General features: G+C 32.3%; 7 protein-coding genes across 9 annotated transcripts; 3 read left to right on the top strand and 4 right to left on the bottom strand.

The window, feature by feature from the left end:
- Nucleotides 1–9,771: 9,771 nt before the first annotated feature.
- LOC130813109 (uncharacterized) lies at nt 9,772–22,244 on the bottom strand. Its single transcript, XM_057678840.1, has 4 exons — nt 21,937–22,244; nt 21,664–21,764; nt 12,605–12,702; nt 9,772–12,348 (listed from the first exon to the last, which is right to left on the bottom strand). The coding sequence occupies exons 1-4, from the start codon at nt 22,133–22,135 to the stop codon at nt 12,228–12,230; spliced, it is 519 nt and encodes a 172-aa protein (XP_057534823.1). The 5' UTR covers nt 22,136–22,244; the 3' UTR covers nt 9,772–12,227.
- A 6,224-nt stretch (nt 22,245–28,468) lies between these two features.
- On the top strand, nt 28,469–33,379 carry LOC130813108 (BTB/POZ domain-containing protein At5g48800). 3 transcript variants are annotated; one of them, XM_057678838.1, is made up of 4 exons: nt 28,469–29,238; nt 30,477–30,543; nt 30,708–31,880; nt 32,538–33,379. In XM_057678838.1, exons 1-4 carry the CDS (start codon nt 29,225–29,227, stop codon nt 33,063–33,065), a joined length of 1,782 nt encoding a protein of 593 aa, XP_057534821.1. In that variant the 5' UTR covers nt 28,469–29,224; the 3' UTR covers nt 33,066–33,379. The 3 variants fall into 3 exon arrangements, with proteins under 3 accessions (XP_057534821.1, XP_057534820.1, XP_057534822.1); XM_057678837.1 differs by having other exon boundaries at nt 28,469–28,917; nt 32,538–33,347; XM_057678839.1 differs by lacking the exon at nt 28,469–29,238 and adding an exon at nt 29,253–30,102 and having other exon boundaries at nt 32,538–33,359.
- Nucleotides 33,380–34,814: 1,435 nt separating this feature from the next.
- LOC130813106 (cytochrome b5) lies at nt 34,815–38,264 on the bottom strand. Its single transcript, XM_057678836.1, has 3 exons — nt 37,908–38,264; nt 35,963–36,029; nt 34,815–35,340 (listed from the first exon to the last, which is right to left on the bottom strand). Exons 1-3 carry the CDS (start codon nt 37,992–37,994, stop codon nt 35,084–35,086), a joined length of 411 nt encoding a protein of 136 aa, XP_057534819.1. The 5' UTR covers nt 37,995–38,264; the 3' UTR covers nt 34,815–35,083.
- Nucleotides 38,265–41,055: 2,791 nt separating this feature from the next.
- LOC130813105 (60S ribosomal protein L13a-4) lies at nt 41,056–43,726 on the bottom strand. Its single transcript, XM_057678835.1, has 4 exons — nt 43,373–43,726; nt 42,579–42,695; nt 42,223–42,310; nt 41,056–41,509 (listed from the first exon to the last, which is right to left on the bottom strand). The coding sequence occupies exons 1-4, from the start codon at nt 43,642–43,644 to the stop codon at nt 41,366–41,368; spliced, it is 621 nt and encodes a 206-aa protein (XP_057534818.1). The 5' UTR covers nt 43,645–43,726; the 3' UTR covers nt 41,056–41,365.
- Nucleotides 43,727–51,606: 7,880 nt separating this feature from the next.
- LOC130813104 (UPF0496 protein At3g19330-like) lies at nt 51,607–58,146 on the top strand. The gene is made up of 3 exons (XM_057678834.1): nt 51,607–51,843; nt 56,242–56,389; nt 56,578–58,146. The coding sequence occupies exons 2-3, from the start codon at nt 56,314–56,316 to the stop codon at nt 57,618–57,620; spliced, it is 1,119 nt and encodes a 372-aa protein (XP_057534817.1). The 5' UTR covers nt 51,607–51,843; nt 56,242–56,313; the 3' UTR covers nt 57,621–58,146.
- A 317-nt stretch (nt 58,147–58,463) lies between these two features.
- On the top strand, nt 58,464–64,640 carry LOC130813102 (probable LRR receptor-like serine/threonine-protein kinase At5g48740). Its single transcript, XM_057678832.1, has 16 exons — nt 58,464–58,658; nt 59,065–59,581; nt 59,759–60,210; nt 60,291–60,408; nt 60,620–60,688; nt 60,777–60,845; nt 60,923–60,991; nt 61,273–61,344; nt 61,431–61,499; nt 61,641–61,873; nt 61,975–62,180; nt 62,293–62,419; nt 62,507–62,575; nt 62,912–63,101; nt 63,183–63,318; nt 63,840–64,640. Exons 1-16 carry the CDS (start codon nt 58,580–58,582, stop codon nt 64,056–64,058), a joined length of 2,694 nt encoding a protein of 897 aa, XP_057534815.1. The 5' UTR covers nt 58,464–58,579; the 3' UTR covers nt 64,059–64,640.
- Nucleotides 64,636–71,511, bottom strand: LOC130813103 (uncharacterized). The gene is made up of 10 exons (XM_057678833.1): nt 71,224–71,511; nt 67,531–67,866; nt 67,366–67,438; nt 67,128–67,240; nt 66,965–67,043; nt 66,743–66,815; nt 66,254–66,309; nt 66,051–66,116; nt 65,519–65,584; nt 64,636–65,415 (listed from the first exon to the last, which is right to left on the bottom strand). Exons 1-10 carry the CDS (start codon nt 71,394–71,396, stop codon nt 65,332–65,334), a joined length of 1,119 nt encoding a protein of 372 aa, XP_057534816.1. The 5' UTR covers nt 71,397–71,511; the 3' UTR covers nt 64,636–65,331.
- Between the last annotated feature and the right edge of the window lie 287 nt (nt 71,512–71,798).

The raw sequence follows: 71,798 nt of genomic DNA, 5'->3' as shown, positions 1-71,798 counted from the left end.
CTTTTTTTTTTAATTTTCATTCACACATCACATATTTAACTTATTTTTCATTTCATCCGCACATTTCTGTCACTTTCAAAATAAATTATATTGCTTTTTACTAGTTTTTCTCACTTGTATTAATTTTCTCAACAAATGATTTTAGAGCAAATTCAATGAGACACAAGAAATACGTGGTTATGAGCCATATATTAGGTGCCTCTACTTTCAATGATTCAAATTATTAAAAGAATTGCAACATTTACTCTTAAAAACTCTCACATAGATTTACATAATGCTCCAATCTCAATGAGACATATAATAAGTAGTATTGTTCACCAAATAATCTTAAAGTAAATTTACTGGGGCAGAAGGAGTACGTGGTTATTACTTATTAGCTATATATTAGGTGTCTTTACTTTTCATGTTTCAAATTTTAAGCCAATCAAAAGAAAGAAGGTTAAATAGCAGACATATAAGTACATGTACAAAATGAAGAGGAAAAGACCAGAGTATAGCAGCAGAGCCGTTTTGAAAATTTTGGGATCCTGTGCATTAAAACTTTTATTTTGCACCTTATTTATAATATATATATATATATATATATATATATATATATATATATATATATATATATATTAATAAACTCAACATAGTTGTTTTTTTATTAACTTTTTTATATACGGGAGAAAAAGAAAGCTCTGTGTTGTGCGGTTAATCACCTCGTACACCCTATAGTAGGTCGGGCCTGATGAGTCAATACTCAGTCATATGCCATGAATTCTGACCATTTGGGTGTGTTATTAAGCTCTACTGCTACCATATTTCCTTGTTGATATGTGGTGTTGTCGGTTTGTTGTATTCATTAATTAATATAAAATGCGTGTTTTTATAATTTCTTGACGTGTTTTATTATCTATGAATTTGCGACACATACGGACAATGATTAGTCCATATTGTCAACATTATAACAAACAATTCAATAGCTGTCCAATTCTATGTAAGTTAGAACGTAATCTAAAGAGATCTCTACCACTATTCCTTCTCCAGTTCTCCTCCATCAATATTAGTCTATGCCAAAATTTAAGAAAAGTGACTAATATCCTATTTTATGAAAAAGTGAAAGAATAAATCGATAAAATAAAATATAAGTTAAATTTATAGTTAGGAATTAAACAAAAAGTACGTGTAATTGTCAAAATGTAAATGATGCAAATTTGATATCATCATATATATCGAAATCTTCTGATTAGTGATTACTAATAAGGGAGTTTTAGTCGGATACTAGAAAATACACTTTGAAAAACAAGTTTTAATTGTCCACATTAGGAGCAATGTATAATTTTAACATCATAAAAATAAATATTGTGTGGAGTGTTATTTTAAAAAAAAAAGACACGTTAAGTATTCTTATTTACACGCAAGTATTCTTGTCATCCTTTTAAAATAGCTACATATTACGTAAAAAAAAACTCTCACTTCAATTTACATTATATAATAAATTCAAAGGACAAAGGACTGAGAATTAGAAAGTGCTCATTAGTCATTACTTTAGGAGGAGAGCTAAGTAAATCACAATTATTTACTTTCAAGTAAATCAAAACTTATTTGGCTCAATTTGATAGGGGAGAGTTTTTATTAAGCTTTTTTATTTTTCTGTCTTTTTTTTAAATTTTATTGTTACTTTTTTTTTTGTCTTTATATAATTATTTACAAAGAACCGTAATTGACTTATAATTTTCGATTAATTTAGTTCAAGATGAAAAGTAAAATAAAAAAAATGGAAGTAAGACTAGAGTAAAAACCCCCAATTTTAACCTGATGTTACAGTAAAAAAGTGAGTCAGGTGATAATGGAGTAAGTGAAGTAGTCCATTACTCCACATATATGAACATATGGTTAATTGAACATGAAATATGATAGATTCATAGGAGTAGGATTATAGGAGTGATGGCTACTAAATAATCTATATGTAGTAATATAGTATGGTCCATTTACTATTTTTAAATTTGAACCCTGAAACTTCAATTACTCATCATTCATCAACTCTCTTCAAAAGTCTTCCTACCTCAGACTCTAAAATGACCCATTAATTAAACATTTGAAAAGGAGTTTCTTGGATTCCTTCACCAGCCACCCCCAAATAACTATATTAGAGCTTGTTATACAAATCACTTTACGACGCCTAAAATGAGCAGGTGAATGCAGTATGTCCGTCTATAATTTTACATACCCGTCATTTATGGGGTCAGAATTTTCATACCCACGTCCACCCATCTAAATATGCATTCAAATCTATTACAACCTACTATAACCAACTAGATATACCTATCTTATACTCCCTTACATTCATGCCAAGAATCACGACATGATTTACTAAAATACAATTTGACACAAGGAACAAGAAACATAACATGTAGACAGTTCAGTACAATGCGATTTGCATAGTTATCAAGGGGCAGATTGTAACATCTCGCCCATCAAACTGACGATGATTATCCATAGATTGGCTCTATAGACTAACACAAGTTCATTCAATGCACTTTAAACAACATAAGACCAAACATACTAAATTGTAGAATTCTTAGCAAATAGATTCATTCAAAATCAATCCTTTTTAAAGTTTAAAAGGTAATATATAAGAGGTGTTCAAGTGTTTGTTGGAGTGATTAGAAAGTTTTAGCCTAAGAGAGTTGAGAATGCAAGTTCAGGTAGGAGGTTGTGGGACAAGGGTTTAGAAAATTTCAAATGTATCAGAAATGGTGACAGGCTAAAGTCATAGATAAGTATAATAGGTATTCGACAGTTTTCTGCAAACCTATTATGTGACTTTGATTTTTTAAAGGCATCAGAAACCCTTTTGGCCTTTTCCAGTGATAACTGCAAGTGGACATTTATTGTTTCATTTTTTTTTATTACCCATTACAAACAAATTTTTAAAAAGAATACTGAAAAAAGCAGTAAATGTGGGCACAATCTATATCAATATCATATATCATTGCCTTATTGAAAACCAAGCAACATTGCCTTAGCTAACTAGTAAGTGGTTTTGTAACCTTTACTAGGGGCATCTTTTAGAGTTTTCAAAATTTTGTTTCATTTCGTTACTGGTCGATTTCAAATTAAATATTTTGGATTATTTTAAAATTGAATCTTGTGACTATATGGAGTATAATTTTAAATTCATTTTTAAGTCGGGTCAAGTCGAATTCAATTACAAGGTCGGATAAATATCAATTCGTTAAATACCTTTATTTTTATTTTTTTTTTGTTGGGTTACAAAATTACATTACCCTTACAAAGCAACATAATTGCACAAAATACAATATAATGACAAACTCAACACCACTTCAATACATGAACTCAACCTCAAATTTTGAACCCACCACCTTGAGAAGATGAGAAATTGAAACTTGATGAATTTGCTAGATAAAACTCATGAATTACACTTAAAATTATAAAGCAACATACACTTTGTAAGCTAAAATTTTATGGTTAAAGTTAATTTTATTGATGAAAATCTTAACGGCACTATAGAAGATATCAATCTCTTGCATTAATAAATACTTATATCATAATTAATTCTATATGAAAATTGTATTAAATTGACGACTCTTTATTGAAAGTTGTATCAAATAACGAGGTAGTGGAATTATGCAAAAGTGTTATATATATATATATAGTGGCGGACCCAAAATTTGTATGATAGGGTTGCCTAATTTTGTCTTCTATAGCCCCGTGTGGTGAAATTTTTTCATAACTATCATTTCATTCCATTTTTTGAGTGACACTTTGACTGAAATTGCGAGAGTTTATTTTATTAAATGTCACAAATAAAATAATACAAAAACAGTACATTATGAATTTTCAAACATGATTTTTAAAAATTTAGTAGCGTAATAACAAAATAATCTCTTTGTTTCTTTTTCTTTGTCACAATTGGATTTATAAGAATTTGCTAGCATTTAAGATATGGAGGATGTAAGCTTAAAAAGAAAAAAAGATATGGAGGATGTATATGCTTAATGTATTTTTATAATTTCAAAAGGAGTTTTTTGAGCAAAAAAATGACTCCCACAAATTTAATAACAAAATAGACTAAAAAAGAAAGGGGATAAAGTATTAGTTTTAAACCAGCATACATACAACCACTCAAATAAACACAAAATCAACAGATTATGAAATGCAAAAAATAATTTTAAAACAATTAAAAAATAAAAATTATAAATTTAGGGAAATTAATCAATGGGTAGGTTAGACATTTAATCATAGTAAAAGTTAAGTCAATAAGAACAATATCATTAATTAATGAAAATGCACATAGTAATAAACTTATTTGCTGATTCGGTAAGCTCTAAATACAATACAATTTCTGAATATTAATATAGATTATATCTGGAAATTATTGAAGAGTTGTAGTTGGCTTAGTGGCTATGCGCTTACCAGCCAGCAGAGTTATTGCAGTTTCGATTATTGGTGCAAGCAAAACTTTCAAATTTTTTTTTTAAAAGTATGGGGTTGCTACCTTACTACCTTCTAGGTCGGCCTATATATATATATTTATATTGATTTTAATATTTTGATTATGTTTTCACTAATTTAGATTGTTATTTGATTTTAATATTTTGTATTTAGATATTGTTAATTTTAATATGAATATTATATGACTTTTTTATTGATGAATTAATCATAATTAAAAAAAAATAAATCATAGTGAGCCACAAGTAACGTTGCATAAAGGATTAAAGGCATTGAATATTAGAATTCCCCTCATGTGGTCATGTCTCCTACCCACAAACAAACGGTTTTACCCGTCTAGTTCAGTTTAGGAATTAGGATTGGTAATTTGTACTAGTATGTATGTGAAATATTCCATTTTTGAGAAGACTTTCTATTTAATTTTCGTAACTTTATTATAAAATAAATACATTCATTTTCAAATTTTATAGAAGAAATTGAAATTAGAGAATTTGTAATATAGTTATTAATGGAACTAAGAAATGATCATCCCACTACATCAAATTTGACTTTGTGCGTGACATTAAAAAAAATATCACTGATTTATATTTTTAGTGTAATAATTGTTGAATTTTATTTTAAATTTTATTATAAAGTGATTAAGTGACACTTTATTTGACCTTTAGTGGTATATGTAATTGTTACTATAGTCTACGATGATATTTATAAGAAATGTCACTAACTATGTCACGAAAAGTTTTAATATCATTTTTTATTATGCTGTTAAAGGGTCTAATAATAAATGTCACTAAATCCACTATATATACTATTAGAAATTTGAAGTAGTGACACTTAAATTAAATGTCGCTAAATATATCCCACTAAAAGCAAATTATAGTGTAGTGTCCTTCTTACTTTTTCAGATATTTACTACCTTTGTTTGACTTAATTTTTATTTTTTTTTATTTTATCCATTTTACATTATTTTCTTATTTGAAAATAAATTTTATTATATTTTTTATTCTTATCTCACATTTTTATTCTCCTTTTACTATCCACATAATTCAATTTCTCATTAGTTTATTACTCCTAAATTTTACATTTACTAAGAAAAAGCGCACTATTTGCAATCGATTGACGTTCAAAAGTATATAGTAGTAAGATCCAAAATTGCAAGCAAAGTAAAATTAGAATCCATGTTAATTTGTCGAGTGCCCACCATAAGAATGCAGTCGCTAAATTTAATCTTCTTTAAAAATTCTTTTAAAATATTAGTCAAACGGTTGTATCTAAAGCTTTATTGAGCGCAAAGATTCGAAGACTTAATATTCCTTAAAAATAAATTAAGTTGAACACGTTAAATTCAACTCGTTTGTGGACAATAATAACAACAACAGTCCGTCTTGTATAAGACCGTTTTACGGTGATACGACCTCAAAATAAGAAGCTCATGATGTAATCTAACATTGGGCGTATTAACCCAAATATAATATATGTCTCACGGTGAGATTGCCTCATACAAGAATCCGTGTAATAACAAATGATTGAACACACATTCATATAAGGACACAAGTGTATTAAAGAAAAAGTGGTGATTTTTAAGAAAAAGTAGATGTTGATAATAAATGAAATGAGCAAACGAATTGTGTCAATAAAATAAAAGAAAAGTTAAATGTATAGATGAAATTAAAAGAAAATGAATAAATGATGGGTCATTATTCAAAAATAGAGTTGATGCAAAATGAGTAAGACAGACTAAAATATCAATTAATGCAAAATAAATAGGACGGAAGGTATATATTTTATGCAAAAGTGTATTTTACAAGACTGGAAAAATATATATATTATGAGAAAATAAAAGAAATATGCATGAAAATTAAGTAAAACATATACATGGGATAAAAAAAACAAATACAAGAGACTAAAACAAAAATAAGACTAATTTTTGTAAGGAATGGAGTAAATGATGAGGTACTAGAATAGGGTTCATAATAATGGTCCCCTCACAGGTATTGTGAAGAGAGGTGATCTAATGAAACATCTCAAGTACGTGACATTAGGCATTCATTAGCATCTCAATTCAGAATCCCACAAATAAAATCAATTGTTATCCCGATTCTTATTTGTCGCCACCTTTTTCATTTTATCGCTACCCCTCTCGAATGAAATTACGCCCTTGAAATTAGAAAAATTACAACTTTACCATTGGACTTAAAATTTCTTATTTTTATACTAATAATAATAATAATAATAATATTTAAAAAAATAAATTAAATATAATAATTAAAACAAAAATAAAAATTTAATAATAATAATAACAATCACAATAATAATAATAATAATAATAATAATAATAATAATAATAATAATAATAACAAAATAATAATAATAATAATAATAATAATAATAATAATAATAATAATAATAATAATAATATAAATAAAATTAATAAAATTTTTTTAAAAAAAACATATTACCAGTCGCACAAAAAGTGCGACTGCACCTAGGTCGAGTCGCACAAAAAGTGCGACTCGAACTAGGTACAGTCGCACTTTTTGTGCAACTGGTTTGTTTTTTTTTTTTTTAATTTTTTTGAATTTCGAATTATAAAATTTCTTTTGTTTAATTAATTTATTTTTTAAGTTACTTTTATATAAATAATAATAATAATAATAATAATAATAATAATAATAATAATAATATTTTAAAAAATAAATTAAATATAATAATTAAAACAAAAATAATAATTTAATAATAATAATAATAACAACCACAATAATAATAATAATAATAATAATAATAATAATAATAATAATAATAATGATATTTAAAAAAATAAATTAAATATAATAATTAAAACAAAAATAATAATTTAATAATAATAATAATAACAACCACAATAATAATAATAATAATAATAATAATAATAATAATAATAATAATAATAATAATAATAACAAAAATAATAATAATTATAATAACAATAATAATAATAATAATAATAATAATAATAATAATAACAATAATAATATAAATAAAAAAAATATACTAGTCGCACAAAAAGTGCGACTGTACCTATAAAGTGCGACTGTACCTAGGTCGAGTCGCACTTTTTGTGTGACTGGTACTAAATTTTTTTTTATTTTTTTGTTTAATTAATTTATTTTTTAAGTTATTGTTATTTAAATAAATGTTGTCATAAATTATTTTATTTTAATAGTGTTATTAACTCCAATGGCAAATTTGTAAATTTTTAAAATTCAGGGGCAAATTCGTAAATTCATTAGGAGGGGTGGCGATAAAATGAAAAGGGTGGCGACAAATAGTAATGCCCATTGTTATTTGGACTTTGAATCTATTACTGAAAACAACATATTATTATTTGGAAAATATAATTTTCAGTAACAAATCGATTAAAGAGTAACAAAATAAAAATAAATAGGAGTACTAGTAATTAGAGGTGTTTAAAATTGGAAACCGGATTATATTCATAGAATATCCGGTTTTTCGAATATCAAAAAATACGACCCTATTTCCGCTCAGATTAAACCTGATATCCGAATTAACAAAAGATATCCGTATTCGACTCGAATACTTGGTTTGAAAACTGGGAACCCATTCCGAATTTTCCGGTTTTTTACTAACTGGGTAAAATACCCGGTTATAAGAACTGAACACAAGATCATCCGTGTCATGTTTTCCAAACCCATATTTTTAAACACCCGTATTGGTAACTTACTAAGGACTAGAAAATCTTAGTCAATAACGGTTATTTGTAAATGGAAAATTTACCTAGAATAATCCAACTTTTTCATGATTTTTCTACAATAATTCCACCTATTGATTAACCACGAATAATCTCAACTTTATGGGGTATTTGCTAGAGTAAACTAGAGTAACCGGATAACCTGCTACAGTAGGTAATTTAGCAAATAAGTAAACTAAAAATTAATATAAAATTTGAGAAAATTTTTAAAAATTTACTTAAAAAATTCTCAAAAAAATTTAACATTTTTTTTACATTTTCTCGGCATTTTATTTTAATTTATCTTTTTTTTTTTAAAAAAAACTTGCTATAGCAAGTCATCTGGTTACCCGAGTTTACTCAAGGCAAATATCCTATAAAGTTAGGATTATTCATGGTTAATTAATAGGTGAAATTATTATAGAAAAATCATAAAAAAGTTAGATTATTCTAGGTAAATTTTCCTATGTAAATAACCATAAAAAGACAAAAATAAAACTAATAAAATATTCAAAAGAAAAAAATCTATTTTTACCTATAACATAGTACCACATATCAATAGTTTACTATTAATATAAATCACAGTTATTTACCCGGTGAAAACCGAGTAACGACTAAGAGAATAGTATAGGGCACAGGGAGTAGATTAGGAGTTCAGGAGTGTACTAACACATCATAAAGGTACAACATACAAGGTCCCCCATGTGAATTTCATATCAGAATCTTTATCTCTATTTTTATTTTACTCGGCTTAATTATAGGTTCATGGGACCCTCCCCTCCCCTCTTTTTAGGATTATTATTATCACATGAAAGGAGCAAGGACACGGACACCTTTCATATTCGACTCGATACTACTTATTTGGATCGTCTTCGTTACTTTTTTAATTATCCATTTTAACATTTTAATATTTTAACATTTATTTTAAAATAAAAAATAAAATTTTAAAATTTTATCTATTTTCCTCTATCATGCAATTTTAATCATTAGATTTGAGTAATGGACTCTCCATTACATTTTCGATCCATTTGGTTAGTGATATTAAATCGTGATAATGAAAATGATTTATAAAGTAAAATTTTATCAAAAGTGACACATCATTCCCTTGGTAATGAAATTTTGATCACAAAAAATTTTTTTTGTTTACAAATTTTCATTACCGCCTAATACCACCTCTCTCAATGTTAATGCATTAGAATGAATTTTATGAAGAAAATGAGATGATTGAAGTTGGACAAGCATGGCCATCAAGATAGCCAAGAGATTTTTCAACCAAAATTATACTAATATGTCATTCTCATTACCATCGTTTATTATCACATATCAAACGAGCACTTCAAATAATGAAAAGGGTAGTAACTCCACTACTACTACCTTCACCATTCACTTGGACCTGAACCAAAAATTAAAGTTAATTCTCTTTTGAGTTCACATTTAACCACAATGCAACTCCATTGTCTTCCGATGAATGTATGGGTAAAAATTAAGAGAAATTGATAAAAATGATAAAAATTATATTTTTTTGGCCAGCAGGCTAATACATAATAAACAAATTATATATATATATAAGAAACCCGTATCCTAAGTTCTTTTTATTTTTATTTTATATTAATTATGCAATTTAACCTATGCATAGGACGCGTTATATTGAGACCGTAACACACAACAATTGGTGTTGTGAAATTCTTAACGAAAGACTAATATAATAAGAACTCATTTGATTGACACTAAAAATAAATTTCAAGCTTACACAAGAAATGGCAATTGATACAAATAATTTGAAGTTATCGAAACCCCCTTTGTAGCTAAATTTCTACACTTTGTAGGAATTTCCAATTCCAAAGGAATAATGGTTGTGTCATATCAAATAACTCTAAAAATCAACAATTTTTAGAAAATAGAAATTTCAAAAGAATTAAAAGGTAAACAAAATAATCTCTGTATAAAAACGTAATTTCCTATCTTTTTGAATTTATTGCAAATGTTTAATGATATCAAGGGAGAGAGTATGAAGTCATTTCTAAGATGAAAATTATAGCAACTTAAGTAGCACTACAACCTTAAAAGAAAATAAAGTAAAATTTTATGAAAAAAAAAAGTAATATTAAAACTACTTATGCTTACTATCTTTGTCCCATTGAATTTATAGCATTTTCCATTTTAATTCGTCCCACTTAATTTGCATCATTTTTATTTTTGAACAATGACTTATCATTTTTTTAATCTCATCCATACATTTTAACTCTTTTAATTTCATCCACGTAATTTATTCTCTCTCTTTATTTATTACCAATTTCTTAAAGCTCCTCTTTCTCTATGACTCAATTCTATCAAGACGGATTAGTAGAAAATATTTTGGATCAACTTTTAATTAATTGGGGATTATATAATAAAAACAATTAAATGGGTAAAAAAAGTAATTATTAGGGTATAAGGGTCCGGTAAATGTTTTGTTTCAAAGGGTATAATAACTACATTTGCCGACATAATGTTGACATTCATTTACCAAAAAAGTTAGTAATGAAACACATATATAATATATTCAACCAAGTAGTATAATGGAGGGAGAGTGAATGTTGTGGAAGAGTTATGGGCTTGTACGGTTGTACCAATTTGGCATTTGCCATTTCGCAAGTGGAAGCTGCATGGGTCTTGAACCCTAAGGATCTAATTTCGAACTATTTTTAATTTAAGGGTTTAAATTCATTTATTTTTGGATCTTAAGAGTCCATATTAATCTTAGGGTCCTAATCCGAATCGTTATTTATTTTTAAAAAAATATGTAAACACTATTATGGGTATTTGATTGTTTGATTTAACACTTTGTTATATTTTGGAAAAATCGAGTGGCTTTGAAACTTTGTAGATTTAAGTAATTCGAAATGCAATCGAACTTTCTACTACAAAATCAAAAGACTCGGTGATAATTTCATTTAAAGAATATTGGAAATGAATGGACGAAAATTACATAAAATATTTAGAAAAAAAATTTAGATCCAAAATCAGGCCCTAGATCCACCAAACACTATAGATTTGGACCCCGATAAGTTCCCTCGAGCAAAGTATATTCTTCAAAAAGCAACTCCAATACCCCTTTTATAGTGTTATGCTCTAAAAATGTATATACGAACAATCTCGTACGAGGGAATTCTAGGCATACGCAAGGTGCTTGACCTCACAAGCCCCCCAAAAAATATTAGTTTACGTTATCTCATTCTACATTTTAACCTTACCCCTGGTCTTACAAAATCGAATTAAACATCTTTAATCATAAAATCAAACACAATCTTCACCATTAACTCACCTTCCCAACTACCAAAAACATTTTGCATGAAAGTTTTAAGTCAAGTACTACAACTATAGTACATTTCCGAACTCGAACATCAGGCAAATTATAAATCCAAAGAGTTAAGTACGAATGCGATAACGCAGGTAACCCGAGCTCTTAACGTAACGCAATGCACCATTATAATAGTCTGCCATGGCAGGTTCCCCCTGAGGCCTTATAACTGTCGGCTGAAACTTCTTAGCTTAAGTAATCTTTGGAAACAAACAACATTTAAATCTGTATGTCCCCCCAACACATTATTATCATAAACAATTCTAAAAGAGTTGGGCACTAAAAATTTTGTCTTTCATGTCATAACCATCAGTAATTTTCCTGTTTATCTGGGTACTAACAGGAATTTTTAATGATACATTTTTTCATGATAATGTGGGGAGAGCAAAACAATCCCATATGCACTTCCAGCACAATCATGCATTTTCAATAATCATACCCACGTCCCCGTTCCCCCGAGAAATCCCGAAAAAAAAAAATGAATGAATCATATTTTTTAATGAGGATGATACACTGTATATGTGATGAACGAGGTAGGTACAGGATAAGACCTCCCATCAGAACATTTAATTCAGAGGTGGGTGATCCAGCTCATTTCGTTTCTTTCGAATTTACCGCGTAGATAAACAAAGACAAGATTTAGCTGTACCTGTAACTTCAAAGAGACAGTGCTGCATACGTTCGTGCATTTTTCTCGAGGAAAGCTCAGCTACTTGTCTGCTTTGCTTCAGTCATTTCGAGCTCTATTCCATTGTTAACTGTGGCTTTCTCCGACTCTGTAGTCATTTTCCGTAGTTTCTCAAGTCGTATGGCCTGCAGCTCATATCTGTCATTCGGAAAGGCAGGACTTTTGAGTAAGGGTGCACAATATACACTGAATCATATGTTTAAAGTGGTCTGTGTTTTCAAAGTATTTTTGAGTGCTTCAAAGAAGATCCATGTATCACAGAGAGTTTTGTATAATTGTACAAGAGAAGATGCCTGCTGTTATTTCTTTCCAAACCTTGACTTTCCATCAAACATAAATTCTTCATTACTGTACTATTGGTAAAAGTTCCTCTAGATGGAAGAGTAACACTTACTCGGTCACGTAGCTTTTAACAAGGCTGAAGTATATTCTCCAAAATTGTCGTTCTTTCATGTGGCGAGGACATAGCATGTATCTTAGCTGCGACAATTCCTGTAGAAAAGAGAACACTGGTATTCAAGCACAAAAAGATATCCTCCGATTCAGCGTATTTTCACCAAAAAACTGTAATTTTTGTTTTATATTATTGTAATAAAACTAAACTTAACATGCAACTGTAGATTACGAAACATGTCATCAATAACTAACCATTTTTATTCATTTAGAGGGTGTTTAGTTTGGAGGAAAACATTTTCTTGAAACGTTATTATTCCATTTTCCAATGTTTGGTTTTACAAGTTTAAAATAGAAAAGTTGGGTGGCAAAGAGTGTTACATTACGTAGCAAACAATGTCCACCAAAATGGAAGAAAATCAATTTTCTTCCATCCTCAGAGCCTCCATTTCTTCCAAGATTTTTCCATCAAACCAAACAAAAGATAATCAATTATCAAAACATTTTCTATTGAAAAATAGTTTTCATAGAAAACTGTTTTTACCAAACCACACACTCCCTTACAATTTACAAGGTAACTTGGTTTCATCCTACATGACTTGTACAAAACGAAATCATCATTACCAAGTTAAAAGGGTGATTAAGCAGGTCTCACAAAAGAAACTCATTACTATAAGAGCGCCTTGTGACTCTCACGAGATATGTAAATCTAGCCAGACGGCTAGCTTGCTTGAATTTACCTATCTTATACAATAATTTGAGTGAAGCAAGAAATAAAAAGGTGCACAATTTGAGTATTTGTGCTGTAACTCTGCCAAAATTTAAGGTGCCATAACATAGAATTGTCAAGGTCAAGTGCACGGTGAAAGAACTCGGGAACTCAGTTAAAGCCAATCCCCCCGACTACCCCAAAACAAAAGTAGAAGGCAAAAGGGAAATGCACCAGATGCCAGAAGAAGCAGCGACAAAAGGGAACCTAAGCAATAAATGGTAGTGTTTGCTCTTAAGCAATCAAGCAATAAAGTCATGGCATGATGTAGGACTACACATATGGGATTACAACAACCAACGTTACCAAGTTTCCTAGTTCCTACCTATAATAGAAAATAAGTCAAGAGAGGTTGAAGTCAAGAAATAGGAGCCCAGAAAAGTTTTTGCAATATGCTTTGGCGACAAAATCAACTAGGGACAGACTGACAACGAGTGAAATTTAAGAGATCCAACGAAAAGCAATTACAAGCAGCTAACTATAACGGTTTCACAATAGCATATATATGCACAAAGGTGATACTTATTTGAACCTCACTCAAATTCTAAAATGCAGAACACATTGAGACGCTCATTTACAAAATCAACGACTATCAACAAGAACTCAACTCTAAAAAGACTTCCGCTACATCCAATTGAGCACGGTAGAGTAGTCAAATTAGACGCTCAGATGTACGTAACCTACCCAACAATCAGAAAAAGACTAATTCCTAAGCGACCCCTGATTCAACATGCATGGACTATCCACGAGCAGTACTTCACAATCAATAGTCATGCATAGTAAAGATTCATGTCCTAGTGAACGTAAGAATGACTCCCAAATTCAAAGGGTATCATTAAGGGAAGAGGGACAAAGTTAAGACCACACTCATATAATTTAACAGCTTCAAAAGCTAGACGTTGAGCAGAGTTTTTCTCTTTATATCCCCATCTCTCTTGTCTTCCAATTTTTTTTCCCTTATATTACCCCAAGTTGTTGACAAATGTACAGAAGCTCTTTGCATTTGGTCCATTCGTAGCATGAGTATTGCTGACAGTTAGAAGCTTGGGACCTTGTGTTATCAGATGTTCACGTTGCCATGCTTCTTATTTCTCAGTTTGACTTAAAGCAAAACAAGCTAAGGCTCAAACTTCCTAAAGCTTTTACCCTAAGGAAAAGAAAATTTGAAATTATTTTTCCTTAACATTTCAACAAATATAACCTCGTATTAACCCCAAAATGGCACACCTAGGCAAACTCAAAATCTACGCAACCCTATTTTCGTAATAAAAGAATAAGACTATTTAAGATGCAAGTGTCAATCCCTATCTCAATTTCTGTAACTGTATCAGAAGTGTCAACTTCAACCCTAACAGACATAAGCTTGCTGACACCAAGTGAGGCTTTAATTTCAGACCTGAGACTGATTTTTGACGACTAGGAAATTCATCTTTTTTTATTGCACTTACCAAATCTGAAGTCAGTTGTCTAGGTTAACAATTCCTAATCTCCAAGGGTAATTCCACAAAAAATCCCAGTGGTTTGTTGAAACCCATCAGTCACCACCTAATTTTACTTCAGAAGGGTGAGGGACTTGTCATAGCTATCACTTCCTGCAAGCTGCCCATGGTTGTTGATTAGTGATGTGATGTCAGCATTCTATCGGTAGTTATCTGTTTTGTCATTATGATAAATTATGTTTAGTAATAATGTTGTTGCAGTTGGTCTTTTGTCCAAAGTTTGTTCTAGTTGTGTACTTGGGTTGTGTCCATATATAGAAGCTAGGGTTCTTTTAAATCGTTCACTTATGAGCATAGAAACATGGAACATGGGACGTAGCCACATCTACAATCATCACCACGAAACACAACCATCGCTCAAGGTGTCACCCCGATTTAGAAGGCCTTTTTAAAAGGCTATTTTCGCCTCCATTTACAAATTAAAGAGAAAAGAAGGGAGGAAAAAACGAGATGAAACCTAGAATGAAAAGGCATAGGGGAAAAGGGTATAGGTGTTTCATGCCTCGATTTGATGTCAGGGAAGATGATGAAAGTTGATTCCGTAAAGATCCTAGCAACTAAGTCAGTAGTTTGAGATATAGAACCAAGGGAAGTCTTCATAAACATCTTTGATACCAAAGTGTGCTACCTACAAACTGGCAGCTACAAATGAAATATTGAGAGATCCAACCAAAAGTAACTACAAAGAGCCAAGTAGAAGTAGAGCGGTTTCACGATTGCGTAGAGGACACGACGATCCGACATTATCCCGACCTTACAACCGAACCAGACTTTGACCCGAATTCAAAATGAATTTAAATTACATAAAAACCAACATGGACACAAGATCCAATTTTGAACCGACCGGAAACACCTCACCCGAAATCATTTGATGATCCAAATGAACACGTCTATAATTGCGTTTATATTTCCAAAGATTGCACGTATATGAATGTCACCCAAACTCTTAACACGTAGAAGGCAGAAATAAGATTATTTTACAGCATCATCACCCAGAACACAACTCTTAAGAGGCCTCTGCCTTGGCATGGTAGGGTTAGTCAGATGTCTATAAGTTAACCTAATCACAAAGAAGATGTTTTAAAAGTGACCCATGAATTGAGTCAACATGCACCAACTATCTTCTAGTAATACTTCATACTTTAAAAAATCATGAAAAGTATTCAAACCTACTGATTGTAACAAGAACGATTCCCTAGATTAAACTGGCAAATTTATCAAATAACACCCTATAACTTGTGAATGGAGTTAAAAACACACACAAGTAAATCAAAACTTGGCATCCATAGTTCTCAATCTCAAGCCCCTAAATCATGATTCTGAAAAGCTAAAGGCGCACTAAGTGCAAGACGCTGTGCCTCGCCTATGTGCAGCTTAGGCAGGCCTTTGTGCACAGTTGAAAAAAAAAGCCAATACGCACAAAGGTTTTTTACCTTTTTGACTTTTCAATTGAATGCCTAGACTGAAGTGTGCCTCCCTAGCACTTGTTATAATTCACTTCACTTGCAGTCTTAAAAATGAAATTTACTAGCACCTAGGTGAGCCCCACGCCTTAGTTTTTGGAAGTGCAATGGCAAACTTAATAGGGTCGGCGAGACGATTTCTGAAGGTGAGCGAATCAGAGCGCCTACGTCAAGCGCCTTAGAGTGCCTTTAAGCGCCTTTTTGGTCTTAGCATCAGAGAAGCCCATTTGATGCAAGCACGAACCAATTGTGTTTACTCTTCTCTACTTTACTTCTCTTATGGGTTTTTTTGGGGATTTTTAGTATTTAACTTTTTCCTGAGTTTTGGAGAGCCTAACACCCAAAAACTAGCGCTTTAGCCACCCACATTAGGTCTAAGCTCTTGACCCTGGCCCCCTTAGGGTGCCTTTTTAAACTAAGCCCTGCACCTATACGCACCAGAAGGCATTCTTTTTAAAACTAAGTCCTGAATACTATAACCTTCTAAAATATATTATTCCCATTATATTACCCAGAACAACATCCACATATGTTGGGATCATTTTTACCTAAAACAAAATTTAGTCCAACATGGGATGGGTATGTGGAATGCTTCATGAAGTGAAAGTGTGAAAAAGTTCATGCTAAAGCCATTACTGGACACATGATGGGAAAGTAGAGTTGAAATTATCAAGCTTTTAAGGTTTCAAATAGTTGAACTCTAAAGCGCTTTAGTTGAATTAAGTGATAATAATAGATAATCAGTTGCATTGACATTAATAATCCAGCTTATCCACCTAAATAAACCCACCTTGGATTATTCACGGGTAATCTAACCTATAAGTGGTGTCCGCCATAGTGTAAAAACAAGGCCGTATAGCATCGCCTCTACAACATTATAAAGATTTTTAAAACAAAGGAACCAATAAATCTCGTGTTTTAAAGGTGTAAAAAATCACATTTTGGGTTGTATCAAGAGATATCTTTCTAATGGACTGATGTTTAGGCGTTACCATAATCGCATCATTCCTGTCACCGCATCACCATTCTGCTACCGCGATCACAACTGTTACCACATTTTTACACTAAGGTGTCGCTGAAAATGCACCCTAACCTGTTGGAAACATAGTGCAATAGGTACAAATTATTTGTGAGTGTTCTTCTTAATAACTACCAACAACCATTAGAGTACAAACACTTCAATTTCCATAATATTTTTACTTCCTTTTTTAGCAACATCAATTTGAATTTCTTGCTTTTTCCTTCAATTGATTTAACATAAAATAATTACATGAATTTTTTTACATCCTTTTGATCATTAATTTACACTTCCCAACTTACATTACTAGATTATCAAGAACTAACAACAACGTTAACATTAACATTTCAAAGTTGAATGAACCCACTTTTTTTGTTTTACTGGTCTAAAAACATTCCCTGAAGCAGAAAATTTGTTACTATTCTTCCTCTTTCGCTTTCTTTTTCATAAAAATTGGATGAAATTTGAAAATGAAAATACCAATTTTGCATAACTCAGATAACTCAGATGAGATGGGAGGATATGAATGCAAAGTTATGGAGATGAATACAGTGTGAGCGCCTCTGTCTTTAGCTATATTGTCTGACCAAAGGGTCTAGAGGCTGGATGGTAATGGTGATTGGAGGAGCAGGATAAGATTGAAAAGTTTAAAAGATCAATGTAGAATCAGCAGTTGTGTCGTTTACTTATGTAGTTATAAGTTAGAACAGTAATGTGATTGAAGGATTAGACAATAATGGTGATAAGAGGATATGGGGTTTGAAAAGTGAAACTGGTTTTTTAAGTAAAAGACATGGTTGCATTTTTGGGATTATTCACGAATAATCAAAATGTGGGCTTATTTTGGGCGAATAAGCAATGGATTGGATCGTTAAGGTCAATTTTTCCTATTTAATATAATTTTCTTAGTGAAATGAAGTTGGCTATCACTAATTACAAAGAAATGACATGTTGATAGATGTAGCAATTGTTTTGAATAGAGGTTTGATATCTTTTATGAAAGTTATTGATAAATTGGTTTTTATAGTGCTTCAAACACGGCAAAAGAAACAGCTAATGAAAATGTAACTAAATAAATTTCTTTAATAAATTTTGAAAAGGCCTTATGTTTGAAAATAATTGAAAAAATAAAAAAGACGGCCAAAACCTTTGTTCTTCCCCTAGAACTGATCATCTAATTTTATTAATAATCTATTTTTTAGTTTTGTATGAACAATGCTTTAGCCTATGTAAAAGAAAGAGAATTCAAGAAACCTCATTAGCGATAAAATGCATCCGTTAATAACATCATCAGTCTACCATAGAGAATACCTGAAGCTATCTATCCTTGGGAGAAGCTACAACATCAAAAAATGCAAGAGTGTATCAAGGTAGGCAACAATGGAAAAAAAGGTGTATCTTCACAAATTTGCCTTGCTTGCCAAAACACACGTTAAACAACATTAAACTACGCTACCAAGCTGCCATAACAGTACATATGATAGCCAGAAATATGTCAACACGAGATTCCATTTCAATCCACGTGTATATATATCCTTCAAAAATCAAGAATCCTGACTTCCACTATCTCAATCTCCAAATGAAAAATGCCAAAATGCAATATATTTTAGGTAGAAAGGTATGTGATGAAGCAGCATGAAGTCAAACTACAATGTTCTAAAAATCCCTACACGGAATGTAAAGATAAGTAAAGAGAGTAGTCTCAAGGACGAGAACAATAAAAGAAGCAATCAGAATTAAGAAGGAATACATTCTTCTGTTCTCTCTGGCTGCTTTTGATTTGAATTCATACCTAGTGGATCAACTTCTCCCTAGTCCAAGCATAAATAGCAAAGATAGTTGCGGAAAAGACTGGAGGGAACCATTTAGTTGCCTTGACACTAGCCCACGCTTTTCTACTGTTTTCACTTATTATTCTTTGGAAGTTAGGCATGTCGCTTGATAGAAACGGGATGGACATTTTCCACAAATTTTGAGCATGAGAGACAATGAATTGTAAAATTCAAATTTGAATCCGGAAGGGATTATGAATATATTGAAAAAAAATTGTGCGAATTAGGGGGTGCCGAAGTGTAATAGAAGCAAGTCACCAGAGCTTATTTTGGTGTTATTATGTATTTTAGCATGCTCAATGTTAAAAGTATAGGCGATCTAGGTTTACAAGACATGTCCAAATCGAGGTTTATAAGCTTTAGTTGTATAAATCACCACACAAATCCAACCTAAATCACAATAGCCCCTTTTCTAAGGAGAACAGCATGAGTTGCTTCATACACGTATATAAATATAACAATCTGAAAACATACAAACCTCACTAATGAGTAAAAAACTTCTTCCAAAGATAAAGATACTTACTTGACCCTCTTTGCGCGAACAAAATCAATTTGCTTCTCAACTTCTTCAAAATCTTACAGTTGTGTCCGTCAAAGATCACCTTACACATATCATATTGCACTCTAGAACTTCCAAAATGGGCACTCTAATTGATCCTCTTGACGTTCTTAATAGAACTTCTAAAATGGGCACTTTACGATGCTTATATGGAATTCTATCCTTCAATTATCAATTCCTGAACATACTTACTCATAGTTTATATTAGGTTTCCCTTCCTAAATAGAGATTCTTGTAGCTTTTTAGAAACAAACCAGGACATTTTTAAAAAATTTTGGTTTGCCTTAGTAAGAGAATTCTACTTCAGTCTCTAGCACAATGCTAGAAGTTTCACATGTATACTTCCAAGTTCCAACAGACCTTTTGTGAAATAGAGACAGTTCACCTTAGTGTCTTTCGTTGATTATGATCATGAGCTTATATCTTTCTTATGGGGCTCCTAATCTATTATAGTAGCTAAATCATTTAACTACCAAAAATTTGAAATTAAGACATTTAAGAAGTTCTAATATTGTTTCTTACCAAACTACAAACTTTTGATGTCTTTAGAATTTTGGATGACACCGTTCTAAATTCAAAAGGACACAAATAACACGAAATAACTGCCTCAAAAAGCAGTTTGAAGTCCACTTTCAGTAAATCAAAGATTCAGTCTTAATTCTTTGGTACTTCACTTCTTTATAACAAATTTTTATTGATAAAGCTTGTAACAATCTAGAATAAAGATTAACAAAAAATGTCTTTAATCTAGTTCACTACAAAGAAGTAACCTGCATCTCTTAGTAACAAATTTTTTACTATTACGTTCATCTCAAAGAAAACAGGTCATATTTGACTTTAATGGTATCGAAGTTTTGTTTTCATTTGTCATAATGTGCCTTGAAAGCCCAAGTGTTCCGCTGCTTTCATTTCACTCCTCTTATATTTTCCACTTATAATTTCAAAAGGCTAAATAAAGGAATGAATCTTACATTAGATTAGTCGGCACAACTCAACTTTTATTGATGCTATATCCATCTAGAGTTAATTTCTAATCCTAAATTGTAGCCATTTACAGGCAACATTCCTAAACTAAATCTACAATAGGTGTTTGTCCCTGTAAAAAACAAATGTGCCCCCCCCCCACCCCAAAGAGTTAGATTTCTTCCTTCTTACTCCTTTCTTCAAATACCAGAGCTAGAAACATCGAAACTAGGTTTCTTAAAGATGAACAAATTGGTTTTAAACTATTCATGGAAAATATTGAGCAATTAAAAATACTAATTTCTTATATCTTAACTAGAGATCTTGTAAAGAGATTTTACAGAAAAGACATTGTAAGCGACAAAATGGTCCCTCTATAGTTCTTTTTCCCCAATATCAAAGTATTATAAACTTCTAAAGTTTTAGGGAAAAGAGTATACATTTCAAAGGCTTACACCAAGTACTCGATTTTACTCTCCAACATCCTAGCTGAGCATTGACCTATTTCAATGAATCATCCATCAAAAGTTACTCTCCATGTTTCTAGCTTAGCATTAACTACCTCAATTAATCATCCCTCAAATGATTACTTCCAAGTTCCAACAATTCTATCTTTGCATTGACCCAACTCAATGAATCATCCATCAAATATTACTTCTCAGTTCCCATAATTCTAACCCAGCACGGACCTAACTCAAAGAATCATCCATAAAAATTTTACTCCACAGTTCTAACCAAGCATGACCTTCCTCAATAGATCATCAATTAAACCAAGTTCCGCCATACAATTATCTTCCAAGGCCAATACCAAACAAAGTAAATATGATCATTTACAATGCCATTTTTCAGAAACCAAAGTGTACAAGCATAAAACCCATCAAGTCCAAAAAATTATCATTGTAAAATACCCATCATTCAGAAAAATTGATAAGCAAAAGTGTGATAAGCATGAAAAACCTTGACTTTGGAGAGGATAATGGTGGCATGCCGCTGCTGCCAATCTGATAAATCAACCCTAACTCCACCTGAAGTCGTTTGAATTCCATCACTTCCCTCCTCTACAACAACAAACCCACAAAAAAATTGTTATTTTTTCCTCTCAATTCAAACCAAACTAGGCTAATAGCTATAATCTTTCAGAACCCACAACAGAAAAATATTAGAAAAAATACCCATCATCAAAAAAACAACAGAAACAGCAAAAAGGATGAGAGCTAAAACAAACAAAACCTAGGAGAGAAAAATCCTTGAAGGTGTCTAGATTAAAGGACTTGACAAATTGGATCAATTCATGAGAAACCCCATAAAATTCTTGTTCATCTATTTTATTGGAAACTCCATTTCTGTTGGTTGAAGAAGTAGTAGAAGATTCCAATTTATGAGAATTGATGGTAGTTCTTGAGAGACTTCGACGAAGCCATGAATACATAGTGTTCTGATGTCTCCCTCTTGTGTGTTGCGCTCTTCTCTTTGACGGAGAATACAGATGTTGATCTCTTCAGGGACTGTTTAAAAGGTTTTTTTAACCACTCGTGATCAAATGCACAATTTTTTTTTACCACCCGTCACTTAATTTATAGTTTTAAACTAGATAGTGTTCGTGTCATACACAGTTTTATTAAATTTACGTTATAAATTACATTAATTTATATAAAGTATTACGATTATTAATAACTCATTTTAAAATCAAATTTAACACAAAAATGTGTACAATTATTTTATAAAAATTTTTTAAAAAATAGGTTTTGTCATGAAAATAATAATTGACTTAAATAAAAATAGTCACAACCTGAATCATATTAGAATTAAACATTGTATTTAAGTAATTAATTGTATAAATAACCATCTCAAAATATCCAATACACTAAATAATACTTATTTAATAAATACTATAAAAAAGATTTTATAAATAATTTTAAAAAATAATATATATGATTTTCTATTACGTTAAATAATGTGAGTAATAAAGTCAAAGATTAAAAGAAAAAAAAGTTGTCATTAAAACAATGACATCGTCATTAGGTGTTGGAGAGAAACTTTTTATTGAGGTTGTAACGCGTAAGTAATTTTAAATAGTGATGATGTCAGCAGTATTTTATTTTAGTAAAAGTTATGAATTTTCCTAATTTATAACTCCTAATTTTTTTACCGGTTATTCAAAAAAAAAAAAAGTTTTTTTTATTGCCAAATAGGGCTAGGGAGGGGTTGACAAGGTAAGATTCGATTTTAATAACTTACCTGGAAAAATAATGTTTGATTTAACTAAAATCAGACCATAAAGTGATTAATTTATACATTAAAGTGATCAATTATATATAAAGTGATAAACTATATAATTAGTGTGTATAACTTTAACTTGATAACTAACAAGTTTTAAAAGTATCAATTATAACCTTGAAGTGATCAATTTAAAGCTTATAATGTAAAATTATAAGTCATCACATGTACAGTGATTAATTATAACTTATAATCTTAAATAACCCATATTAGTAGCATAAAGACTTCTTGTTTTGAGTCGTCTCACCGAGAGACAGTCTCTCACAAGAGTAGCTCCTTAGAGAAATAGGTTGATTATATAGATTCGTCTCATGGTAAGACGATTTTATACAAGACTTGATGTTTGGATTTTAACTTTTTAGTAAATGACTTTTAGTTAGTTGAAACTAGTTGGTTTTTTTTTTTTTTTCTACTAAATAACCAACAACTAATTCATAATTTTACAAAATATTTTATTAAACAGTTAGCTTATTCAGGTAGCTTTATACACAACAAAAATACACTTTCACCGGATAAAACAAGCCAAGATAAAAAGGTCAACAATTAATAGTCATTTGCAACACATCATTTATTGCTCCTACAATCATATGCCCTCTGCCTTTGAATTCTGCTGCAAGTACAAATCTTGTGCAAATCAAGAAAAGAGAAAAAAAAAAGGGTTAAATAACGTAAAATTATAAAGAAACAATAGAAATTCTATATAGAAATACAATACCTTAATCAATCCATAAAAACTCTCCTTTTTATACAAACTTTTTAAAAGTATTAAAGTATATTATTATTCGTGCAATATGCCCGATGTTTATTAGAATGGAAATACATATAAATATAAATTTTAAAGAAATATGTAATTGCATAACATTGAGATAAGTTTTTCTAACAACATAATTATTGCTTGATTGAATAAATAATTATTAATTATATATTCTGCCCAAAAGTAGTTATTTTTGTGAAATAAACGATTTTGTAAAAAAAATTGTGTCAAAATTGACATGTTTGCAAACTTATTATCCACATAATCTAATAATTCACTCATCTTATTATCCACATAATCTAATAATTCACTCATTCTCAATAAAATTAAAACACATGACAAAATTTTTATAACATGTCATTTGACATTTTCCAACAAAATTAATATTATGATTTTTTTAGTTTATTTATAACATTATATGATTAAATGATTGTATGATTTGATCTAATAAATTTTTTTTCAAAACTTACTTTTAATACTTAAAATCATAATTAATGTAAGGGAAATTATCAATGTACCCCTGAGTTTTAGCACTTTATCAATGGTACCCTCGTATTAATGAGCGTTTTACAACCGTAACCCTTTTAACTTTTTCCGTCCAAAATCATTTAAAACCGTTAACTTTCTTTTATGTTTTGAATTGAATAATAAAAAAAAAAAAGAAAAAAAGTTAACAGTTCTGGACGATTTTGGACGGAAAAAGTTTAAAAAGGCTATGGTTATAAAACGCTCAATAGTACGAGGATGCCATTGATAATAAAAAAAACTTAGGGGTACCATTAATAAAGTGCCAAAATTCAGAGATGCATTGATAATTTCCCTTAATATAATAAAATCTTTTAGATATAACACAATTATATTTTAACCTGTAAAAATGTCCCATTTGGCAAAACTCGATAAAATTGCCATGTGAAATTTTTCAGTTTTTTTTTTATAGTATTGTATAATATGATATATGATTATTTATTTTTAGTATTTTTTCTGTTTTAATGACTACACTTTTAATTTTCAAGTTATCCAATACACTGTTTTAACATTAAATATCTCTATTAATATATGTGTATTAAAAATTATAAAAAGTTAATATGATATAAATATATATTATGATTATGTTTTGTTATTTAAGTGTAGTTATTAAAAAAATAATTAAAAGTGTTGAAATGTTAAATGAAAAAAGGGGGGAGTAGAAGAAGGGGTTCATATTATAGCGTTTGCATTGGTCTTAGAAGTTCCAAGCGTGCGAACACATATTGCGCTGAGTGGCCTACTACATGTATACATTACATCTACATGCTATAAGTAAATACTCCACTTATGGGTTTTGCATGCGGGTGGTGATTGAAAAATGAAAATGAAACAAAAGGTTAATCTCATCCACTTCGAGCACGCGTTTTCATAACAAAAAATGGTTTGGATCATATCCAACTACTCTTTCATTTTTTTAAATACTCCATTTTCCTTTTTTCCTATTATTAACAACAAACTTATATATGAGTTAACCTTATATAGAAGTTAACTAGATAAAAATTATTTTTTTTATTAAATTTTAAGAAATTTAAAATTGATTCAGTTCATATTAAATTGTCTCGTGGTGAAACGATTTTAATTAAGAATTTGTCAAACAAAATTATTGTTATGGAGTCAAAGGGCTCTCAATCTGACGAGTCAGGTCAACAAGCTCAAATCTCCATCTACACATAGGTCAGTCAAAGCCTTTGAAGGCCCATTTCCAAGGTAGAATTACCAAAATACCCCTGAGACAGTCTATTCAAATCATTTATTGCTTTATAAATACCCTCATTTATTGCCCAAACAGATAAGTTTTCCTAATTAAAATTCTCTCAACTACTATAGCATTTATTTATCGTTTTATATTCCGACCACGGACTTGAGCGTCGGAAGGGCTTTTCGAGAAATAACCTCTGGACAAGTGACTCTCTCTTCGTTTTGTAGGTCGGTTTCAGAACCTGATTCCTATCATTCGGACTCTTCAACGGCAGAATCCCTTTCGAAAAAGGTCCCTTCCCTCTAAAAACAAGTTGACCTAATTTCTTAGCGGAAATAATTATAATTTTCAAAAAAAAAAAAATTATCATAGCTTAGTTCGTTGCTATGAACATCGAACTACATTTTGATTTTTTAGCCTTTTAAAAATTATCATTTTTTCTTTTTCTGTTCCCTGTTAATAACAATGAATAAAATCATGATAATTTTTTTGACTTTTAAGATGTTTTCTTCTTGTTTGGACAAGGACGCAGAATCTTAGGTTTGGACAAGCTCTGATCTTAGGCTCCAACATAAAAATGCTTATTTTGTGAATTACTTTAGGACCAAGCTTATATTTTTTATTCTTTTATTAAAAAGAGCTTGTTTGTTTTAAATATTATGTATTGTTATATGTTTAAAAATCATTAATTTGAGAAAAAAAAAATTTTATTTGCATTTTTGCTATATTATAATGGGTCAAAGTTGTAATTGACGATAACACCGTTCTTCAATATTACAATTTTTTATCTTATTTAGAGCAATTGAGTAAACATAAATTCTTGTATGAGATGGTCTTAGCATGAGATGATATCAGCATGAGACATGTCTTATATTTAAGTTAAATAGTCTAATAATAGAAATGTTTAGTTTATGGACTTCTTATTTTAATGTCGTCTCATCGTAAGACGATCTCATATCAAACCCCTCAGCATGTAATAAAAAAAAAATTGCAATTCAAAAATAGAGTATTTTTAATATGATTGGCGTTGGGCCTGGTAAAATAATAGTATTAGGACCACAGTCATTAAGGTGGCTGGATAATCATTATTTAATTTTTCTCCACCGCTCTATGAATCCCCAAAAATGTATTTAAGTTTGTTACCTTCTTCAAAGGCAAAGTGTATAAAAAGTCTTAAAAGCGTTAGATTTTGGAAAAAGTGTTTATAAAGGCCTTAGCTTTTGCTTATTTTTCAAGAAAGTATCATGTTTTACATGGCTTTTTACTGTTTTGGTGCATGTCTTAATAATTTCCAATTACAGGGTTTGATGTTGATCTATTTATGATCCAACTTGAGGGTATAAATTTGAAATCAGGAACTATTTTTACTCCTATTTAATTGTTATATATATGAAATGGTTTAAGAGCGGCAATATATTAAGAATAAATGTAAGAAGTTAGTTTTAGATTTGTGTAGAGATGAGATATTAGTGAATCAAAAAAGAAAATAGCAAGCTAGAATTTATGAGATTTTAAATCGAAATGAAAGGATGACCAATGGAAATATCCGTGTAGCTGATATAACGTTTTGGAAATAAAGTTTTTTTTTATTATTATTATGTGGCCGTAGACTTTCAAAACAGTCGAGTGAGCAATTTTTGATCCGGTCACTTTTGGTAGGGTCTTACCGGGTTCGGGTTCAAATTAGGTTGGATTCAACCAAACGGGTCAATGATTATTAAATATATAATTTTGTTAGTAATATTTTTCAAAAATATCCATATAATAATTTTTTAAAGAAAATAGTTCTTATAATAGACATTTAAGGCTATTTTAAAGAAATATGGACTTAAAAATATAAAAAAATGACGAAGAATACATTGAATCCTGACAAAAATGATGATGTGGAGCTGAAAATCATAATGTGTAACTGAAAATAATAAGGTGGAACTGTAAACGGGTCAAATTGGTTGGGTTTAGTTTTCGATTAGGTTTGATCTAGTTTAATCAGCATTCTCAGGTCGGCTCATTTTTTAATTACGGATCAAAACTTTTAAATTATAACCTACTAATTTTCAATCGTGTTTCGGATTAATTTTAAATTAGATTAAATTTTGACAGATATATGTGGGTAATAATTGTAGCATTCATATTTATACTTGAAATAACAATGTGATTTGCTATTAAAACAAGTAATTAAGAATAATGAAAATAAAGCTAGAAATGCCAAAATCACTCCTTAATTTTATTAGAATGATCATTGAATCAACATAATCTAAACATAAAATCTAAAAGAGAATCCAAAATAACCATTTCTTTCCCATTAATTAATTAAACCAATTAGAAAAGTCCATAATTAAAAATTATTATATAACTATTTCTACTATTGCTTAGAGATGATTGATTCCCAAAGGGACAAATTTGTCAATAAAAAAGAAAAGTGTGAAGGTACATAAATGTGATAATCATTTTGTTTTTTCACCTTTTCTTAAAGACAAATTTATAACCCAACACTCTATATTCTATCAATCAAGGTTAGTATAATAATGTCAAACCCCATTAACTAACCTTTTTTCCCGCTTTTTTTCCCACCCCACAAACCGGATATTTGACTTCCCTCTCCCCCATTTTCCTGCCTCTTTAACGGCCTTTTAAGACTTGTATGTATAATTTCCGTATTTTTCCATATTCACATTTGATCTGTATTTTGAGAATTATACATTATATATTATATACACCTACAACTCTATATAACAGATCTTGGAGCCTCATTAACTATCGGCTTAAATTTTTTGTTGAGTTAGTTTCTTAACATGGTATTAGAATCCAACGTAACAAAAAATCACGGTTTCGAATTTTAAGCACCCTTGATTTAAAGTAAAATATTCAGCGTCAGGCATGAGAATCAGCTCTGATACTATATCAAAAAACTAATTCAACCAAAAACTTAATCTAGTGGTTGAGCCTCATATTTCATATAATCTAACAAACTCAACCAAAAACTTAAATGCGTGATGTCTCTATAGTTGAACCCACTCCACTCTTACCTCTAAATGATATATATTGTTGTGTTGCCCATTTCTTGTATAATTTTCAGGAAAATTGAGGAAAAATAGGAGCAATTAGAGAGAGATGATGATGAGTGATGACCCACCAAGCCAACTAGGTCCATTGGTATGGACAAGAGAAATTTATGCCTTTGATCAAAAACTGTTTATTCTTCTACCACCTGGGTTTTTGTCTTTGTTTTGATTAGTATTTCTCTGTCTTTTGCTCATTTCACTCTCTATAGCCCCACTTCACTCTGCCACCATCTTTTCTGTCTTCTAATTCAAGAATCCCACTTCTGGTTTTTCTGTCTTTCCTTATTTCTTTGTGTTGTTTCTTCTGCTCTTCCTCTTCTTCTTTCAATGGACCGCTCTGATAGGCACCAACTTCCCCTGTCTAAAAGTTCTAGACAACGATGCAACGAATGGTTTGTTCCTTAGTACCTCACTTCTTTTTATACTGTTTGTTCCTGCTGTTGAGCTGAACTGTTCATGTTGCTTTCTGGGTTTCTTCTGTTATAAAATGGGTATTAGCCCAAGCTATGGGTCGATCACTTATGTCAGTTGATCAAAAACCTTCAGCTCTGATATTATTATAAATTTGGGTTTTGATTTGTATACTACAACTACAAGACTTGCATAAGAGGAGATGAGGTTCATCTTAAAACCAATTGGTATTAAGAGGAGAAGCCCATCAAGTATATATGTTAATCAACTTCTCTTGAATTTTTTGATATGGATCACATGAGGTATTTATAACGGTCGTTTAACAAGTTTTTAATCAAATTATCGGGTTTATAGCCTAGGTAGGTTGGAGCCTAGATTTTCGCATGGGTATAAGGTTATAAATCATGTACCCAATATTCTTTTTAGTTCCATTATAGAAAAAAGTTCAAATGAATTGGTTGATTGAATTAGTTGAATTTATAGTAAGTTTTCTGTGTTTTATCTCTTGTCAAATGGGTATTTTTAAAATTTCAAAACTTTTGAAATTGTATACTAGATTTCATCAATTTTCTTTCTCAAAATCAATCATAAAGATTAGTGAATTACATGATATTGATTTGAATATCCGTTATTTTATAAGAGTATGTTCATTTGATGTTTATTTAATTGCATCATGGGTAGGAGAAAAGATTAGCTTGAGAAAAGGTTGATTTTTGGGTAATGGAGGTGGTTGATGGAAAAAATGCCCTTTATTAGTGGTCACTTACAGGACCACAGGAATTCTATAGATATTCTAGCACCACATTGTTGGTCAAAAAGCATTCGATACGCCAAATTTGTCAGCATCCTTAACCATCTTTTGAAAGCTCCTTTACCCCATTCCATACTTGAGCAATTAGCAAGTAAGCTATGTAACTAATTAATATAATTGTCCTTCATTAAGTGTATAGAAAAAGATACATTTATGATAATTTCTTAGTTCCTACCTTAATATTTAAGATTACACTGTGAAAAGCATCAATCTGAAACAACTTCTCTATTATCAGTCTTAAGTCAGACAAGGGTTAGGTTGCGTGTATCAAATCCCAAATCTCATCCAAGTAGAAGCCGCTTAACGGGGTTGGGGTATTTGATCCAAAGACTCTAGTTCCACTCATGGCGTTGGGGTAAGGAAATGTTAATCTGACCCTAGTCTCTAAAAGGTCACACTTGTAAAATGTCAGTGAGAATCATGGGTTGACCTATTGGTTTGACGATTTCCCTTTCACCCTTATGATAGGGGTTCGATGATTATTGCTTCAAAAACGATCAATTCCCCCTCTTGCTTGTAGGGGATTCTCTTGTAACTCGAAATAAGACTAGGTCAACGAGATTCATGGGTCAGTCTAGTAGTTGAACGCTATTTCTTCGACCCTTATGATGAGGATTCGATTCTGGAATTATGTGACTTAACTGGTGTTTCTTTAACTGATGCAATGGTAACCAATTCATTGTGTTGATATCAGAAATATTAATTATGTGACGTACTTTCTTCTTGTAGGATATTTAGAGATGTACCAAGTGATATCACCATAGAAGTTCCTGGAGGAACATTTGCCCTTCACAAGGTGAGCTTCTGATTGCTCGTTGGTAGTTAGTAGCAAACATCATCTGCAAATTCACATAAAAATTATCAATTACTCATAATTGATACTAATGAATTCCTACCATTGTCTGATTTCGTGGTTTTAGTCATGCATACATAGTCCTTCATATCTGAATTTTTGTGCAGTTCCCTTTAGTCTCTCGTAGTGGGCGATTGCGCAAATTAGTAGCTGATTACCGAGATTCTGACATATCAAAAATTGAGCTTCCGAACCTACCTGGGGGTTCGGAAGCCTTTGAGTTAGCAGCAAAATTCTGCTATGGAATCAACTTCGAGATCACATCAGCTAATGTAGCACAACTTTGTTGTGTCTCCGATTACCTAGAAATGTCGGAGAGTTACTCGAAAGACAATCTTGGTTCGAGGGCTGAGGAATATCTCGACAGCGTTATCTGCAAGAACTTAGAAATGTGTGTTGAAGTTCTAAAGCAATGTGAAAACCTCCTTCCACTGGCAGATGAACTGAAAGTTATAAGCAAATGCATTGATGCAATAGCCTCAAAGGCTTGTGCAGAGCAAATAGCCTCGAGTTTCTCGAGGTTAGAGTACAGCAGCTCGGGTAGGCTCAATTTAAGCCGGCCAGTGAAATGTGACGGAGACTGGTGGATCGAAGATCTTTCAGTGCTTCGAGTAGATTTGTACCAAAGGGTCATAACCGCGATGAAATGTAGAGGGGTTCGACCAGAAAGTATAGGCGCTTCACTTATAAACTATGCTGAGAAAGAGCTAACAAAGAAGGCTAGCTTGTGGAATATTTCAAGCCAATCGAGAACTGAAGTTGTTCCTGGGGCAGGTAGCAATGAAAGAATCGTCGTTGAAACCATCGTTAGTCTCTTGCCTGTGGAGAAACTCATTGTGCCACTTAGTTTCCTTTTTGGGCTTCTAAGAAGTGCTATTTTGCTCGATTGTTCTCTTGCTTGCCGACATGATCTTGAGAGACGGATTGGATCGCAATTAGATATTGCGACTTTGGACGACCTTTTGATCCCTTCGTTTCGACATGCTGGAGATACTCTATTTGATGTCGATACAGTTCATCGAATTTTGGTTAACTTCTCACAACAAGACGATAGTGAAGAAGAATTGGAAGATGTCTCGGTTTTTGAGTCAGATAGTCCTGAGTCGCCTTCTCAGGGCGCTTTGTTTAAAGTCTCGAAGTTGGTCGATAATTACCTAGCGGAGATTGCACCGGATGCTAACCTTAAGCCCAACAAGTTCTTAGTTATTGCTGAAGCCTTGCCTGCGCATGCACGCACTAATCATGATGCATTATATAGAGCCATTGATGTTTATTTGAAGGTATATTTTTCAATCATGCTAGAATTACACTGTCTTTCTGATAATGCCATCTTTTACTGCTTATTTTGCTTGAATCTGCCCGTTTTTAGGGTATTGTTGAATGAACAATACGAGAAGGGGTCGATAAATGCAGGATATAGTATGAGTTGGGACGAGCATTTATCTTTGCATGTATCGAATCAACTCGACTGTTATTTTTCTGTGTTATATGTTACACAATTCAATAGTAATAGGTTTTTAATCAGATGACATAGTTTAAGTAAGCCCGGGTCCGCATTCTTGCCTAATAAGATATCATGGACATGATCCTAAGTCCCTAGACCCTAACCAAGGTTGTTCGCAGCAGGGGTGAATCCAGAAAAATGTATTATCTGGCCAATATAATATAACCTCTCATAGGCATGGTGTAATTGGCTGGAAACACCTTTGTCAAAGCGCATAGAAGGTTTTGGTTTCGAACACTAAACATCAGTTTTACATACTACTTTATTTTTCATGACCCGAGCCATGACCCATGCCAGCCCAGGTCTAGATATGCTCCTGTAATGTTCTGCATCGACATAATCTGGTTTAACGAAACTTTTTGAATTAAGGATTTGGCGTTGTTGTTGTATTTATGCCTTGTGATGAATGACTAATTCTCGTGCTTAAAAACAGGCACATCAGGGTTTACAAGACGTAGACAAGAGAAAGCTTTGCAAGCTGATAGACTTCCAAAAGCTGTCACACGAAGCAGGAGCACACGCAGCACAAAATGAGCGGCTTCCCCTTCAATCGATAGTCCAAGTACTCTATTTCGAGCAGTTAAGACTTCGGAATGCTCTTAGTTGCTCGTTTCCTGAGGACGAGCCTAAGCCAATGTTTCATTCATGGCGTGTCAATAGTGGCGCTCTGAGTGCATCGATGTCTCCCAAAGATAACTATGCATCATTACGAAGAGAGAATCGAGAACTTAAACTTGAGCTGGCTCGAATGAGAATGAGACTAAACGATTTGGAAAAAGATCACGTTTGCATGAAGAGAACGATGCAAAAATCTGCATCTCGTAAGTTCATGAGCTCGTTCTCCAAGAAACTCGGGAAGCTTAGCTTCTTTGGACACAATTCTTCAAGGGGATCAAGTTCTCCAACTCCTTCAAGACAGTCACAAAGGACAGATTCTAAGGTGACTGATAGAACATATTAGTTTTTATGGCACTACAAATGCCTTCTAGTTTTGTATATGAATTTGTGTTTTTTAACTTAATGGTAATACTTCTTCAGATTGATAATGTTAATAGGAGAATTTGAGATCTTCTCTTGCTTTTCTATGAGTATATATTCCTACATGTATTTGTCTCTACGTCGCTGCAATGAATGATTCGACATGATTTTGCTACATTTTGTTTCTGTTTGAGAGCTTTTAGATGAAGATATAGTAAAAAAGTGTAGAACCAACGGGGTATGTTAGATAGTGTGAGCTCTTTTAATTCCAATAATTTTCACTAGTGAATTTATAGGAGTAATATAATTACATATTTGAGTGCTAATTGTTTTAGTAAACCTCAAAAAATAATATGCATATACAAAATATCATTCTAAAATACAATGACTTTTAAAGTAAGTGGTATTCTATCCATCTAAGCATTAAATTATTAACCTATATAATCAGTTTATTTTTATGATTGATCATTTAAGATTGTAAGTGATCACTTTATAGTTATAAGTTTAAGACTCTAATCTCTTAAGGCTATAATTAATCATTTTAGGATTTCAAGTAATAAGATTATAAGTAATCACGTTAAAATTGTAAATATACATAGGGCTAACTCAATAGAAATGATATCACCACCGTCTCATATAAATATTAGTTTGAATTAAAATAAAGTGGGACGGGGGAGTAGGTAGCGGTTGAATTGTGATTGTGATTGTGATTGAGGTTGAGAATAATACTGAACATAAAAAGATGGATTGGAAGTCAAGTTAAAATGATGAAAAGCATTAATAAGCTTATAGATTTGAGGAAGTAACAAACACTACACAACATAGAAATAATTCAATCTATACAACATAATAATGCTCAAACATGCACTTTGTATAAACAAAAAGAAAGTGAATAATTCCATCAACTAAAATCGAAAATAGAAATAATTCTAACAATGATCATCATCAATAGCTGGATATGTTCGGATTCTTTTCCATAAAACTCATTTACTCTGAATATATTTGGATAAATAAATAGGAAGAAATGAAGGGGGAGGGGCAAGGAAAGAAAGAAGGAGGGATAAAACATGGTAAATCGTCTTATCAAAGGAGGTTACAGCTACACCCTCGGCCCTGCAAAAGAAACAAAAGACCAAGAACGCCATAGGCAAGACAAACAAGGTAAGTAACAAACTAATAAAAAACCAAATAAATATAAATAACAATCATAGACACAAATAATAATTATAACAAAAATAACTATTATAATTTTAGGACACGAGTTTAATATCTCCAATGACTATGTTTAAACTTATACATTACTGATAAATACAAATAACAAGTGATCAATAATGGTATCAAAAAATCAAATTAGACAATAAAGATAAATAATAGGGAATTTGTAGTATTAATAATTAAAGGCTATGTATAAGCAATTCTATATACAAATATTCAAAGTTCATCCCAATATCATTCATTGATTTGTTGAGTCAACTAACAAAGGTATTTATAAATTATAGCCGCAAAAAAAAGAATTGTAAGTTGTAAGTTGTAATATAGTAATGCCTACGGGAGGTAACGATTAAACGGAAACAAATTTTTAATGTCAACACACAAAATATCCGATAAGGCGTTAATAGATTCATTTATTTGAAGCCGTTTCTAGTTGCCATTTTTCTCGAACCGAATGGGCCCAAATAAGCTCGTCAAAAAGTCATTTATTACACAGGCAAAGCAAACAATAAGAATCTAATCAAAATGCTGCTTAAGAGCACTAATGAGCCAATAATACAAAGGAAAAAAAAGCTGTTTCTATAGGATGGTTTGTTCAGAATTCAAATTTTGAAGTACAAATTGCCTGTAGTTTCAAAAATAACACTTAAATTTAGTGGGAAGGGGGAGAAATGAAGGTGAGTAACAGAAATAACTTGAAAAGAACCTTGAAGTAACAAATCACATGTCAATCTGAATTCCAATATGAAGAGATTCCATGAAAATCGCACTACTTATGCCGGGTTTGGCTTAATCGGATGATTGCTTGGTGTAAAAGCGGATGCCAACAGCTGCACCTAAAATTAAGAGGGGGACTAGAAACTGAAGGACCTTAATGATGAATTCGGGAGTCTTGTCCTGGTTGTATTGCGGTTGCTTTGGTGGTGTGTATTTGACCTTAGTAGGAATAGTAGCAGTATCAATGTCACCAACGTACATCTCGTCCATCATAGCTCTTGCAGTGCTGCTGTGACCGACATCTTCAAAATCATCCGTTGCATCTTTTCCTGCAAACCATGCATATATGATATGATCTTATTTCAGCCAAGGGAATTTGGGCTCGAGCTTGTCTAGGCGATAATCCATGTTATTTGACTAAAAATCCTATAAACATCAAAATGCATGACTTGAAGTATAACGGAGAAGAATGATACACGAGTTGGTTCAGCATACATGCAACTGAAGTTTTAGGCTTACTATATACTAGTATTCTAGATTTGCTGTTATCAAATAAATTTTAAGGACAAAATGTTAATAATAAACCAACCTATGCTTGACTGCTGAAAATAAATCCACCTATTATTTATTTTTAAACAAACCCACCAATTAGGTATATTTGCTAAAAATAAACTGATTTATTGTATATAACAATCTTCAAAACTTCTTTATAAGTTAAGAATTAGGAATAAACAATAGTTGAATTTATTTTCAGCAATTATACAAAATAGGTGAGTCTATTTAAAAATAAACAATAGTTGGGTTTATTTTCAACGGATTGAACAAGGATTAGTTTATTTTTTACAATTATTTTCAACGGATTGAACAAGAATTAGTTTATTTTTTACAATTTTCCCATGTCATTAGTGTTCATTTATACAGTAGAAATATATCATTGTGCAGAAATTGAACCTGTGGCCGACAACAACACCTCATCACCACCAGGATGGTCTTCCAAGAACTTGGTCACGTCATAAACCTATTCCAACACACAGGAAAGCTTAGAGTCTTGTAAGAAAGATATAAAGACCCAAAGATGCATGTCCAGAGTCAACAACAAATGTATTATGCAACCGATGCCTCATAGACTGAAGTTACTCCAAGTTAAAACTACAAAAAAAACAGCTTATATTTGAAATTCTAAAATATAAAAGCCCTTTCTATGTTAGGTAGTTTCATACTTGCACGGGAAAACAAATATGAGAACTTTCACATTCACATCTACATGTACTTGATATTGACCAAGGGCTCGCTCAACACATAAGTTCAACCGCATGCAGTCTTACAAGTGATAACAGACTAAGTCTATAAGAGAGTCATAATCACTAACAAGATTTCACATATCATAATATGTCTACAAAAGCACTTCCAAGCCACATGAACTTAATATGACTTCTAATCTGTAATATATCATTTGTTATACTCTCGTATTAATCCCATTTGCATCTTGCCGTTACATGACAAAGAGAAGCTAAAAAAGAGAATTACATTCCAGATCTTGTAAATTAAGTAAAGACTTGTTCCCCTCCTACTTAAAGTTCGACTTAGTTATGATAACTTTCTCCCATTACTTCCAATCATATTTTAACGTTCTCATAAGTTCTAATAAGTTGGAGCTTGGGAGAACAAGTCCTATCGAAGCGGGGCAAATGGATGAAACAAATTGATAATAAGAGAATACAAGTCAAAGTTAGCAAAACCATTATCAAACTGACTACCATCCACAAATTTGAAGTGCAGAACAAAATATTTAATGGATCATAAATAACAGAATAATTAAAGCAATATAGGCATAACAAACCCATATTGCTATATTGACGACATCAGAAACCTTGATGCACCAAATCTGAATCAAGCCAATTTAGGTGGATCACACAACAAATCCCAACAAGCAACATACGACCTCCAAAAAGAATCTTAGTAGCCTCTTACCTATACACACCATAGCGCAAAATATTGATTAATCAACACATCATGACCACAGTATAAAGGTTTATGAAGTCACCGTGACTGTAATATAGGCTGCACTAACCATTGTATTGACCTTATGAAGTGGTTTTGAGATTGTTACATCATGTTGTGAGATTGATGGAAACTAATAAACTATAAAGACAAAGCTTCACAAAGCAGACCATATTCAATATTATGTCAATCCTGAAAAATATATCACAAACTAGACATTTATAAACTTGACATAAGACACCAGTCCACAACCTTTGGACACCCGAGTATAACATAACTTTAGGTCTTGAGAGAAATAAAACCCAGAAATTAGATGCATAAACTGATACATGCTCCTACATTACTTACTTTCCATCAATGAATTTTCAATTTAAGTAAGCTAGAGAATCTATACATGCAAGGGAAAAGGGAATCAACCCTTGCTGTAAGCGGTGAGAATCAAACTATATCACAAGGGTTAAAAGTGAAAGCCTTCGACACTAGGTTAACCTATGATTCTAGATCAATCAATCTAACTAAAAAGATAAAAGTGGAATCTCATCATTCTCTAGAATCTAAGTTCCTAGCCTACTTTTGAATTGGAATCATACCAAACACCAATAAAAAAATACAAACATCAATCAACATCATTTCATAATTTCATATTGATTTAGCAACTTTGGATCAGCATCCCTCAAACAAAAAGCTAACATCAAATCAAATTTTCCTGATTAAACCCATAACATACAATATACATTCAAACCAATATAAAATCAATCAAATTCATCAACAAAAATATTACCCACAATCAAAAATCAACTAAACTGAAAAACCAAATTGTGCAAGCTTCAACCAGTGATTTGAATAATTAATCTACTAAATCCAAAAAATAAATTCAAGGGAGAATAGTAGGGACCTTTCCGCTAATAACAAGCCAGCAATCTTTAGAAGAGTTGTGTTCAGAAACTTCGGACAAAGTGAAGAGTTTTGTTTCATCACCCATGATAGATTTGATGTTCTTACACTTCTTGATGAGAAATTAGATTCCAAATTGCAAAACAACAACTGTGTTTAGGTTTTTCTGTGTAAGATTTGAAAGGAGTAGGTAGCACAATTACAAATGGGGTTACAAAGATTATGGTGATGGAAGAAAAAGGGCGTGGAGAAAATGGGTTGGTGCGACGATTAAGAAATAATGATGGGTTCTTTCACTCTTTTGAGGGTAGGTGAACCTTAATTTGTTGGTCAGATATCACTGGTTGCGCTTACCAACCACACGCCCTTACCCACAAAACCTGTGGGCCACTTCCCCATTTTAGTGGTTGGTTTACCTAGTTGTGTTCATTTAGGTCATCGGATTGATTTCAGATCTTGTGTTTTGAATCCATTTAAAATTAAATTTTATATCTACATTGGTTCTTACATAGTTGTAAATCCATTTTTATGTCAAATCGGATTCGATTACAAGGTCTAGTGAATATCAGATCGTCGGGTCTGTTTTGAACACACTGATCACAAATTATGTTATGACACGGTCTTACCAAGAAATAAGTTTTATACATGAATTAAAGAGTTCATCTTATACATATTATGAAAATATAAACCCTTTATTTAAGATCATCTTATTGATAAACGGTCTCTCACAAGAATAAACTCTTAATCAATTGTTATTTATTAGTTGTTTTTATTAGTTCGTTTCATTGGCTGATAATATTTATTATGGTTTGTTTGATTGGTTAATAATATTTTTTGATACACTGTGAACGCAAATGGTTAGATTACAAAAAAGGTAATCGACAAATTTGGAAGGATGGCTAAAGTTGCTTTTGAATTTAACTTAATCAACTAGCTTAAAATTAATAAAAAGTTATTTACCATGTACCTATATACATAAAAAAAGTCCATTGTGTGTATTTGGCTTGTAAATTGTAAAACCGGGTATTTGTTGAAAGTTAGCAATCTTTTGTTATATATATATATATAGGAGGAATTCATTGAGAAGATGTTGAAAATGAGAAGAGTAAAAAAAACTCTACACCCTTGATTTCACTAAAATAAAAAATTTTATGGTCACGATTGAGTCAAAAACTCATAATTGTAAAAGTAACTATGTTATACAGAAAGGTAACTATGAAATAATTTTTAAAATGTTCTTAATTTATAACATAGTATCCTTTTTTGTATATATAGTAACCAAATAAAATCAAATAAAAATCCCTCTCACCCTTCTCATTTTAAAATCCTTCTTATTTGATCCTACATATATATATATATATATATATATATATATATATATATATATATATATATATATATATATATATATATATATATATATATATATATATATATATATATATATAAAGAAGTTTAAGTGAGAACCATCTTTATATGAGAACAACCATGCCTGATAAAAAAGTATTACTTTTTTACTAAAAAACTGTTATTTTTAGGCAAAAACTGTTACTTTGTTTTTTGAAAACAAAGATGATACTTTAAAAAAAAAGTGTTGCTTTAAGAAAAAAAAAATCTAAAAACAACTCACAATAAAGTATTACTTTTAACATAAAAAGTGTGCTTTTCGAAAAAAATATATTACTTTGTATTTATAATTATTTTTATATTTTTTTCAAAAAGTAAAACTTTTTTGCTAAAAAGTATTAGATGTTTTTAAAAACAACAGTAACATATTTTTGTCCAAAAGTAACTATTTTATGTGAAAAAGTAACACATTTTTATCGGAGAGATTAGTTCTCACAATTCTCATATAAGTTTGATTCTCACTGGAACTTGACCATATATATATATACACACACACACACATATATGTGTGTGTGTGTCTATATATATACACACGTGTATATATATATATATATATACACACACACATATATATATGTGTGTGTGTGTGTGTATATATATATATATATATATATATATTAAAAATTTTGATAGGTATAACAATAACATTTCATTACTCTATTTATGCCAAAAGGCTCCCACCTAAGATGAAATTTAAGGGTCAAAGTACGCAATTTTACTAGTTTTAATGATAATACTAACAAATAATTTTTTGATTGACTCTTAGGTGCCAAACATCATGTGCATTTACATATAAATATGAAATGAACATGACTTTATGGGCCAATTTATTGTAGTCAATTTCAATATGAAACCAATGAATTATTATAATTCTTTGGCCCAATCAAAATAAATGACACAAAGTATTCTTAATGGTGATCTAAAAAAAATCATCTCACTATTTCACAATTTTTCTTTCTCTAAAAAGTGCTGATTTCTCAACCAATCCAACGCTGACATGTGGCACTTTTGTTGAAAAAAACAGTGATCATTTCAATGAATGGTTCTCGGTATGACTTAATTTGCCAACCTTTTCCCCAACCCGCCCCAATTTAGGTCATCACTAAAAATATTACTCCAGTAAGCTAATAGCAAACCAGAGAACAAGCCTAAGCTAACTTTTGTAGAATTTTCAGTCTATCTTTAATCTTATTTGTCGTATGTAAGATCGAACCAACTCTAACCCCAACTTCAATTATAGTCACTTACTTTTTGAGAATTAGTTTTGGACTAAGATTGATTATTTCTTTTATAAGCTACTCTCGTGAAAAATACAACCTTAAAATAAGCATTTTAATAATTCGTATTATTGAATTGTTAAACCAGATATACGTCGAGTCTCATGGTGAGATTATCTCATACAAAAAAATTTGTGTCATACTTCAAACTAGAGATGGTTTTATATTTGATGATGATTTTGATTTACAAATCAACTTAACTTGATGGATAAGTTTTGTTTATTGTTATAGTTTGAAAGCATGATAGGAGCAAGAGACTATGATTTAGTATCTCCACTGCCATTAATCTATAGTAATACACAGATAAATGAAGCAACACAAAGGTACTTTTATATCAATAACTATCACGCAATGCTAATTTGACAAGGAAAAAACATATATCAATTCCATCCTCATTTTGTCACCAAAAAAACCCTGATATCTACCACTCAGTTCTTCATAGTAGGATGGACCAACCTCAAAATATTTCGACATAGAGCTTTTAGTCAAACTGCGATATCACGAAACAAAACAAACTGGAACACTTTAACAACTTGAAGATACTCCAGAATCCAGACACAAGCTACTATCCTAATTAAACAGTTGCCAAACTACTTTGATCAAATGATATGTAGATTTAGCGAGTGCCAACAAAATTTCAAAATTATGCTCAAACAAAATGATAGATATGATCCAAGTATAGCAGGAATGATGACTAAAGAACATGAAATGGCAGTACAAATGTTAACTCTAATCGTTTGGCTTTAACAAAACCGCAGGTGATCATATCTTACGTTCAGTACTTGACTGGTGCTAGAATGTCTAGCTGAGCTCCAAGCTTCTCTTCAGCAGCCTTCTCTGCCTTCACTCTGAGTCTGTTGAGCTGCTTCTTCCTTTGGTAGACTTCCTGAGATCTTGCTTTCCTCTTCTCCTCAAGCTCCTGCATATCAAACAATAAAAATTTGAATCAAAATTGCAAAAAACACAAGTTTCTGCAATAGCTAAGAAAAGATTTTATTACATCAAATTTAACATGCTTAATGTACAAATATGATTTGAGCATGACAATGATGAAAGTATAATTAAACAGGCTTGATGATTAAACCACACAGAGCTAAAGTGCTTTTTCAAATGATACTACTAACAGCAACCATCTCTTTCTTTAGCCGGAATCTTGCACAAAAGCCAAATATTACTGATGGTACATGACACAACATCACCTTATTCTTTACACATCATTATGAAAAGAAAATGCAAATTTTAAGCATAAAAGAAGACTGCCGAGATAATGTGTTCAAGATTTTTGTTTAAAATTGTATATTGAGAATAAGGTGAAATCAACTTCTAGAGCAAACAACCACATCTAACATAAAAGGTGAACTTCAACTTTGTCCAACAATCAGTATTCGGTGTAAAAAAAACAGCACAATCAAGGTGAGTGATGACTGATCAGTTAAAAAGCGATTTTGGGGGGGATATTAATACTACACCCAAGCTAACACTAAACACTCTCTATACTGTAAATAAGACCTTAAAAATCTACACCAGCACTCAAACAGATAAATACATAGAGTGCCATATCCAATGTCATATGTCAAAAGCAAAACTGATTTTTACCACACAAAATGACAGAAGTGACATGTGAAGCCATACCTTGATAGTGTCATAGTGGTTCCACCCGACTTCTTTAGATAGACGGCCGAGCAAGCAGTACTTGTGACCCTTTTGAAGCCTCAACACCCTGCATCATACAAGTACCAAGACAGTTATAAAAGTGTGCAGTGTGGAAACAGGCAGAATAACTAAATTAAAAAAAGAAAACTACTAAGAGTCTATCAGGGACACACTTTTCATTATTTTGATTCGACAAAAGTTAGGGATGCATACATTATTCCTCCCAGTCCCATCTATAAGGGAGCTTAGGTGGGATCCGTCTAAAGGAATTAAGATATAAATAAATTGTATAATTAAATGAATAGGAACAAAAGAGAGCTAGGGAAATAACGCACTTAAGAGCATCAGGCACCACCACCCTCTTGGTCTTATCGTATGGTGGGGGAACACCCTCGTAAACCTTCAACCTGGCCAATGCAGCAGCTCCTCTCTTGGTCTTGTGGGGAATCATTCTACAAAATTGCAGTTTCCATAAAATAACCAATTAACACAATTATCAACACGCCAAAACTTCAATATCATCACTGTAAAAAGAAATTACCATACCCTAAAATATAACGAGACATAAACCCTTACATAAACCATTTAAACCACTAAGACATAATCATACATCCAGTTGTACAATTATTAAAATGCAAGCACTACCAAACAATAACAAACACTGAAAATCACAGCTTGACACACTTTAATTGACTATATTAAGCACCTTCAACTTCAATGAAAGATCACCACAAATGAAACATTATTGTTTAAGACTACCATCTATTATTCATTTCCTCGAGTGCCAGCATCTCCTCAAAGCGTGCTTCAATATACCAAGCTTATTAAAGCAAATATATATCTCAGATAGGAACAGCCCAGATCATTTGATTAAAAACTTTATTAATATTGAAGTTGTAAAAAACTTCATATATAGCCGAATCGGTTCATCAAACACACAAAGATGAGTATATGGCCAACTCAATACTAAGCATCCCGTATTTGCTACACTGATTGTAGTACTCACCGTTCCATTAAACTAGTTTCCAATCACAATAACCAGATTCGAATGAAACAGATTGAAATTCAATCAATTGAAGTAAAATTATGAAGACCAACAAAATTGAAAAGGGGAAGAAAAGAAATATACCCCCTAACAGTACGCCAAAAGATTTTGGAAGGCGCACGGAAATGGATGGGGCCATGAGATGGCTTCGTATTCATCCTCTTACGAAGAAAGCGAAGATACTTCATTTTCTGCCTAACAAGTCCACCAGAAAGTGCAATCTCCTCACAACGAACAACAACAACGCGTTGGCCACTGAGAAGCTCCTTAGCAACAATGGACGCTAGACGCCCCAACATGTGGTGACGAGCGTCGACCACCACTCTTTTCGCCATGATTCCTGATCCAGAAACCATTTTTAGGGTTTCACTCTTCTCTCTCTCAAGAAGGAAAAAGGTTTGGTCTGCGCCTCTGCTGAAGCGAAATGAAGGAACTTTTAGGGTTTAATTTGCCTTTGGTATTTATCTGGAGAATAGCGGTAATTGGGTTTTGGGTTATAAGGCCCATGTTCAATGTTTGGTTTCCAAGCACATCTTAGGCGGAAAATCCTACAAGCCCGTTTTATATGAGACCATCGCATGTTAGAAGACTTCAAAAAAAAAAAAGTTTATAACCTAAAAATTTTTATTATTAGACTATTTAATCTAAGTACGAGACATATCTCATGGTGAGACAGTCTCATACCATAATTTGTGAAATCCTACATTATACCAACACAAAAACTTGAACGAAACGGTCTCATTATGAGACCGTCAATTTGGGCCGGCCCAATTTGCACGTGTAATAATATTTTATGGGCATTTATGAATTTTGAAAATTGATATCATTAAGATCAAAATAAAAAAATGCCTGAAAAACGAAAAAATGCCCAGGTTGTTACACATGCGAATTGGGCCGATCCAAATTGACGGTCTCATTATGAGGTTGTCTCGTCCAAGACCAGCTGTTATACTAAACCAATGTCTTTTTTGAGAGACCGTTTTTATAAGAGACGACTTTCTATGCCCAGGCCCAACAATTAAAAAAAGAAAAAATCAAAAAAGTTACGTCCGCGTTTACAAATTTAAGGTGGACAAATTTTTAAAACTATCCGTTATAGTAAGGTGGACAAACTTAAAAGAATGGAGGGGTACTTGATATAGAGTGCAAAAATTCAAAGATATGCATTACAAATTTAAGATATTAACATGAGTTGAATCAGTGTCGGACCTAGGATTTAAACTCAGTGAAAGCATAATCAACAAAATAAAAATTTAATAAATAAAAGTCATTAATAAAAAAGTAATATTTTCAATTTAATTTTATAAAAAGATATTTTATAATAACTAAACAATTAATCAAGAACATATACAACTAATTTAAAAAGTGATAGTAATTACAATTAATCAAAGATTATATTATCATAGTTGACTATAATTTGCAAAATTGGGTTGATAAAAAAAAACACTTTTAATTAAAGTTGACTATAATTTACAAAATTGGATGGGCAATTCGACTGGTGGAAACCGAAAATCAACGATTTACGGTAGTAGACTGATAGGCGTCGGCCACGGTGGAGACGGCAAGCCCACGGATGCACAGTAGTAATTGGCGTTTGGTTTATGCCCTAAGAGTTTGTGAATAGTGAACAAATCTTCAATACTGCAGTTGGCACTTGGCACTTGGCAGCGAGTATTGGTACAGATGTTATATACAACTGATTTATAAATTATCACTAAGGCTTTGCGTCTCGGTTGGTAGCGGAGGCAAAACAGTATAAATAGAAGCTCATAGGTCACATGTTCAAATTCTCTTGCGGCCTTGCGGGCGCCGAAGCCTGTTTGGTCTGCCCTTGCGTTAAACCATGATTTATTATATGTGACTTTAATTATCAGTTTGATCTTTAAAATAAAATCTATAAAATTTATTTAACACATTCTCATCTATTTTAAAATAGATTGATATCAACAAAAATTGGGCACAGTAAAATGGGCCAATTTTATAATTTTAGGTCCGCATGCAATTCTTTAGAGAATTACCAAAACTATCACCTGTTTACTTTAAGTATTAACTTAAGTATCGACCCAATTGATCCCATATTTTTAAATGATATTATTATAATATATAAGTGGATCGACCCAACGGGTTATAAAGTATAATAAAAAATTATTTTATTAACTTTTAAAAAACGGGTCAAAGTGGGTTGGATTTAAACAAGTTTTGACCCAATCCGATTAAAATTTGGCATCCCCAACCCGGTCCATTTTAATTTTGGCCCGGCCCGGCACGTTGACCACCTCTACTTGACATAGTATCAAAAACCAACGTGATTAGAGGTCGCGGGTTCGAATCTCAATCTCCCCACATTTAAAGTGGAATATTAAGCGCCTATGCATATTCACATTACACATTAGCCAAAATATATAAAATAAGCCTGAATGATAAATAGTTAAATACTACCAATTAGCGATATGTAATAAGTATTTCTGAAGGAAAAATTATAAAGTTTGGGTATTGGTAGTTGGGACGAAGAAGAAATAATTACTTTATATTTGGCACTGCAAGTCTGCAATCAACTGTTTTAATTCTATCCCAATGATGCGTATCCAAATGGACATTCAAGATCAATATATTGTGTATCCTTTGAAAAAGTACTTAAGATTTGTGTGGTTTAATCATCAATCATGTTTTATACAATAATTCACATATTTAAGTACTAATTTTAGTCTAGTACTTCCTCCTGTTTTAATTAAATTTCCATTTGATTTGCATGTATTTTTTCAATTTTAAATATTATCTTTAATCGTGTTTGGTTAAAAATTATTAAAAAATTAATATTAATTAAATTTACATTAAAACGAATTAAATAAGATCACAAATTACTAAATTTTAACTTATAAATTGAGAACAAAATACAAAATAGTACAAGTAATTGGTAAATGGTGTAAAAAAACAAATAGCGTGATATTTGATCAAAATATGAGAAAGTATATGATCTCAGAGTAACATACACAAATACAAAATGTTATCAAATACAAAATGTTATCTTTCCGTTTAAAATATTTCATTTTAAGAAGAGATAAGTTTGATTAAGTTTTTGAAATATATATTGAAAATAAAATATATCAATGTAAGATCTCGTTAGATACGTCTTGATGTATATTTTTTTATTAAATATTTTTTATATTTTTTATGATGTGTATTTAGAGATAATAAGGCTCAAAATCTCCATTGAAAAATTATGGAAAAAGTAAATGAAAAATAAAACGGAGGGAGTACAGTATTATACTCTATCTAATTTACTTTTAATGTCTCATTTGCTTTATGCACTCCATTCAATGCACTTATTCAATCCTTAATATCTTTAACTGTGTATAATTAAAAATTATAGAAAATTGATATAAATAATCCTTTTACTGAGATGAGAATCGAACAAGATTCCACTTGACTATGTTTTAACTTATAAATTAATGATAAAATACTAATTAAGAATAAGAGATGAATAGTGTCCAGAAAACAAATGGGACATTAATAGTAAATTAGAGGGATTACTACAATTAGTGCTAGACATTACAACAAAAATAATTTTTTTGCGACATAGGATTTAGTGATATTAAAAAAATATCGCTAATTTTTATTTTTAAGGTAATTATTATTAGTTATTATTTTAAGTTTCATTATAAAGTGATTTAGTAATATTTTATTTGGCCTTTAGTAACATATATAATTTTTAAGTGGCATTTATGAGAAATGTCACTAGACCCTATATTACGAGAAGCTTTATTATGATTTTTTATTATGCTGCTAAAGAATTTTAATATAATAAATATCACTAAATATACCATTACAAATTTAAAATAGTGACATGACTTATAAAATATGTTACGCGATAATTGGATCTAAGATACGCAATTACTCATTTAATAAAACAAATTCGAAGGGACGGAATCAACTTAATGATCTTTATCTTGATTTCCTGTGGTACATCCTACATTGGTTAATCTTTGACATGGCTTATTGCACCTTTACATAATACCTTCAAAATATCAACATATTATTATGGTGTAGAAGATTTTTTTAAAGGAATAAAATATTTTGAAATTTTTTTAGTATTATCAAGAATGATAACAATTTATTTTCCATTATTTTATCTCATTATGCAAAAAATTGGTAATTTTACACGTAATATTATATATTGTCTAAAAATATTGTCGTAAAAAGATTTTAATGTAAATGCCTTACTCTGGAAAACTATAATATTATTTGATCTTTTCATATATAATAATGATGATAAGGCGATTCAGGATGAGCCACTCTTGTATGAGAACGTCTCACATTGAGATGTATCATATATGGAATCCAAAAATAATGTGCATTTTACAGTAAAACGGACACAATATTTTATTTAGTTTTTGAAACCCTACTTTTGTAGTTAAGTAGCCCTTAGCGTTTTAAACTGTCACTTTCTCAATATTTGATGTTTAAATTCTCACTTTGTAGTTAAAATGGTGAATTTAAATTGTAAACTGTTACAATCTCATGTTTGGCCATTAAATCCTTACTTTTATTGTTAAAATAATTGTTTTGGGTTGTAAAGTGGTTGCTAATAACAATCAAAATAATTATTTTTTACGTCCAAAGTTTGTTTTAATATTTAGCAGTAAAAGTGAGAATTTTAAGTAGAGAGTGAGTATTTTGCGCAATTTAATTGGACTATTTAGTTCAATTTAAGACTATTTCACTGTATGATTATCTTAAATGCAGGGGCGAACTTACATGGGGGCTAGGGGAGGCTCGATCTCCCTTGCCGAAAATGTGATCCTTTGTATTTTTAGCTTTGCTCCCCTTACTAATATATAATATATGGTTTAAAGAGTGCAAAAATATTATGAAACAAAAAATCCTATAGTTCAATGGTTGAAGTAACTCATTTTTAAATTAAGGTTAAGGGATTAAATCGTAATTAGACTATAATTTTTTAATAAATTAATAAATTTATAATATAATGTCATTGATAATTTTACATTCATCATTTTTAGCGTGTGTGTTTATATTTTTGCCATCTTGATTGTAATAGTGTTTTTTTAGACTTATTATGTGATTATATTGAGTCAAAAAACTTCGGTTTTTTCAAAAGAGATAATTATAGAAAAGCTTCAACTCCATTTATTAAATATAGTTTTTGCTATGCAATTCAAGTTCATTTTAGCCCACATGTTTTCAATTTTTTATAGTTTAATAAGTTTTAATATAATAAATAATTTGCTTGTATATCGACTACTTAACCCTCTAATTGAAAATCCTAGCCTCGCCATGCTTAAATGAAAAATTATAAATTGTTAAATAAAGGTATGATTTTATCCTACCAAAATAAAGCGATACGAGTAATAATGTATTCCATATATTTCTGAAATAACAAATAATTATCATTTTTGATATAATTTTTAAAAATTAATGTTATCTTACCAAAAGAAAAGATACTTTATGATTTATTATCTTTATAAGAAGATATTTAAAAATATCAAATAATTGAGCACTTTCTATTTTAAGAGGGGATGCACTCTATTAATAGAGCTTAGCCTTTGTTATTTGACTACAAATTTAAATTTTCAGCTATTTTTTTTTCCTACAAAATATCAAAAGGATTAATTTTAGAGAAGAAGAGAAAAAAACATTTTCTGCAATGGAAATAAAGAATATGATCCAAATAATTTTGTGTGTGACTTTGATTTTGAGCTCAGGTATTAAGAGTATTATTCATAATAATTTTAAAAATTTGAATCATTCTCCTATATTTTTTATATTATGCACAAATACTCATTTAATACAGTTTCACTATGAAATATTTTTAAATTGGGTTAAATAGTCAATTTTGTTTAATTAAAACATCTATTTTGAATAGTAAAACACTCATTTTTTAAATTTAAGTTTATTATATGAACATATCTTACAATGACACGATCTCATATATAAATTGCTTGTATTTTTTTTTTAAAGAAATCTTACTTTTTATATATATTTATATATTTAATTATAGACTTGTAATAAAAACATTAATACAAGTGAAACCTTACAAAGTTCTTTGAACTAAATTAGGATTTACTACTCCTAAATTAATTTATTGTCAAATCAAATAACAAAAAGAAATTAATTTTTTGAAAGAAAGTTTTTCCAACAATACTCCACGTCTCAAATATGAAATATAGAAGTATGTTATACCTTATATATATGAGCTTGTTATTTTACTCCTCCCCTTTCTTGAAAGGTTTTTATTTGTTATTTTGGGTGTGTTTATTTATTGTTCTCATGAGGAATCTTTTTATTTATATCACAAATTTTGGACAAAAATAACTTTATTCATCCTCATTTTAATATTTTTATAATGCTATGGTCCATATATATCTTCCACTAATTTCATTTTAGCATTTTTATATTCCTTATGGTCTCCACATGTTTCTCACTAATTTTATAAAAATATTTGTTTTTTAGTTTTAATTCCCATATTTTTTCATTAATTTTTTTTAATATTCTTTTAATGTTTATAATCCTCACTATTTCTCCATCAAATTTATTATTAAAAATAATAACATATTTATTATTTAAAAAATTCTATTTTTCTTAATTTCTGTGAACATTCCTTATAGGCATTTCATTAGGAAATGAAGAAAGTATTAATTAAATAACAAAATATATATCTTAGGAACAGAGGCATTATATTTTTTTGTTAGTAAGAATATGATATTTAATTAAAGCCATGCATATAATATGATTTTGAATAATAAATAACGTGTACGTATGAATGATTTGTAGGGATGATTATGAATGTTGAAGCAAGCACTAACGTTAACGAAGGAAATGGCGATCCAACGGTTTATAGATGTATACAACCACCAGGATCATCTTGTAACAACGCACAATGTATGAGTGATTGCCAGAAACAATTCTCTAAACCTGGTCAATGTCGTGCTCCTACTACGGGATATACTCCTATTTGTTGTTGCACTATGCAGGCTTGAGCCTACCTCAATTTGTTTCCTAAAATATTAATCCACATCATTTTCATTATTAAATCTTATACCCAGATGTTACTAGTCCGTCTTAATTTTTTATAATTAAGACTCTGATATTGTTGTATACTGAGATGCTGTAAGATTTAAAACGTTTTATAGTGAATAATAATATGAAGTTTACAAATTTGATATTGTCTTAAAATATATATATATTTTTTTAAAACTTGTTACGAATTTTGAATTCTCGTGGAATAATTTGTGCCACAAGTCATGATTTTATAGTAATGAGAAGTACTTCCACTATAAGTTCAACTCAATGCATCGATCATTCTTAATGTGTAATTTATTGTTCATTTATAAGTTAAAACACACTGTTTCAGTTGGAACACGTACCACATTTACTAAATAAGTTCCTCAAATCAAATCTCACCTAACTCTCCCCTTTCGTCACCCTACACTACAATCTAAAGTATCAAATTGAATCTTATTTAATTCATTTTAATATGAATTTTATCAATACAGTTTTTAACACAACTTATATCTTTTCAATTTTCTAACTCATAAAAAATAAACTTGGCAACTATAACTAATAAATAAGTTAAACTACACAATCATAATTTATAAATAATTCTTAAATATATATGAATTTAAATAAAAAATTAACTAATTAGTAATCATTATTCAAAAATACAAATGATACAAAATAAATACACCTAGAACATACCAAATTATTCCGCAATATTGCTAACTACCCTTTTAGAGCACTCTCAATGGTGAGTAAAAAAAATCCTCATCAATTTCTCTCTACACTTTTCCTTTCTACCACATCAAGTTTTATATGAAAATATTTACTAATCTACTTTATCCTATCAATAAGAAAACAAAAAAAGTTCCCAAAAATTCTGTGAGAGACGGTCTCTTCGAGAGACCATCTCTAGTTGGACATGCCCATTATATATTTTTTAAAATATTGTACGTAGGCATCATGAAAGTAAGCATTAATGATACGATAATTAAGCATTAAATAACAAATATAAGTAGACAGTAAGAATATGGTAAGTAGGTATTAATCTTTAATGAGCTGAGCTTGAGATATGTCTTTCAAAGAGAAAATCTCTCAAGAAATTAGCTAAAAATTCCCTCATTATATTCTCCCTCCTACTTTTTTACTCACTTAATTTTTATTTTAAAATTTATTTTAGATGGCTAGCCGATAGACCCTTGTGAAAAAATCTCAAAAATTTCCAACACTAAATTTTTTTTATAAACATTTATATATTTTTTGTGAGTTTTTACTAACGAGAATAAATACCTCACAAGAAAATTCCCAGAAGATTTCCACACCAATGGAACGTTGTCTTATAGAGAAAAGAAAAACGGTAAACTCGTCCTCATCAAGTCACACGAACTGTTCGAGTGGCTCGGACGCTTCTTTGCAGCGAAAGAAAACATTCGAAGAAAGTGGCAGTTGTTACACACTTACACCACCATCACAACAACGGCGACGATAACAACAACGAAGCTCTATCTGTCTCTGTTCCTTCTTCGTCACAATCTAAATCTCAGGTCAGTTTGTTACTGCTTCTTCGATTTTCTACTTTCTCTCTTCTTTTTTTACTTGTTGAGGAATTCTCTATTCCTCTGAGGACTTTTCTCTGTTGTTGAAATAATTTTGAGAATTAGGGTTTATACTATCTACTTGTTACTTTCCAAGCTTCATTTGGCTTGCTTTGTACATTATAAAGAATGTACTGTGGTAGGTTTTGTATACTTGCTAATTTCAGCTGCAAGAGCGTTATTGTTATTGGCCAATTAGGATGATCTGTCCCCAAATTTGAGAAATTCAGGTGTTGTGCCAAATTACAATTTCCATATTTGTATCCGTAATGGTGAAACTTAACCTTTGTTTAATGGCATTATTATTATATTGAAAATTAGAAATTTGAATTAAATAAAAAAGGAAATTAGAAATGTGAAAATTTCTGCCACAAAGGGATCTGGAATTGAAAAATGAAGTTGATTAATGTTGTGACTTGTGAGACTTGAAGCTTAATTGACAAAAAATAAATTAGATTATCAAATTGGCAACTTCACTTTTAAAATGTGCGGAATCTAAGTCTCTTAACAATTAACTGTGTATTCGATGTGTTTGGATTTCAGTGGTTTTCTTCTGGGTATGTTGTTGATTTGATGATGGTTCATGCTGAAGTGTTACTTATGGTGATATGTAAGCAAGTAGCTATGATAGTGTTGTTGCAAGTAGCATATTTTTATGGACAAGATAAAATATGCTACTAGATTGATTTATTTGAAGTGAAATGTGATAGGAAACAAGTGGGCTTATGGCTCAGAATTGTGGTGGACTACTACCATTGGAGATGAATTTGCAACCGCAACATAAAAAAAGAATAAGGAAACCTCCTGAATCCCTCCTACTTTTGTTAGGAAAAATGCTTTGTTAAACCTATATAAGCTTAGATACATTTTGGCCAACATACTTGCAAGTTGCAATTACAGTGCCCATCTTTGCCAAACATCAGCCATTCCTCATCCCTTATGCAATCCCATTCTCTATAGTATTTGAGCATAATCGGTTGTGTAAGTGAGGTAATTTTATTGTGATTATTTTGGGTTAGTTTCACATTTGATGTTGATGGCCGTTATGGATGTTGATAAGTGGTGGTTGTTTTGTTTGGTGAGTATACGAACAATGGTTGATTTTGTTTGCTGACTATCCGAATAATGGTTGATTGATGGTGCTTCTTTGGGTTGTGTGACTAAGGTGGGTTGTGAAACAATGGCAGATGGTCCTTGAGGTGTAAGTGGGTTTGTAGAGGGTGATAAGGTTGGCAATTAGAGATGTGCTGATATATTTCTGGTGGTCTATGATATTTTCTTGTTGTCATGGTTAGCCACCAGAAAGAGGATTTTGGGGGAGTCATCATGCCCTAAACCAACTTGTGACTTAATGTAGCAAAAATAAGGGTAAATCTAAGAAGGAATGTAGGAAAAAAATTTAGACAAAGGCCAACCAATCCTGTACTAAGGAAAATAAGGTTATTAATTTTATTTTCCCAATTCCCCCTAGCCTAACCCTACTTATATTGTCCTTTAGAGATTTGGTCTTTTTTTGATCATTACGAAGTGAAAAGGAAGTACGCAAGTAGAAAATATTTTGCTGCAGAAATTATTGGAGAGGGATCAATTTGATGGTGTGAAGAAGTTTTTAGAGGCTCGTGGTTGATATTTGGTCTAATTGGTTTATATTTAAGAATTTATTTTATTACAATCACTAGTGATTTAAGAGTGTGGTATTGTTGTTGTCGTTGTTGTCCATTAATGAGTATTTCACGGTGTCCTAGAAGTATATTGTTTATAAATCATTTTCTCTTTCTTTGTGGCCCAAAACTCTTTACCCTAAATTATTCTCCTGTTGCGGGACATATTCTCCTTGGGCGTCCCGTATCCTTTTTTTTAGTTATCATTTCTTAATACTTAAAACCATTGTCTAGTTTTCATCTTAACCTTATAATTAGTTTTTGCTATAAATATTCAATTGAGATGATAACTAAAGAATGACATGCTCCCCCCTTTTCTTTTATACTCTGTGTCATACCGCAAAGAGAAAATCTTTTATGTAAAACCTGCATTTTCCTTAGTAGTATTTTTGATTATTTACATGAAAATAATCTATTATTTCCTTTTGTTAGTTAATGAGTGAATGTTATATTTGTATTTTTGAAAATAGTAGTTTATTCATTTAAAATGATCCCCTCAGTTGTTTGTTATCAAAACTTAAGGGAAAAGATGACTACCTTTCCATTCTATCCTCCCTAATCCAATCTTATTCCATGCCTAAGATCATTGTCTAGAGTTTTTTTAAAAGCACCAGCATTGTACTTAGTAGATGTGAGCAAATAAATTTATATTAACCAACAGTCCAACGCATTAAATAGCTAAATTAGATGCTAATATATGATACAGAAAATATAATCTAAAGCTACTTTGCTCGTTGATTCTAAGAATAGGTCTTGTTAATCTACTTATCTAATGATTAATTCGACTTTCCAACAGTCCAACACATTAATTAGCTAAATTAGATGCTAATTGTGATATAGAAAATATAATCTAAAGCTACTTTGCTTGTTGATTCTAATGATAGGTCTTGTTAATCTTTCATCAATTGCTAGATATCAGTCCATAACGAAGTTCATTAATGTACTCGTTTTGTTTTTTGTTGATTGTTTAATGAAAGTTTGATACCAATTTAGATTTTTTGACTTGTACAATTTAGGACATTATAGGATAATCAAATGTTTGTATAATTTCAACAACCGAACGTGAAGGTTTGAGAAAGTAAAATACAAAAAGAAATAATGTTATTTAGGTATAGGAAAATTTAGGAATGGAGAAAAATTAACAAATTGCAATAAAGCAAAAGCTTAGAAGAAGTACTCGGGCCAAAGTTTAAAGTTTAAATAACCAAACATGGAGAAATGTGAAAGTAAAGGTCCAAAACAAAGGATGTTTTTAAGGTTTAGCTAAATGTAAGAGTGAAAAAGCATTCCAAAAATGTAGGAAGGCCAAAAGTAAGACAAAGTACATAAGGAAAAGTTAAAAGTGTACAAAGAGAAATTCGTTTACATTGATTTAGTTATTTGCTAAGATGACCGTAAAGTGCACCGATTAGAAAATTGGATAGTTGGAACTTTGAGGGCTTAGAATTGGAAGATATAGGCCGGGAATGACATGGTTTGCATGAGTGAAAAATGACATGAATCATTGTCATTTGAAACAACATTTTTGTTGTCTTTATTGTCATTGGAATTGATTTTTTTAGTTGTAGATTTGTGTTAGATAGAGTAATAAAGTATAATTTTGTTACTAACGAATTTTAACGTTAATTTAATTTGATCCGTGTAACAACCGACCCCATAGTTGGGATAAACATATCATTATATTTATCGACTAGATGAGGTTAATTGGATGAATTGGCTGTAGTATCATGCTAATAGCTACTACCTTGTTTCTTTTTGTTTGTCCATGTTAATGTAAATACTAAATGCTACTTAATTTGTCTTTTAATTCAAACCATGTGTTTGTGGATGGTCATTTATAACTTTAGTACCTTTTTAGTTTATTGTAGTATGGGAATTGACAACTTCACCACTTGAGGGGAATGTGGTAATAATACACCTAATTGGTGTCTTTTTGCTTCCGCTACATTCTATAAATGTGTCTTGTTTTGGATTTGGAAAACAAGTTGAGATCTAATCAGTATGTGGATGACTTGGTCGTCTATTTTCAAACAAATCTGCTTAAAAATTCCCGTTCAAGTATAAATTATGAAATATATTTTGAAGTTCTCTCTTATTATATCGGTGTGTTGTACTTTAGCTTTTTGAGTCACTTTATGAACTTATTTGAACTTACAAGCCCTAAAGTGAACATAACTGAAGATGTGATTGAACTTTAGTATTCCTATATCAAGAAAGCTGATAACTTAGTAGCCCGGATACAAACTTATTGGACCTAAAATTTTTGTGTGATGTGGACTTGTGCTGAGCTGCTGTACAGCTGTAGTAAAAAAGAAGGGTATTGTGTTACAATACTCTTAAATTGCTTAAAGAAGGAGGAAGGGTAAAAAGGAGCCATGGCTGGTTACAAAGAGAGCAGAGTGGTAGAGATCAATCTTTATATCTGGTGTTTTATTTAGGAATTCAGTTTTCTTCCCCTCACTAAAATGGTTGAAAATTCAGATATGTCATCATTTATGGTATTTGTTCAAATTATTAACCTAAAACTCTAATTTCTTTTTTCCTTTTAATATACATCTTTGATTTTCCAGTTATAGCCTTAGTCTGTAATAACTAGACTTATCTACTTGAACATAGCCAAAAAAAATGCTGGGAGTGCGATATTTTGGAGTAGAGATCTTCTAACAGTTGATACTTTGTTTTGCAGTTGAAACCACAGTTGATTTTTTTTGACGGCAGAAAGGGGCTGCTGAACTTTTTGTAGGTAGAAGTGCTAGATATGCTGCATTGCTTGACCTTGAAACCATTGGCCTCATCATCAGCAACAACAGCAACTAGTCCTTCCTGCGCGCCAGGTGAAGCTTAACTACTATTTATTGGTTTTAATTTTGTTTGAAAAGGACTATGGCGGGAGTATCTTTGTTTTTATAATGTGTTTATTTCATTCTATATTGTTTTCCATTTCCTTGTTTTACTTACAGGAACACTTTCGTATCCTCCGTGTTTGTCTAATTATGTTCAATCAATTTGGTTTTATCAACAGAGTATTCATCAGAAGATACGCCTACAACATCTGGAACAAATACTGTACTCTCACCCACTGTCAATCCCTCACGTGAATATGCACTTGCAGTCCAGACAAATTCCTACAATGAGATAAGGTCTAAGATCCACGTGGTCGAGCAATGTCATAGCAGGGAGCCTGACCATCAGCAGCAGCTTTTGTTGGCGCAGGATATTCTCCAGCCTGATCGTGCGTCTGTTCAAGAGGTTCTGCAGTGCGCTCCACCCACAACTTTTACCCAACTTGTCTCTTCTTACTTTGAACACAGTGAGAAAACTTGCCATCTCCTTCTCCTCCTACATCATAATATACATCATGCTCATTCACTGTATGCCAATCTACATGATCTTGTCGACGTCCTACCTACCGACACACAGACCATGACCGAATTACAATGCAATCACGCCTTTGACGTCTTTCTCCAGTTTGACCAGAAAGGGAACCCTTTCCCGTGTCCTGACTCTCACAACTTCCATGACATGCGCGTTTGCTTTTCCGAACTCAAGAAACAGGTTGATCAACGCCTTGAAAAGTCCCGTCGCAGGGTTCGTCGAGTTCACTGTGGCGCCACTACATCAGCATTATGCTTTGTCGGGATAGTTGTTGGAGTTACCATATCCACCATCGCCATCGGTGTTCATGCATTGGTCGCATTGGTGGCCACTTCCTTCTGCCCCATAAATATGCCTTCAAGGATAACAAAGAAGGAAGTTGCAAACATGTCACAGTTGGATGCTGCAGCCAAAAGTGCTTATGTGCTACATAACGACTTGGACACCATCGATCGCCTTATTTCCCGCCTACACACTGAAATAGAAGGGGACAGACTTTTAATTCGCCTTGGGTTGGATAGGGGCAGGGACAAGTACCCTATATATGAAGTGGTGAAGCAGCTGCGGAAGAATCGTGCAAGTTTTATGGACCAACTCACAGATCTGGAAGAGCATATTTGTCTCTGCGTTGCTGCAATCAACAAAGCAAGATCTCTCCTGCTTCAGGGGATACCTCTTTATCAGAATTAGTTTTAGCTCGACTCGACTTAGCATCTTAATGTTGCCCACTTAATTTTGGGTGTGTAGAAAAGGTTAGATTCATTTTTCATTTACTTACATTAGTAGTTAGTAAGATTAGGGCACGTAGATTTATTTCCGGGTTTTGATTCCAATTTTTGATCCATAGATCATGAAAACCCCAGTAACTTTAATGAAGTATATTTGTTTTTCGTATGGGTGGGTGATGTGGCTCGTCTGGGCTAATAATCTAATTTTCCTTTGTATTTATGTCAATCAAACATTTTTAAGTATAGTATCTAGATAAGTGTATTCATTGATACTCTTTACAAAAATAAAATCTTGGGTTAGTATAGGCATAATATACTTCATGAGTAAACAAACCAATTCAACCAAAATTGAACCGATGCTAAGCCGGTCACTTGAATAATCAATTACAATCTGGCACGCATCTAACCGATGCAAACATGACCCATCATGATATATATTTGACAATTAATAGAATCCATTAAAGCACACTCAAAATCTGACTGATTATTCGATTAAACATCTATATTAGCACTATTAACCTTGTAAAAAAAAGGTAAATTGAGTACAAAAAGACTTTAGTAACAAGCAATATATAACCTTTTGTGTAGTGAGCACTCATGCTCATGCATATGTTTTCTCCCCTCTAAGCTTCTATGAATGGCGCCAACCCCACTTACAAATATTTTTACACTCATCATCACCATCATTGACTATAACTACCGCAACTACATCTTTTCATTCCTTCACAAAATAAGCATAAACCCATTGATTTTGTCTACAAACAAATCTCATCATCACATAACATTAACATTCCTAATATGTTTTATAAAAACTCACTTCATCTCTTCACTTCACATAAGTTTCTTGAGTTAAATTCTTTAGCATACTTTCTTACATACATACTATAATCTCTAAGAAGCTGCCAATCCACTGCACTTATTATGGGACCGCGTTTTGAGCTATGGATTCTAATCTTTTCCCTTCACAGCCTTCTGAATGTCATCCTCTCCCAACCAGAAGGTAAATCTTTTGTTAGAGTATATAACATATTCTGGGGCCTCAACCATCAGCTTAAGCTTTTGGTGGAGTTGGTTCCTTGACATAGTATCAGAAGCCAGCGTGATAAGAGTTCACAGGTTCGAATCGTAACCACCCCTCATTTAAAGTGAAATAATTAGCGTCAAGTATAAAGAGAGCTTGTGCTGCTTCTACACTTCTAGCCCAAATGACTCGAGAGAGGGATTGGTTGAGTTGGTTCTTTGACATCTTTCACCTTATCTTTGACTTTTGATAACATGTTAAAAACCAAATCAATCAAAAGCTTAAGCTAATGGTTGGGACCCAAGTATGTTATATACTCAATCATTTTCATGTCTATGAAGCTTACCATAAGCTGTTTAATAAGTTTATTGATATGTTCTTCCAGGGTTCTTGAGCTTATCATGTGGGGGAACAACTTATGCTGATTCACTAAACATAACTTGGAATCCTGATGATAATTACATCAATGTGGGTGAAACAAAAACTATAATTAACACTTCAATCAGATTTTTCCCTGATGCCAAAGCCTGGAATTGTTACAAGCTTCCTGTACAAAACACACCATCTGCAGTCCTTATCAGAACAAAATTTGTGTATCAGAACTATGACAATCTCATGAGAGCTCCAATATTCTCTGTATCCCTTGGTAGAGCTATGGCTTCTACGATAAACCTCTCGAAAACTGATCCTTGGACCGAAGAATTCATATGGCCAGTGTCAAACGATTATTTACGAATCTGTTTTCATCACATACCGAATGGTGGAAACCCGGTTATTTCTTCACTTGAACTTCGACCTCTTCCTCCAAGAGCTTATAATAATAGTGGGTTGGAGGGCGATCAGAAGAAGTTTCTAAAGAAATGCTATCGGATAAATTGTGGTTATACCAATGGATCTCTTAGGTAATTTCTACTTTCTTTCACAGTCTTGTTATGCCGGAGGGTCTTACCTTACTGGCGCAACCTCCTTATCTTTTTTTGAAAAGGGTATGGTCTGTCCGTCATTCAACCCTCCCTACACCCTAATCTCAACTTCAATGAGCGGGATATGCTGGTATTTATCAACTTAAGCATGTATAGGTATCCGTCGGATAAATTTGATCGTGTGTGGGATAGCGATAAAGATTTTTCTCCTGCTCATTTGTCGACTGCTCTGCATACAAATCTTGGCCTTAACACAGCCTTGATGAATGAGGAGCCGCCTATGGCTGTAATGCAAACTGCACGACTACTGGAGCGAAGAAAGTTACTGACCTATAATCTAGCACTTGATCAGCTAGGAAACTACTACATAGTTCTCTATTTTGCTGGGGTTGTACCGGTTTCTTCAAAGTTCAACATATCGGCTAATGGAGCACTTATTCGATCGAATTACGCAGTAATTAGTAGAAAGGCTAGTGTTTGCTATTTCACAATGGAGAAAATCAATGGACTAAACATTACCCTCCAAAATATTAGCTTTTACCCTCTGATCAATGCTATTGAGGTGTTTCAGATTGGTGATATACCCCAAGAAACTTCTTCAACCACAGGTAAAATAATGCTTTCTTTTATATATACCTAATTGGATTACTATTTTTTCTTAATAGTATAATGTTTTGGACTTTTGCAGTTTCAGCTCTTGAGGTTATACAGCAATTTACAGGTCTAGATTTAGGATGGGAGGAAGATCCATGCTTTCCGAGACCATGGAATCACATAACATGCGATGGAAATCTCGTTACATCAATGTATGTGAAGCGTATTCTTTCAGATAATGTTTGTTATCAAGGGTCAATCGGAAACAACCTATCTATTATCACTAACCAGGGGTGGGTTGTGTACATCCGACCCCCCAAAGCCCACTTCTATGGGACCCATTTCATGGCATTGAGTTAATGGAATGGGATGTGAGTATGATTTCTTTCTGTGAATTCCGTCTAACAGTAGCCTTTCGTGTAGAGAACTTTCTGGTATAAATTTGAGGTCAATTAGCCCTGCCTTTGGTGATCTACTAGATCTTAGAGCACTGTAAGTTCTTAAAGCCATCGTACGAGCATACATCTATTTCGTTTCATTTCTTAGATCTTATCTTAAACTTCGTTGCTAAATGCTTAAGGGATTTGCATAACACATCACTGACAGGAGAGATACAGAACTTGAAAGGTCTTCTACATATCGAGTTATTGTAAGCTTTTTATTCGATTCAAACTTTTCAGTTTTTAGTACGTAAAATATAAATCTAATTGCAACGAATACATGTAGAAATCTAAGTTTTAACGAGCTCACTTCATTCGGGAGAGATCTGGATAGCCTGGTGAACCTTCAATATCTGTAAGTCACATATTAGTCTTAACTACCGGTTTTGTAATCGATACTAAATGGTGGGAATATAAATGAAAAGTTAGAAAATTGTGAACAAAAAAAACTTTTTTATAACCAAACTTTCATTACCATGGTAATGACATGATACATATCATGAAAATTTACACTACAATTTACTCTCATTCCCACCATCTAGTACCAATTACCAAACGGGCCGAAAGAGTACATAAAGTTTCTTCAGTTGTACTTGTAGATGTCTCAACTCTTGGTTTGTTTTCTTCTTTTTTCAGGGACTTGCAAAACAACAGCTTACATGGAAAAGTTCCTGATCAGCTTGGGGATTTAGGGAAACTTCATCTTTTGTAAGAAACTTATTGTCACAAAAAAATATTAGCATAGAACACCTTCTTTATGAGTTTACTCTAATCAAACAGGAACTTTTTTACAGGAATCTGAAAAACAATAAGTTACAAGGGCCTCTTCCTCGTTCTCTAAAGAAAAAACATTTGGTAGTCAAGTAAGAAACTATGACTCTTTCTGTCCCTTTGAATTTGCTACACAACGTAAAAAATGTAGGCACTTTAATTGGCATAATGTAGCAAACTTAATGGTCATCTTGAATTATAAGCGTGGTTATACATTTATACTTGTGGTTCAGGACATCAGGAAATTTGTGCCTGTCGTTCTCTACATCAGCATGTAACAGATCCGGGGATGTTCCAATTGAGACACCTCAATTTACTGTGGTTCCTGAACGGAAGCATAGAGGTCATATGCATATGATAATCGTAATCGGTGTAGTAATTGGAGGAATATGTTTCATTATTTTGATCGGTTTGTTGGCGTTCGTGTATACGAGAAAGAATACGCCAATGCAAAATGACATATCAGGTATGCATAACATAGTTCTGAGCTCCTATAATCAGCTCTAAAATCATATGGAAAATGTGTTTTGTTACTGATATGCATGGATATTCTACTCCAATGGTTAGGGGAAGAAGCAGAAATCAAAAATTGGAGTGCAGCAAGAGTATTTACTTACAAAGAAATAAAGAAAGCAACGAATAATTTTAAGAACGTAATTGGGCGAGGGAGTTTTGGTTCGGTTTACCTCGGAAAGCTTGCTGATGGAAAGATGGTTGCTGTAAAAGTTCGATTTGATAGTAGTAAACTCGGGGCTGACTCCTTTCTGAATGAGGTTCAATCTCTCGATTCTGAATCTTCCTCGATCCTCGTTAATGAGATTCAATCGTTTCGTTTGTACTTGGTAAAATGCTTTGATTACTGACCGTAACGGGTACTGTTTGTAGGTTCATCTACTATCACAAATAAGACATCAGAATTTAGTATCATTGGAAGGATTCTGTCATGAACTAAAGCAACAGATACTGGTTTATGAATACTTAGCTGGTGGATCACTAGCTGACAGTCTTTATGGTATGGTATCAGGATCTAAAACCTACAGATTTGCATCTAACTTCTCATGGTTCCAATCATAAAAGTCATTCATCGGATAATGTTCAGGTTCAAACAGTAAGAATTTCACACTGAATTGGGTTCGGAGGCTTAAAATTGCGATTGATGCTGTAAAAGGTATGTCACTTTATCTTCGGCATTCCACAAAATAGAGCAACTAATTGGGATTTTGTTAAGGAATCAACTCAACCAAAAGCTTATGTCACATTGGCCCTTTGAGGTAGAATTGTAAATCTAAAACACATGCCCTCCTAATACTTGGTGCTAAAAATTTCACTTGAAACGGGGTAGATGAGATTCAAATTCAGGACCATCATGTCACATTGGCTTCTGATAACATGTTAAGCTGATGGTTGAAGCCCATGATATGTTATTTATTCTATCAGTTTTCATTACTAACACAAGAAATTTGAGGAAAAAGAAGCACAATCTTACCTGGCTGCAATTTTGTAGGCTTGCACTATCTACACAATGGGAGTGAACCAAGAATAATACACCGTGATATCAAATGCAGTAACATACTTCTTGATGCACAGATGAATGCCAAAGTTTCTGATTTCGGGTTGTCTAAGCAGGTTACGGAAGCAGAAGCAACTAATGTAACTACCATAGTAAAGGGCACTGCTGGGTATCTTGACCCTGAGTAAGTTGCTGAATTTGGCTATTTTTGGTTATCAATTGTTCTAATGTCTTTTTCTGATGCAATATGTTTTTCTTCATGCAGATATTATTCCACCTTACAGTTAACGGAAAAAAGTGATATTTACAGCTTCGGAGTTGTTCTTTTGGAGCTCATTTGTGGTCGAGAACCCTTTACTCGTCAATCTGGAGCTCCTGACAGCTTCAACTTGGTTTTATGGGTATGCAAAACTCTGTCTTTTCTGAATCTCAAATAAAAATGTCCATTATTCTATACCCTCCACAGTAAAAAATATTAGATAGGTTTAGGCATCATATGTGTCATACTAGAATTTCACTACATATTTGTCATTTATACCTACATCATCATCATTATACCCAGTATATTCCGCTCATAAAAGTTATGATCAGTGTTTAAGGAGGGTTGGAAGACGGCAAATCATACCTTTATCAGAGAAAATAATGAGGTTTCGGCCACGGAAACGCTCAGCTTGAGAAATGCCTACAAATGAAAACGAAAGACCCAGAACACGCCATAAGCAATACAAAAAAATGGTTCCAACTCTTTAGATCCAGCAGACCCACAAGAAATTTATTGTGGATTATTCCTTTGATGAGTGAAACCTATAGAAACCCAAGGTCTCAATCATACCCGAATGAGACTATTCATACTTGATTTTATGAGGTCGAAGGACTATATGCTTGGTTACTGAATCCGAATCACTTTGGTCATATTGTGCAGGCAAAGCCATATTTACAAGCTGGAATGTTCGACATAGTTGATGATGGCCTCGAGAGAGACTTTGACATTGAAAGTATGAGGAAGGCAGCTGCTATTGCTTCAAGGTGTGTTGAGAGAGATGCAACGATCAGGCCTACTACAGCTGAGGTACTACAAGAGCTTAAAGATTCCTACAGCCTTCAGCTTGCATACCTTGCCTCTAAAGGACAAGCAAATTGAATACGTTGTACGAAGATGCAGTCGACTTCATATGTCTTGAACTTCCCAGGGAGTTCTACGATAATAGCTCGAAAACATGCATATTTATGTTAATTAGGATACAAGAAGATTTTGATTTATTTTTCTTTCGAAAGAACTATTTATATATACCCTCAGAAGTTACTATTAGCGATATGTAATCATAAACAAACGTAAGTTTTCGTTGCTCAACAGTCTACACCTCCGAAAACTCTTCTAAATCAAACATTGCAGAAAGAATTCTATCAGCCAAGAATAAGATGATAATGTTCAGTGATTGTCAGCATAATCCATAAAGAACACGGGCTAATCACATCACCTATCGCAATCAGCAAGCTTGTAGCAGCGAGCCAGTAAACTCCGTAGCCTGTGCCAACAACATGCTTGCAATAGAGAGGTAATAAGAGTAGCCGTACAATGAAACAGCAAGCATAAGTGCTAGTAGACAGGGCCGTTCCTGATGGTAGTTTTGAGGTGCAACCGCTTAGGACCCAATTTATAAAAAGGCTCGAATTGAGTTAATCCTTATTATTAAAATTTAGTTTATGCATAGTACCTTATCATTACTCCTATGATCTTAAATTTGCACATTTATTTGACATTAATGTGAAGGAAAAAGAAGAAATTATATAATGCATAGTTGGAGAAAAAAAGAACCGAAACTTTACTTATACAAGGACTCTTTTTATGTTTGCCTAGGGCCCAAAAATGGTTAGAAACGGCACTGGTAGTAGCTTGTAGAGAGCATTACAAGGCTACATATGTTCAGAACTTATCATTCAGTTGTACCAGGGTGCACACGGTCCGGTTTAGTCTGGTCTAACACTAAAATCTAACCAAACCAAAATTTTCGGTCTAAAATTTTCTAGACGGTACCAAACCGTTCTACAACTTGTGTACATATATATGTCTAGTTTAACGAAGAAAGCATCTTAATTTGGATAGTAAATAGTGAGAAAACTTGGGACATCGTTAACATATAAATAGCGTAAAAAGTATAAGTGATCCACATTTTCCACACTGATAAAAAGTGGAGTATTTAGGTGTAACAAGCTAACACCCACTTATAGAATTAGTATAAAATTTTCTGTATCAGTAGGGTGAGCAATATACGGTATGAATACATGATACAGATTATACAAATAGGAAGGATGAAATTAGCAAATAAGTGGCATTTCCATCCAGTATTGAGTATAGTTTGTTTCAGTTATAGTAAGCACACCAAAAACTGTGATACTCGAGAAACTGTAGAAGCTTATGCAGAAGAGTATCTCTGCCGCAAATAGAAAAACAACGCCGTTGAAGCAGCAACAACATATGGAAATATAGTCCAGATACCCTGAATCGACGAGTTAAGAAATGCGAAGTGTAAAGGGCTGGGGAACTTGAACAAAATGAAATATTGACAAAACGGATGATACAATCGATGGAGCACAGCTTACCACAGCAGTAGCAACAGTAGCTAATGCAAAAAAAGGACGTTCTCTTAGTAAGAACCCAATTGCCAACTGCAGAGCCACACGAAAAGTAAGTATTAGCGTCTATGTTCAACACGAAACCAGCTATTACTGGGAACTAGGTTACATGTCCCAGTAAAATAATTCGCTAGTTAATAGTTTTTTAGAATTCGTGATTAGCTCAAAACCCTAAATCAGCCCAAAACTGACCATAATTTGCTTTTTTTATTCGCGATTCATAAAGAGATTAGTGAATCATGTGACAGTGGTCCCAAGGAAGTTCAACTCTATCTCTATGGTAGCGGTTGTTTTGAAGAAAAACAAGTATGTACGCGTGAATGCATCAGTACTGCCACCAATCAAAAGGGCTGTGAATGAATGTTAAGTGGAAGTAAATGCATTTGGTAAGCATTTCTAAAGCTTGATTGACAATGACAAGGGATTGCCATCGCGTACTGGAAAACTACTTGTTTGATAGGGAAAGGAAAGGAAATCAACACTTGACGACAGTGCTAACCTGAATAGGCAGGGTGATCAAACCGCCACAACAAACTCCTGCAAAGAAACACTCAGGAGAGACACCCTGTTTACATAATGAAACATAATTTTAAACATCTTGTGCAAAATAAGGTAAAGCATTAGAGTTGAACTATAAATACTAGGTCATCAAAGATCAAACAATAGGATGAAGCCCTTTTAAAAAATAGAGTGTACACTAACCATGGCTCCTGCAAGGAATGATGTTGGATTTCTGACTCCTAGAGAGAATCGCTCAACTGTATTAAACCAGGAAAAAGTTATGCATTAGTATTAGTGAATCAATTCTTAGCACAAAACAAGCTACACGCTTTATAACCGGTTAAAACTAGAATTAGCCCCTTGGAAATACATTTCAACAACATATGGGAAGATCCAAACATATCGGGTAACTTCCCAAATTTATATAAAAAATAAATAAATAAAAACTTGAGAAACTCTAGAACATCAAAAAAAAGATTTGTGCATCGATGATGCAATTACAAACCCTCATACCAGCCTCCCACCTAGAATAGGAAAGGGGAGGGGGGCAGTTTTACACAACTTCAATTCCACTCTAGCGAAGAGGGTTGGCTTCCATACAACATTCAGGCAAGCGAGAAACTCTTTGAGCATAATACCAGACACACCATAAAAGTTCGAGAAACTAATGAGCAAGCTCAAAATAGTTACCAAAGCCACTAAATTTGCCATATCTTTTTACAGCATCTGTAATGTTGGCCACCTTCTCCTTGCCAATCCCTAGCTGCATTTACGGAAGGGATCTCAAAAGGAGGAGAATGAATGCAAGAAAGGAAGAGGCACAGATAAGTTCAAACAAAAGAGCTTAGTTAAGTTCTACAGACTCTAGACTTTCAGGATCATTTGACATATGAAGTACGATGTGGAGCAAACCTTTGAGCACACAGATACTCCAGATCGGCTGAAAAACTTCCCCAGGTAAAATGGTATCATATCACTGATACAAACACCCCTAATGATCACAAAATCTTGTCAGATATACCCCTAATGAACACATAAAACAGCATCGATATAAGAAAATAAAGTACACACTAACCAGTATACCCATAGAACTGTAGAAATTATGTAGGCGGCATTATTAGAGAATGATGCAGCAAAAGATTGCCATGTACCATCCAAACATAGCTTCCGCGCCAATGTTATGCCAACCTATGTCCATGGTGTCAATGAAACTCACACTTTCAGTTAACAAATGAACAATACAGAGAAGAATGTGGTAAGCAAAATATAAATTGGAGTTTGTGAGAAACAGGAATACCAGCAGAAGGACAGACCCATATATTTAAAGCCTCTTCACTAATGAAGAGTCCAAAGCCGGCAGCCATCAGTAACCAAAAATAGATCCACCTGTAAAGGAAAATATCACCTACAATAAACAAAACTATATTTGGACCGTGCAGGATAATACTTCACAAACAGGAATATAGCGCGTTACATACCCTGGAGCATACGGTGGAAGCACAACTCTGTAACCGTATGCTTTGAAGGAGAAACCAACAGGAGACGAGACCAAATTTGAAGATGATGAAACATCAGCCACACGCTGAATTTCAATACCAAAGGAAGGATCCAGATTTTGTTGCTTAAGGCTAATAGACAAGATAGTGACAGTTGCAGCTACCCCAAGGCCGATTGCTAATATTGCCAAAAAATTACTACCATTTTCACTATTTTTCAGTTCTAACAACTCCGTGTTTACTATTACACCTTCATTCAAGGAGTCACTACAACTCACAGCGTCATCACCCCCTGAATTTGGCTTAGTGCTTCTAATTCTGTTAGAATCAAACAAGATGACAATATTATGAATAAAATACTTGTGACCGAATTCTATACAGATAATCTATGTTACTTGGACTCTTTGATTCACCTCTAGGCACCAAATACCCATGGCAGATCCTTGAGAATCTACACACTAAAAGTTATAAACATTTGATGAAAAAGCCAAGTCGAACACTTGGACGTATACCCATGGCCCCAACACAAGTATAATAGTCTAAGTAACATAGCAAAAACACAACATAGAGAACACAAATTCTACAAAGTAAAACGACTAGTTAAATCATGTTTACTACCTATTTACGTGAAGTTGCAGATGATGTTTGCTACTTAGGAATTAGGATTAATTGGTAACAACCTCTTTATTATCGATAACATAGAATATCATAAGTTGCGTAGTTAATTTGCCTTTTGAATTCGTGATTTGCTCAATATGAACCTAAAATGGACCAAAATCGGCTATTATTCACTATTTTATTCGCGATTTGTAAAGAAATTAGTGAATCATATGATGGTGGGTTGTCTACATATGACCCCCAAACCCCATCCTAGGTGGAAGCAAGTGGAATAATGGAATGTTTTTGTTGTCTTTTAGCAAGCCCCATTCCCCAATTGTCTTCAAGCTTCAATTTTCTTAATTCCCCACTTTTTTATAATGTAATTACCTGAAAACATGCTGAATTGCAGCTTGTTCAAATTTTCAACGGGGACGACAAGCAAAGAATTTACCACATATATAAAACTAAAACAAAAGCAACTAAAAAAATTGTCATCAGCCGATTACCTTTTAGCAAGATCATCTCAAAGTTGGTAGGCATTTAATTACAATATGAAATAAAAGTTAGCATAAACTGTAAAATCCCGAGATTTTAATGACGTAATTATTTAATATTTTAATAGTTTTATAGATTTTACAATTATATTAAATTATTTCTGAATTAGTTTTAATAAATTTCTTGCATACATGAATTTAAATATTAACTTATATATATATTAAAAATATAGTTACGATTTCTTAAATAAAGAAGTTCGAATCAAAATGATTATTTTATTAAAATGTGTGAGCCCAAGAAGGTGAGTTTGGTTATCTATTGCTGTGATAAGTGATAGTTGGTAATGATATGCTTGTAGTTGACTATGAAAGTGGTCTTGGTTCTTAATTGGGAGTAATAGTTGTTAATTATTGTTGTTTGATTGTTGTTAATCACAAGTACTTTTGTTAGGTTGTTATTATAGCTACATCATGAGTATAGTGTCAACTTATCATTGATGGTTGCTAAAGTTACTTTTTAAGATGTTTGATTATAGTTCTTTCTAACCTTGGAGAATGTAATAAATGATATTGCGATGTGATAACTTTAAGATTTGTCATTATCATCATATTAGCACTATATTAACATCGTAAGATTCAAGTGTGATTTGTTATTTTTTTTGGTAACGTGAATCAATAAAACTCAAATATGGTTGATGTAAAGGAACGATTTACATAATCCTTTTATTCTTAAATTGATGGAAAGACTTATGTTGTTGTTGAGTCAATGATTATGATGGGTGTTGAATGAGATGTGTGTGTTAGAGCAATTGAAAATTTAGCTCAAGCGGATGATAGTGTTTACTTGGGCATTTAGTTGGTATGACAAAGCAGTTAAGAGAACTTATAAGTTCTATTCCTAATTTGCATAAGTTCCCAATTTATAAGAGGAAAGTAGACCCTTAGTTGGGTGATTTTTGTAACTTATGGTCGTGCAGCGACGCTTGCAGGTACGTACAAGCAGTAATTAATTATTATATTCATCGTTTCAAAGTATTATCAATATTACACGATTATATGCATTGCATTAGAATTATAGAACGTCAGAAAGTAAACCATGCTAGTGAATAGTCATAATAGTGATATAGGCAAGTAGAATAAAAGCCTTAGGAGACTATGAGAACAGATTTCTAAATAGTAGAGAACGCACCATGGTTGTGCGTGGTATCAAAGTGATTTCCTACTTATTGAGCCTTAATTTATGATTAGTTGGCGTGACTCAACTGGATTATGTCCGGTTGATTTAGCAGTCCCCTAGGTGAGGTTCGACGGGACCACCGTAACGGGGTATGAGCATGCTTGGGTCACTGGGTGCCGGATGACCGATACCGCCCCTTGACCGAGGCGTTACCATGCGGGCCTTGCAAACCCCAATATGGTGGCCTCTTCACTAGTTTTGTACCGCAGTGTGTTAGTTTTTCCCAAAGGTAGGACCCGAGAAGGTCAGCTGGAGGGAGCATGAGCTCATACTTTGCCATGGGCGCCGGATGGCCGATAACGCCCTTGGCCGTTTCACTATGCCATGAATAGAGAAAGGATCCACTACCTTTGAATATACTCGAGAGATTAGTAGTTTGAAAGAGCAATTATGAGTAAATAGAGGTGTTTAGACAGATGAGTAGACTCGTTATTGCCATATTATATCGTTGTCTATAGTTTTGTTCAGTGACTTCAATTGTTATAAGTTCATTAATTACTGACGTGTATGTGTTTGTTGTTGTTTGCTCATGACTTTCTATGATGTTCCTGCTATGACACATCTGACTATAGTCATTATGTTGAGCAGCAGGAGGATCATAGCTTGACATGACAGGTATAGGAGCTTCTTTTGCTTTGCATTGGGGGAAAGAGCGTAGTACAGTCGTAACAATTGTGTACAAATTGTCTAATGCTTGTAGCTTCTATATTACTTGTAAAATTTTCTTTTGGGATTGTATAATTTCTTTTGTATGGAGCCATGTGACTCCTTGTATGATCCATAGTTCCGCTGCGTAGTTTTTGGATGTACAGTAGTGAGAATACTCTTTTAGTATTCGTCAGATCGATGGGTTAACATTGAAACCACGATCCTCGTCAGAGTTGATGATTTGAGAAGCCGACGATGATTCTTTCCGTCGTGACGTATTCTTGAAGGCATTAAAAGCCTTAGATTATTTTAGTTATGTTATCCATTTATATATCCTTGTTACATCCTCAGTTTTCAACAAAGATGCTGCCAAAATTTCCACTTACTCGCCTTTTTAATTAATCTTTAGCGTTATTCTAATTATTCTCCCTTTTCTTTTACGTAACGCTCGAATTTATATATCCTTTACGATTTCTGTTTTCGTTTAAGGAGTTGGAAATTCAGGAGTGTTATATAAACACTGCAATTTATCTTATTTAAATCGTTTAAGTTTTAGATATTATCAAAATGGTAAGTAATATCAATTTCGCAAATCCATAAAGTAATAGAATTAAGCAAAATGAACACTATTAAAAGTTAAAACCACTAAATGTGAGACGGAGAAGCAATAGAGTAAGAGTAGAAGAAAGAACGTACCGGAAAGACGAGAATTCGGAGAAATGGGTAGCAAAACGGAAGGGGTTTTTGGAAGGAAAAGAAGCATGGCCAGAGTTGAAGCAGCTTGAAAGTGTGAGAAAAGGAGGATTACTAAGATGGGTAGTTGGTAGAGATGGTCTGAGCAGTAAAGGGTAGCGACAAATAGCCGCCATTGACGAAATTCTTCCCTCTAACAATGGAGAATGAAGATTTATACTTTATAGACTCTCATTATAAGCCAAGATAATGAACCAACTGTGTGGTTGGTAGACTCAGTATGTAACTATTACTGAACTGTGCTATTTCTGATGGATTCAGTTGATCTATAATTAATTGGGTGAATTCTAATATTATTTATTATTATTAAATAAAATCACCTATTAGGTATATTTATGATAAGTGCAATTATTTATACTTATTTATATTATTTTATATTTCTTAATGATGATAATTGTTAGTAATTCCGTGCTAATTTTAAAGATTTATGCTACTTTATCCATTTTGGTTACTCATGTTGATTTTGAACGATTTTGATCGTTTTAAGCATAATTCTTATGGTTTTAATGATGATGGAG

This window comes from Amaranthus tricolor, chromosome 5 (assembly GCF_026212465.1).
Source record: "Amaranthus tricolor cultivar Red isolate AtriRed21 chromosome 5, ASM2621246v1, whole genome shotgun sequence".
Lineage (NCBI taxonomy): Eukaryota > Viridiplantae > Streptophyta > Magnoliopsida > Caryophyllales > Amaranthaceae > Amaranthus > Amaranthus tricolor.
Note: the sequence above shows the minus strand (reverse complement) of the source record. Positions and strands in the feature narration are given on the sequence as shown.

Bases quoted from the DNA above. Each gene is read 5' to 3' on its own strand.
- LOC130813102 (XM_057678832.1), top strand. From the start codon at position 58,580: ATGGGACCGCGTTTTGAGCTATGGATTCTAATCTTTTCCCTTCACAGC. The intron at 60,689-60,776 runs GTAAGTTCTTAA...TAAATGCTTAAG, and splicing joins CTACTAGATCTTAGAGCACT to GGATTTGCATAACACATCAC. The intron at 62,576-62,911 runs GTATGTCACTTT...GCAATTTTGTAG, and splicing joins TGCGATTGATGCTGTAAAAG to GCTTGCACTATCTACACAAT.
- LOC130813105 (XM_057678835.1), bottom strand. From the start codon at position 43,644: ATGGTTTCTGGATCAGGAATCATGGCGAAAAGAGTGGTGGTCGACGCT. The intron at 42,696-43,372 runs GTATATTTCTTT...GCAATTTTGTAG, and splicing joins TTTTGGCGTACTGTTAGGGG to AATGATTCCCCACAAGACCA. The intron at 42,311-42,578 runs GTGCGTTATTTC...TGTATGATGCAG, and splicing joins GTGGTGCCTGATGCTCTTAA to GGTGTTGAGGCTTCAAAAGG.
- LOC130813108 (XM_057678837.1), top strand. From the start codon at position 28,853: ATGGACCGCTCTGATAGGCACCAACTTCCCCTGTCTAAAAGTTCTAGA. The intron at 28,918-30,476 runs GTTTGTTCCTTA...TTCTTCTTGTAG, and splicing joins AGACAACGATGCAACGAATG to GATATTTAGAGATGTACCAA. The intron at 30,544-30,707 runs GTGAGCTTCTGA...ATTTTTGTGCAG, and splicing joins GAACATTTGCCCTTCACAAG to TTCCCTTTAGTCTCTCGTAG.
- LOC130813104 (XM_057678834.1), top strand. From the start codon at position 56,314: ATGCTGCATTGCTTGACCTTGAAACCATTGGCCTCATCATCAGCAACA. The intron at 56,390-56,577 runs GTGAAGCTTAAC...TTTTATCAACAG, and splicing joins TAGTCCTTCCTGCGCGCCAG to AGTATTCATCAGAAGATACG.
- LOC130813106 (XM_057678836.1), bottom strand. From the start codon at position 37,994: ATGGGTGATGAAACAAAACTCTTCACTTTGTCCGAAGTTTCTGAACAC. The intron at 36,030-37,907 runs GTCCCTACTATT...GTGTTGGAATAG, and splicing joins GGCTTGTTATTAGCGGAAAG to GTTTATGACGTGACCAAGTT. The intron at 35,341-35,962 runs GTTCAATTTCTG...CATGGTTTGCAG, and splicing joins GGTGTTGTTGTCGGCCACAG to GAAAAGATGCAACGGATGAT.
- LOC130813103 (XM_057678833.1), bottom strand. From the start codon at position 71,396: ATGGCGGCTATTTGTCGCTACCCTTTACTGCTCAGACCATCTCTACCA. The intron at 67,439-67,530 runs GTATGTAACGCG...TTTCCTTTACAG, and splicing joins CTTCCACCGTATGCTCCAGG to GTGGATCTATTTTTGGTTAC. The intron at 67,044-67,127 runs GTTAGTGTGTAC...TGTGATCATTAG, and splicing joins ACAGTTCTATGGGTATACTG to GGGTGTTTGTATCAGTGATA.
- LOC130813109 (XM_057678840.1), bottom strand. From the start codon at position 22,135: ATGTATTCATGGCTTCGTCGAAGTCTCTCAAGAACTACCATCAATTCT. The intron at 21,765-21,936 runs GTTTTGTTTGTT...TTGTTGTTGTAG, and splicing joins CAAGGATTTTTCTCTCCTAG to AGGAGGGAAGTGATGGAATT. The intron at 12,349-12,604 runs GTAAGTGTTACT...TCCGAATGACAG, and splicing joins GTTAAAAGCTACGTGACCGA to ATATGAGCTGCAGGCCATAC.